General features: G+C 40.3%; 1 long non-coding RNA gene across 4 annotated transcripts; it reads left to right on the forward strand.

The window, feature by feature from the left end:
* The first annotated feature begins 13648 nt into the window (after window positions 1-13648).
* LOC132404208 (uncharacterized) lies at window positions 13649-39101 on the forward strand. 4 transcript variants are annotated; one of them, XR_009515467.1, is made up of 4 exons: window positions 13649-13777; window positions 16885-17355; window positions 17447-17522; window positions 39049-39101. It is a non-coding gene; the product is annotated as an uncharacterized LOC132404208 (long non-coding RNA). The 4 variants fall into 4 exon arrangements; XR_009515466.1 differs by lacking the exon at window positions 39049-39101 and adding an exon at window positions 19469-20583; XR_009515468.1 differs by lacking the exons at window positions 17447-17522; window positions 39049-39101 and adding an exon at window positions 23356-24319.
* Window positions 39102-72089: the final 32988 nt, after the last annotated feature.

Here is a 72089-nt window from a genome sequence, read left to right on the forward strand (position 1 = left end):
TCCTATCATGAGACCCAGTTTGACTGCCTGATAACTCTATAAAAATTGTAAGAAGAAACATCAACCAATATACACAACCTATCTTGACCTTGCAGTAGCCTTTGATTCTGTTAAGTGAAAGGTAAAGAGGAAAATATTTTAAAATTTTGGTTCCCCTCAGAAACACATCATTAATTCTACATCCACTACATGAAGACATACAAACTGTGATTTTGATCAATGGGCCATAGATTCTTGTAGAATTTTCTCTGTCCCCTTGGTAATCTTTTGTATCAAGAAGGCAGGGAAGAGTACTTGTTTCCTGCATTTTGTATTGGATATTCAATGGTGACCTGCTTATTAGAGCCAGCTATGTGTAACCATAGATCCAATCCTGATGCAGACTCAAGTCAACCAAAGCTGAGTCATTACACCAATCATTATCTTAATCTTTCTTATAACAAAAGTGTCCGCACTTCCACCAAGATTCCTGATAGAACTGAGCTAAGCTGCGGGGCAAATAGGAAGTTTCCACATCAGAACCAAAATCACTCCAAACATCACGATTCAGGAGGCAGATGACACTTGAGTATGCACATTTGTAAACCAAGCTCTAAGTCAGCAATGACTTACTGATCCATATAAGAGAAAAGGCCTAATGCTAAATGTCCCAAAGCAAAGCTCCTCCATCATCCTGACCCATTTGCTCATCGTTATCTCCTGGCAATAAAATACACTATGAGACCCCAGCAAAATTAGTCATCTTCTCAAGTCTTGGAAGACACATCTCAGTAAAGACAAACATTGATAATGATATTTGCTATCATCTCCAGGGCACCAGCACAGTCTGCACCATTCTAAAGAGAAGACCATCTGAAAATGAAGATCTCAGATCCAGCACCAGTCACCTTGTCTATCAGGTATCAATGATGAGAATCAAATAAACTTCAGATGTTGGAAGTCTGAAATAAAAACAGAAAATACTGAAAGCTCAACAGGTCAGGTGGCATCTGGAGTTATCTCTTCAAGTTAAAGATCCTTTGTCTGAGGAAAAGAATGATTTACACTGTCCTGAACTTTCTAGAGGTGTAGACTACGGACTAGGGTCACTTCAGAGCATGGATAATTATCCCCAACACTGTCTCCACAAAATCCATCAAAATCACTGGCAAGGTATGGTGAAACAATATCAATATTCTCTTACAGACCATCACCCTAATTAAACTTAGTTGGCTCTCAAAAGCAGGTCAGATATGCATATTCAATGCAAGACGATGAAACACGCACTCTTCTCATTCTTCCTGTCGTAAGACACAACAAAGGGAGCAGATGAAGATGTGCTTGAAGGCAACTTCCAAACTATGGGGATCCCTAATCCATGAATGTTCAAAGTGGAGCAGGTGCAGGAGCAGGAGCACTTGGGATGAGGGGGGGAAAAGCCCGCATCCCTTCACTGGGAGTGTGAGCAGAAAGAGTGTAGCACTCCTATGTTACTGACAGTATACTCTTCCCCATCAAATGTCTTCTGCCCCACCAAGAGTCTTCCTGCACACAAATGTATCAGAACCCACAAGTGAATGCAAGTTATCCTCAGTCTAAATGCTTAAGAAGACGATATTTCAAAAAATGAAACAACTGATTATCTTCTCTTGTTGGAGAATTAATTGCTATTCCAATGAAATTAACAAGAATGCACTCCTCCTTCTCAAGTTAACATGCCGATAACATATTCAAAATTTGACTTCTGAGAATATAATTTTGGGTTGAGAAGTACAAATATTTTACTACTTTCTCAAGGAATTCCACTTCAAGATATCCGCAGTATTTCAAAAATACCTTGTTTGCTAACTTGCAGTAAGTGCCAGTTTATGGTGGTATTACCTTATATTCCAAAGTCCAAACTCTCATGTTACTCTCTGGCAATGTTCACTGGAATTTTGCTTTGATAACTCCAGTTAAAGTACTGTACCTGATTCATACTAAACTCATTAATGCTGTTTGCTTACGTGTAATAGATTCCTTGCAAAACCACCCTGGGCTAATTCTAGTAAGGAACCTCTCCAGTGACACCACTCTGTTTATGATACAAGAACAATTCTGTTTGTGGCCAAAGTTTCCTGAGAGGCCAATGATAAATTTAGTCTCTACAACCACATTAGGTTACCATGAGAATGAGGTCAGCAAATGACTGTCAAGCTGATAATGTGTAATAAGTTTAGAATTTGTAATTTGCATAGATTTAAACTCTAAAATGTTAATGTTCAATCATGCAGATATTTTTGCTGTTGCTCGTTCCTCCTGTTCAGTCTGTAGGTTATCCTTCATTATAAGTACGCACATCTGTGAATAGGGAAAACATCTTGATTTAATTGTCCAACAGGCCAAGGAAATGAATTCATTTGTGTGGTGAAATCATTTTGGGTCTGTTTTACTCATAAAACTGTACAAATTGCAGCTCTTTGTAGTTTATTTCCAGAAAATAACAATCCTAGACTGATTCTGAGTGTCATTAATTTGAAATTACATTTTGTGGGATAATTTTCTTGGTCTGAATTTGATGAGCTTTCACCAGGAGGAATGAGAATTGGATGGAGGAAAGAAGCAAAAAATAGTTATGAAAGGACCAATATTATTTTTTAATCCTTCAGACTAAGGTAAGTACTAAATAGCCAAATTATAGGTAGGAATTCAAGGCTTAAGTGCACTGCACACCGAATACTTAAGTAGTTGAGCAGTAGTGCCACGAATTAAACATGAGTAGACTGAAGGCTGGACTGAATGAATGGGCTAGGTGCCACTGAAGTACAGGTGCTCAGAATTTCCAAACTTGTTTCCTGGTAATACCCCCTGCTGAAACTGCAGTTGTTTGGATAATGCTTAATGCTAGCTCTCTAGCATTCCTTCTCTGTAGGAACTGTATCTAAGTCAGGCTCAGTGCTTGCGTGTGCAGAACTTGTAATGTAGCTGCATTTGAACTTCCAATTCCACTTCTGAAATTAAGCTCCATTCACCACCAGAATGTATGTTCTCTACATGTATATTTTATAAGACATATACACTGCAATTTCACACTTTTAATCTATCTAACAGAAAACAAGCCTCTATACTCTTGCGTCCAGCAGAGTTAAAACTCCAGAACTTATGATTTTGTTTAAAAAAAAACAAATGTAATATTCACAGCCCAAAAGACAGATTCCCATATCATACAGCCTAAAAATGGCCTGAATACAGACCTCTGCCAATTGACAAGGAGTGCCCTTACATCCTCTGGAAGAATGTGTCTTTTGAGACATTAAATGACTGACACCCGACAGGGTATTCGAGGGCTGTTAAAGATGATATTCACCTGACATCTAACAACAAAGGATAACAAAGAGGAGGGTGGGCCAAGATGGGATGCCTGGCCTACACATGCCCACCCCACCTCAGCACCACCCAGGACCTGAGTCCTGGTTTGCATGGTATTGGTTCTTCCTGGCTATAAATATACCAAGTCAGGAGAGTTTTGCTGGTGTGGCTTTAATGGAAGCCAATATGTAGAAGCATTGCTGTGTCTGACCGCTTTCATTACCCAAGGGGCCATGATGTGATATTTGAATAAATTTTAATGGAGGCATTAAAAAAGTTCAAGGACATTTTATTTACTATTTTAATTTAGATATTCCAGCATTACAGCTCTACTAGGCTGATGGAAATGGGATTATGAATCTTTCATAGCAGCAATTGAATAGTAACTAAATAATTAAGGGAAAAATGGCTACTCCCTTGTCCTTGCAGTCCTCTTTCAATCTCTGCTCCTGCCAAGTTTGTCAGGCTGCATTATACAGCCCCACCAGTGCTGCCATTCATGCATCCAAATATCTCCGCCAGTGATGCAACCTTCAGAATTTTTGAGGTTCCTGGTGAAACTGATCTAATCCGGAAGGATTTGTTCAATTTATTCCCAGAGTATGGCATAAATCAACAGAGCATCCGACCAACAGTCGGTGGGAGGAAAGATAAATGGAAAGAATGTCTTGTTTTAGATGATAAAAGCCAAGATTTCACAATTTGTATATTCTCCGCTAACCCAGACAAATAATTCTACCACCCACCCTTTCAGAAAAAAAATTGTTTTTAATTCTGCTTTTTTTTCGTGTGCCATACTCTGCCAGAGCCTCGGCGACCACTTTTTTTTCTCAAGTGGTTGTCTTGGAGGAATTCTGTGAGTGGTCCCCCACGTCCTCCTCACAGCGCAGTGTTTTTTTTAACAAGGCCAAGTTGCAAGCTCAACAGTCAACCTGGCACAGATGGAAAGCATGTCCGGGAGTGGCCCGACTGGATTCGAACTCGGGAACCTTTGCTCCGGGGTCCGGCGCTGATGTCACTGCGCCACCAGCCAGCCTAATCCTACTTAGAGTGTTTGAAAGGCCTGTTTGGCTGTTAGCAAAAATGTCCAGAAGAAAATGAGTTTAGGACAAAAATCTCATTCATTGTGCAACTCAACAGTTTTATGACCACAACAAACATTGATTTCTTAAATTAAAAAGCAAAAAACAAAAATGGCCCTGTTCCCTTTCCGGTGTTTAAAGTATGCTTCAATAGTTAGTTTGTGTCAGATGCTAATGCTTTTTGCTTATAGTGTAAGGAACTTGCTTTGTCATGGCCAGTTGGGCCTTGGATTTTGGAATAATATCTCAAGTGATCTTTTATTATGACTTTGTGCGGTCTACCAAATACCAAATTGGCCTTCAATACAGAATGTGTCAGAAGGCAATTGGCCCTTAATTCATCATTTTGTGAGATGCCGAGTCTCGTGAAGTGAAAACTTGTTTGTGGCTTTAAGAAAAGGGTATTATGGTTGCAGTAACAATAGTGACACTGAAACGGTGTGCTGCATCACAAATACACAACAGGCTGATGGGAGGAGATCAGAGCCAAAGAAAATGGTGAAGATCATCTGGTACTCTAAGGATATTGTGGGGATGTTCTGAATTAGATAGTGTTGGAATTCAGCCAATGGGATTGCAAGATGCAAACAACCCTCATCTGATTGTAATGGTGCAGAATGGGCACTATCTTCCACTATAGATTTATGTTAAAAAAACATAGAAACACGCAGCATGGAATTAGGCCCTTCAGCCCACCAAGTCTGTGATTTCCATCAATCTCCCCTTTACAGCAAACATTTTTAAATTCCGCCCAGATCATACCACTGTTTTACACATTAGAAGCAGGTTACAGTGGCCAATTAACCTCCCAACCCTTATGCCTTTAGCATGTTAGCAGCACGGTGGCGTAGTGGTTAGCACAACATTTTACAGTACCAGTGGCCCAGGTTCGATTCCCGCTGCTGCCTGTAAGGAGCTTGGATGTTCTTCCCGTGACCTCCTGGGTTTCCTCTGGGTGCTCTGGTTTCCTCCTGCAGTTCAAAGGTTGGTAGATTAATTAGTCATTGGAAATTCTCCCATGATTAAGCTTGGACTAAATCAGGGGATTTGCTGGGCAGCATGGCTTGAAGAGTCTATTCGTCGCTGTATATCAATAAGTAAATAAAAATAGTCAACACTAATCACACCTTAGACTGCTTTAACCCATTTTCACATGCCTCAATATTCAGAGTGTTTAACATCAGCTCAGAAAGAACCATAAGTAAAGCTAGCCAGGGACACCTAAGAGGAAGGTCACAGAAACTGACATCACACTAATAAAGGGCATGGATATAATGGGAGAATGGCCACTTTGGACATATGAATTATTTGAACTTATTTAAAACTTACATCTGCCCCACAACATGAAGGAGTAGAAATCTTTGTGAGATGACTCTGAAGCAATGTACGGACATGTGAATTTTTAAGTCTAATGGCTTGTAGAAAGAAGCTGTCCTGTAGCCTGTTGGTCCTGGCTTTACCATTTCCCAGACGGAAGCAGCTGAAACAGTTCACGGTTGGGTGACTAGTGTCCCTGACGATCTTCCAGGCCTTATTTATGTACCTGCTACTGTAAATGTCCTTGGTGGAGGGAAGTTCACGTCCACAGATGTGCTGGGCCATCTGCCCCACTCTGCAGTGCCCAGCGATCAAGACTGGTACAGTTCCCGTACCAGTCAGGGTGTTCTCAATGGCGCCCCTGTAGAAAGTCTTGAGGATCTGGGGGCTCATGCCAAACTTCTTCAGTCACCTGAGGTGGAAGAGATGCTCTTGAGCTTTTTTTTTGCCACAAAGCCGGTGTGTACAGACCGGAGAGATCTTCGGTGATGTGTATACCAAGGAACTGTAAACTACTCACCCTCTCAACTGCAGACCCATTGACATTGATCGAGGTGAGCCTGTCTCCATTCCTCCTGTAATCCATGATCAGCTCTTTGGATTTTTGGACATTGAGGGAGAGGTTGTTATCCTGGCACTGCTGCGTCGGGGTGATGACCTCTCTGTAGGCTGTGTAGAGTAGGCAGCCAGTATCTTTTTCCCAGTATTGGTTTGTTTAATACCAGAAGGCTTGTGTTTAAGGTGAGAGGAGGGAATTTCAAAGAAGATGTGCTGGGATGCATGGAATGTGCTTCCTCCTGGGGTGGTGGTGGAAACAAGCACAATAGGGGCATTCAAGGGGCTCTTAGACAGGCACATGAATATGCAGAAAATGGAAGGACATGAACAGTGTGTAAGTAGAAAGGACTGGTTTAATTGGTCATTTAATTGCTGGTTTAACCAGTTCAGTACAACTTTGTGGGCTGAAGGGCCTGTACCTGTGCTGTACCATTCTATGTTCTAATCTTCATTTGTACCTGTAGCCTAGAGCCTCTGTTACATTTGAAGAAGTGCCTGCAACTCATTCTCTCCCAGGGTTGATTGTGAAATGAGGACTTGAGGCTGGGAAGAGGGTGGAGAAGAGGCTTATCAGATTGCTGCCTGGATTGGAGGAGATGAACTATCAGGAGAGATTGAGCAAACCAGGTTCTTTTCACCAGAGCGTTGGAGGCTGAAAAGAGAATCTGATAATGGATTATAAAATTAGAGGATGGACAGATAGAGTAGACAGCCAGTATCTTCTTTTCCAGGTTTGGAATGTCTCATGGCAGAAGGGTTGGAAGTGAGGGGCTGAGGGCGGAGGGGAGGATTTCAAATGAGGTGCTCAGAGTAATTGTTTTTCTGTTTTACACAGAGTGTGGTCGGTGTCTGGAACATACTTTCGGGAGATAGCAGGCAGATATGAAAGAGCCTCTTAAAATACACAGATACTGGCAGGACAGGTATCATTAGGAGTCATTAGTTTAGTTCGGTTGGCACAACTTTGTGGACCGAAGGGCCTGTATTGTACAGTTCCATGACAATCCAAAACTCCTGTATAGGTGAGAATTGAAATCGAGGATGGGGGGAGGGGGGTACTGATGGGACCAGTTGGGATGTCCCCAGTACAATCATGCAGCAGTGAGCCAGTCAACTGAGAGATTAGGAACACTCACAATCAGAATCACATTTATTATCAGTGACATACAGTATACCTGTACATTCCCTCCTCACTCCTTCACCATTTCCCTCTCTCACCATCTCTCCTTACCTGCCCATCACCCCTCTCTGGTGCTCCTCCCCCTTTTCTTTATTCCATGGCCTTCTGTCCTCCCCTAGCAGATTCAACCTTCTCCAGCTCTGTATAACTTCCCAGCTCTTTACTTCACCCCTCCCCCACCCCCTCACCTTGCGCCTCTTTCTTCCTCCCCACCCCCCACCTTCTTACTCTGACTCCTCATCTTTTTTCCTCCAGTCCCCAAGAAGGTACTCAGCCTAAAACATCGACTGTATTCCCTTTTCCCTAGGTGTTGCCTGGCCTGCTGAGTTCTTCCAGCATTTTGCATTCATTGCTTAGTATACCACAACACTTGATTTTTAGTGGCAATACACAAAAAACTCTTGGTTACAAAATGAAATATAAAAATAAATATATAGTGTAAAAGGAGAGCAAAATAGTGAGGTAGTGCTCATGGATTCATGAACTGTTCTGAAATCTGATGGCAGAGAGGAAGAAGTTATTCCTAAAATGTTGCGTATGTGTCTTTGGATTCCTGTAACTCCTCCCTGCATTCGTGCGGACTGGGTAAGCGACTTCAGGCAGTCTCATTGGCTGGGATTGGTGGGCTATCTGGAAAAGGAAAGGGAGCTGCCTCTGGAATATCAGAGGGATTTCAGGTTGAATGGGTTTTAATGAAACATAGCAAGGATATAAGTACAGATTTACCTCAGGAATCCCAATCTGTGTTGGTAAAATAAAGTTACCTTGGGAGTGTAAGACAGCTGGTTCCTCCAGCATACCATGGTCCATGTTAAATCGAAAAGCTCCAGAAAGACAAAGAGCGGGTCATTATCCTGTACAGCCCTGATGTGAAGATTCCATCACAGTTGCAGTGATGACTCATGACGAGAAGTGCCAGGTTAAAATGGCTGAGTCATGGGAAAACTACAGTGCTTGGAAATGGTAATTATCAAGTTTCACTCATGGAAAATCAATTTTCATTTGCACAACACTGTAAGTTTTCCTCCTCTATCGGACGGGAGGCCTGTGAGTCCCTATGTCACTGCTCTCCGCTTTTTTGACCCAGTACTGATTGAGGGTATGGATCTGAAATGTCAACAATGTCTTTCCTCCCGTGGATGCAGCTCAACCCACTAACTTCCTCCCTTAGATCAGTTATTGCTGCAGTAAACAGAATGATATTCAATTGCCTCTCCAGGCAGAGGTGTTCTGTGGCTGCAGCTGGATGTCATTCCACGCGATTTCATTGTCTGCTGCAAGAGATGGTAGATCACGACAAGGGTGACCATTCACTCTTCCTCTGCAGTATCAGAGACCTTGACTATTGGAGTGTAGAGAAGAATGATCCCTCTCAGACTCCACAAGATCGCAAATCAGGGATATGATAAAATACTTGCCACTCACCTGGACAAGTGAAGATTGACACCATCCAGGGAAAAGTGGCTCATTTCATCTGCTGGCAGAACATGGCTGCAATATTTCCCTTCTTGAAACAGCCTACAGAACCTTAATCGCCAGCCCAGAACGGCGACACTAGGATCGCTTTGCACTACAATAGACTTCGTATTTTTTGTTTAAATTGTATTCTTTCTTGTAAAAGTTCTGCACAATTGATGTATATAGTTTTCTTGTGAATCCTGATGTGCCTGTGACACTTCTGCAAGTCAGGTTTCCACTGCCCTTATGCACACATCTACTTGTGCATCTGACAATAAATTTGACTTTGACTTTGATATGCGATTTACAAAGTGCTTGCTTGGGCCATTCTGATACTACGTCCTGAGAACCTAGCCTCCAACACCAAGGAGAAACACTTCATGAGCCGAGCAATCAAACTTCCTGCAGGCTTCTCTCCAGGTCGCACATCATAGATATATCATCAGGAGATCATATAGACACATATAAAATTATGGAAGGTGTAGATAAGACAGAGGCAGGAAAGTTGTTTCCACTGGTAGGTGAGACTAGAACTTGGGGACTTAGCCTCAAGATTTGGGGGAGTAGATTTAGGATGGAGATGAAGAGGAACTGCTTTTCCCAGAGAGTGGTGAATGTGTGGAATTCCCTGCCCAATGAAGCAGTGGAGGCTAGCTCAGTAAAGATATTTAAGACAGGGTTGGATGGGTTTTTGTATAGTAGGGGAATTAAGGGTTATGAGGAAGAGACAGGTAAATGGAGTTGAGTCCATGGCCAGATCAGCCAAGAGGTAATTGAATGGTGGAGAAGGCTCGACGGGCCAGATGGCCTACTCCTGCTCCTATTTCTTATGTTCTTATGTCCTTATCTCCTTCACCTTCACTAAGACCAATGCCAGGAACTCCCTACCCACTTCCATCAGAAGGACTGTAGTGACTCACCACCATCTTCTCAAGGAAAATAAAGCTGCCCTTGCTAATGCTACCCGTATTTTTTAGAAGAATCCAAATCACAAGAGCAGCTCTTACCCAGAAGTGTCATGAGGGGAAGGCAGTGGTACCGGAGGCTGTAAGTGCTTCTCAACAATGGTCAGTGAGTGGAATTAATTCAAATCTTTATGCTAGCTACCCAGAGGATGGATCCACATGACTTCCATTGCAGAGAAGTCAGATGAGAGCCTACAGGGAAAGGCTGGTGGTTAAGTACAAGTGAAATGGTTAGTCTGTTGTACAGGTTGCCAGGTAGCCTATATTCTCCACTGAAGCACCCAGCACCAAACTTGCCTACTTCTATGTGCCAAATTTGGGATCATCTTTTCTAGCATGAAAGTGAAGACCATCTTTATAATTAGAAGTGAATTGTTATGGGACAGAGAAGTGGGGCTGTGTTCATTGAAAGCAGCACCTTGAGATCCGTTCTGGTATTGCCTGCCCAGAAAAAGCACTTCACTTCTGGCCAACCCCTTCCTTCTCCTGCTGCACAGCAGCTACTGGTGTAGGTGGAGAGCCTGCTTTGTTGTGGAATTAAACAGCCAGCGTACTATAATGAATCTTTCAAACTGCTCTGTATTACACCACAGGACTCCTCCTGAATGGTCTGTACAGACTAAAGATTGCTTCAGCATAAAATCACTCTGCTTTATTAGGGCGTGGGTGTGGTGCAGTTTTAGCACGTTGGCCTCAAGTGTATGGGTTACGCATTAGGCTCAAGGGCCAAGCAGGCAAAGTATGCCTTTGGTGTGGTGAATTACCTAATTTTCAGAATAAACAACTGATTCATGGACATCAGTCAAACTACCTTTGCATACTCAGAGGGCGAAAGATCTTGTGGTTGTGGTGCACCTCTGAATTCAAATGTGGTGTCCAATAAATGATGCAGGAGAAGCTGACATCACCCTGAATTACCTACAAACCCCTACTCCTGATAGGACCATGTGCTCTCACTGCTTGTTCTTCCCTACTGAAGAAGAAAAGGGCACATTTCCCGAGAGAGGAGCAGGTTTATTAGCACTGACATGCTGCTTATTGAGAAATCTGTTGTTTTGCGACAGCAGTATAGTGCAATACATAAAATATATCATAAATTGCAATAATAACTATATAAATAAGTAGTGCAAGAAGAGAGCAAAGATATTGAGGTAGTGTTCATGGATTCAAGGACCACTGAGAAATCTGATGGCACAGGGAAAGAAGCTTTCCTAAAATATTGAGTGTGTGTTTTCCAGCTCCAGTGCCTCCTCCCTGATTGCAGTAATGAGTCGAGAGCATGTCCTGGGTGACGGGAGTCCTTAATGGTGGATGCTCCCTCTCTGAGTCATCACATTTTGAAAATGTCTTTGATGGTGGGTTGGCTGGCATCCAGGTTAGATTCGGCTGAATTTACAACCCTCTGCGGCCTTTTCTGATCTCTTGTGTTTGGCTCCTCAATGCCAGACGGTGATGCAACCAGTTAGAATGCTCTCCATGGTACACAAGTAGAAACTTGTTAGAGCTTTCGGTGATGTAACACATTGACTTAAACTCTTATTAAAATATAGCTGCTGGCATGGTCTCTTCATAATTACATCAATATGATGGGCACGGGGTAGGTGTTCAGAGATACAGTTCATGGAAGGTCGGGAATAAGAAGAACTGGAATAATTGACTTGAAGTGACAAAGGTATGGACAAGGGTCAGAACAATAGATGGGTTGAGGGAGGTGGAGAACAGTCAAAGGTAGAAGGTGTTGATGCTGGTGACTGAAAGGAAATGAAGGCAGGAGCTAGATATCAAAAGCAGGATAGTCAATGGATCAATGGCTTACTCACTAAAGAGTGCCCCAAAGGGAGAATTTCTTTTTGAAAAGCAGAAAATATGGAAATACCCCATGAGGCAGTAACTGTGAAGGGAGAAACAGAGTTAACATTTTAAGTCAAAAACCTTTCATCAGTGACAAATAGGAATGACCATGATAGGTGAAGAACATGAGAATTTGGATGACCCAATGGTATTGGTACTGAAGAAGGAGAGTGATAATCAAAAGTGACCAGTCTGGTGGAGTTGTAGGTCGACAGAGATGAATGAGAACAGAAGAGATGGGGAAACATTGTAGGAACTACTAGCTTCAGTGGTTGCTGGGAATGTGAAATTAAAGGGACTGCTGGAAACACAGATTCTGTTTTAATTTCAGATTTCCAGCCTTCATCTTTCTCTTTGCTGTGAGACAATGTCTGTTGTATTTGAGATCCTTGTATTTTGGAGCGATTTAATATCTGCTGAGTTTATCGATCAGCTGAAGCTCCTTTCGGCTTGCTATTGGTTTGACTTTTATTGTAATAGTTGGAGTATATAACTTGTAAAAAAAACCTTATGACCCATTTGATTCAAGGCATCGGGAGACAATGAAGAGATCAACATTACAACCAAGACCTGTCTGTTCTAATCTTGATTTTATAAATGTAATCCAAATTCCTGAGTATATTCAGATGCATGGCTTGGCAGTCACTCTTCATTTGGGTGCATTGCTTTCATCCCCGACTTTCCCACTGAGATTTCTTCCCTTCTGTTCTCCCAAAGCTTGTGTACTCAGTCAATCCACTTCCTCAATCATCTGATGCTCTATGTCTTATGTACTCCTGACCATTTACCTTCTATCCCTTAATTTACTATTGCCTTTCCCTCCCTGTAACTCAACTTCAATATAAATTCTCTTACCCATACCCATGGCTAGTTTTTCATATGTATTGCACTGTACTGCTGCTGCAGAACAGGTTTAATATGTGCTAGTGATATTAAACGTGATTCTGATTAGGAGTCTTATCAGTCATCTTATTATCTCTTCTCTCTAATGTCATTGACAAGGCTGCTCTTTTGAATCTCATATCATTACGGTCCATATTCTGCTCTTTCTCATGAATCATTGGTGAGGGGAGAAATCCCATAGTATAATGAACCAGCACTTGCAAACTCCCTGGAGCTTGGCCAAACAGTTTTGCAACTTCTGAACTTGCAATGATCTTCACCACCTCTAATACCCTAGTGGGCAGTAAAACTGTCATCATTTTCATTCCAGGTCATTGTCCCTGATACAGTCGCACTATCTGGTGCGCATCACATGTAGCTGAGCCACATCATGTCTCATCCATCTTCAGACTCCTCTGCCAAAACTGTACCATCCTCCATTATTGTACTAAGTTAAGGTAAACCTTCCCCTCCACCACCAATTTCCTCTGATCTGTTCCACTATCATCACACACAACAACAGAAACATGAATATGTTGGATTTCTCTGTTCCTAAGATTAAAGCCATTTATTTATCTGTAGCTTCTGCTTTGAATACTTGCAATTAACGACTGGGGTCAATAATAGTGATTTTTAACTTAAATGATAAGGTTAGTTTTTAAAGAATCTACTCAGAGCATTTCAAGCAAAAGAAAATTGCTGTACAACATCCCACTTCTACATATTAATTATTCTTTGAGAAAACAGTATGCATTAATTATATTGTATCAAGTGTTTTTTTAAACACTGTCACCTCAGAGTCAAGGACATTGTGGGTTCCCACTAGATTCCAGTGGTCTGAGACCAAGTCAAGTCTGACATGGTGCTGACAGACATTTACGTTGACGAAGGTGCTGTCTTTCCAAGAGAATGTGAAACCAAGGCTTTATCTGCTCTCTCTAGAGAGGCCATGCAAGATTCAGGTCACCACTTCATAAAGAAAAAGGTAATTATTCTCTTGAGCACAAAAACAAATTACCTGAACAATATTCCACTAAAGTTTGTGGGACTTTGCTCTATGTAAACTGGTTGCTTCATTTACTACATTGTAATAGTAACTATACTTCAAAAGTCCTTTGTTGGCTCTAAGCATTTGAGGACATTGTGAGAACAAGAAAGTAAGTATGCCTTTCTTTTCTGGTAATTAAAAACAAAAGATTTAAAGTCTACAAAATGAAGTATTCAATAACATAATCCTAGATAACCAAGTAGTTCATTTTTATTAATTATTTGCAAGACAGATGTCATTGGAAAGGTCAACACTTCATATCCATACCTGCCTACCGTTGAGAAGCAGACAGTTAGCTAAAGGCCTGAAACGTATTTATATTTTACTGACGATTCAGAACGGATGGATTAATGGGTCAGATCTTTGTGGTTTCTAAGACTGACTATCGAAGCAGAGAAGTGTGGAAGATGTCGGTCCTCAGGTGCCTGTTCCTTTGAGCCCTCTCTCTGTAATGAACTCACCATGAAATCCCGGAGTGGTTTCAAATGGCCTTGAATTTAGGTGCAATGTACTTGGTCCCTCTGCTTTATTCCAGCCAATGGGGGTGGGGTGGGGGGGCACGTTTCTAGACCAGCCCATTCATTTGAATGTGGCGACCAATCTGGATGGAAAAAAAATAAATGGATGCAAGATCATTCTAATTGTTGATCTTGTTCGTGTTTCTAATTAATTTTCAACAGATGTGTCTTTTAGATAATTGAGTTCTTTAAGTTAAGAAAGTAATCTTTACTTTTTGTTAGGTTATTTACTTCTATTCCAATATTTATGAACTGTCACATGGATTTTTATGAATAAGACCATTAGGAAGGAGCTGAAAGGGAAAGCCTCTGATCTAATGCCTGGACCTAGTTCTCACTCACAAACCACTCTACCTCATCAGTTGGCTGTAACAACAGGGCCTCAAGTTTATTTGGATCCGTGTGACAGTAAACAGTTTGTGAGGTGATGGAAATATTGTGGGGTTGAAAACTTGAGACTCAGGCTCAGTCGCATTTAATTCTCTTGCACCATTCCTGTTGGTGTAGTGATGGTGCTCTGCACTGTTGTTAGGTGGGGAGTTCCAGGGCTTTGACCTGACAGCTATGAAATAGCATGAGAACAGGTCTAACAGAGTGGTGGAAATATTCCAATTAATTGCAATATGCTTGCATCCCTTCCAAACGGAAACACAAGCAATAGATGATTAACAAAATGTTATCATTACGCATTTCCTTTGAAAACAATATTAACAAGGTGTTTACTTAGAATCGGTGTAAACACATCATCTGTTCTATGTCCTGAAAGTTATTTCACAAACAGTATCTGGTTTGCGCTGATCCAGTCTGTTAAACTGCAGAGGTCTTAATCTAATTAGGTGGAATTGGATTGGACCAATTGTTAAGGCTGGTGCTATTCACTCAGTGCAGTTATAGAATTAACAAAATCACAGTGTCAATGCAAGCCAGAAAGATTTCATTAAGATAGCCAAGGGCTTTTGGTATGGATCTTTCGACTTTAATTGCTCCTAGAGTGTGGTGGTAAGTGGCAGTGGGTGTCAAAGTTGTACATGAAATAAGAATGCATTTTATGTGATAACTACCATTTATACATAAAAGTAAACCCAACAGAGTATGACCTGGTCTCCCCAGGTTGTTACTGGGTGATTGCTACTGCTCTTTGAAATAGGCATTCAACAGCACAGCTGGTCCACTCTCTCCAGTCAATGGCAGAAAGCTTTGTGGCAGATGATATTTGTTATGCGACCCTTGACACTATCTGCTGTTTCTTCTCATCTATGGCCAAAATCCATGGCGACTCTGTATCAGAATTGCAAATACGATCCTCTTTAGCTGTTATTTTGTTTCATTAATTACAGTTGTCCATTTAATTGAAAGAAAAAAAGGGGGCAAACTTGATTTTCATAAATCTAAGAAATGTTATGGACACCCTAAGCTGCTTATTTCTTTCAAGATCTAACTTGATAGCTCCTGGTAGCATCTCTTTTTTTTGCAAAGTAATTCAATGCTTTATTAAAATACTAAAATAATGGAGTAATTAATATTTTTCTCAGCCAGTTCACAGTTTAATTTTATTACAAATACATATTTCTTTTCATTCGTTAACAGTTATTAACAACCATTAAATACCCATTTTTCCATTTGACAACATTCGGCTAATTTCTGAACTGCTTCATAAATAATCACAGATTATGACAGCATTGTAGTGTGAATTGTAAAGGAAAAGTCATTAGGTTTATTTTATTTTGTTGGGGTATAATTTATGGCTCCAATTTCAAAAGTAGAAAACAAAATTGTATTTAAGTCAATATTAAAACCTTCTCTGTAGTTCAATAAAAGGATTTGGCATATAAAAAAGAGAAATTTATAATAATATGCTACGACTGCTGAGCCAGTTTTTCTTCCACTATATCTAGGGAATAAACATAACTCTCTGTTGGTATTGTGGATTGATTTATTTGTTCAAGAGTGGACAAACCCAATAGGAAACTAACCAGCAGCCTCTGCAAAGTGCCAATTTGGAAGTGAGGAGACTTGCAAGCACTTACGAAAAAAAACCCTAAGTGAAAATAAAATGATTGAAGCAGAACTCACTCCATCCTTATTGTAACACACAGTTGTTGGGAAACGAAGCGTTTAGAATATTATGGATTGGCTTGTGTTACAATGAATGTTTCACAACAGAACACACAATGCAATGTCGAAAGTGAGGAGCCAAGGTCAGACAGCCTTGTAATGGAGCAGCCCCCTTCACTGACAGCATTCTTCTGCAGCTGTGGTGTTATTAAAGATAATTAAAATTAGACACATTTATGTCTGTTGGGGTATTCACACGCCTGTTGTCAAAAATTGTATTTATATATTCATACAATCACATGCATATTCACTAGCATCTCTACATAAATAAACATTTTTAAAAATGCCTGAGTTCTAACTTAACAGTTATTTTCTCCTTTTATCCTTTTGAACAATAACCCAGTTACATGTAACATAAAACTCATTGACCAATCTGAGATTTGTTATGAAGGGAAGCAATTTTTAAGTCAAAAGTTTTTTTTATTTTCTCAACACTAATGGTCTGTAACAGTGTCTTGAAGCAGAGAGTAAAGTTTTTTAAAAAAATGTACAATTCATGAAGTAGAGTGGTTTGGGGTTAAAGCAAGAATTGTTTGGAGCAACGGCTGAGAACAAAATGATTGACCTCTTCCCTATTCATTAGCATCAACGTTGGAAACACTACGACAGAGCAACCCCATGGAAGATACCATGTGGAGCAGAAGGAAGGCATGATGCCCCAGGCATTGTCTTAATGCAGGTCAGTGTAGGAGCAGGGATTATCAAATTAAGGGCAGTTCTTCAGTGGCGAGGTCTTATGGCTACTTTATAATAGATCGATGCTGCCAATTCATCTTATCAGTGATTTTGAACAACCATCCCTCACAGTACAGCAGTGGAGTTTTTTATTGTCTGCTGACAAATGGATCTTGAATGTCAAAGAACAAAAAAGGTATCTACTTGGATCTTTTCCTCGAGGGAATCAATACATTTTCTGTTTAAAGATCAGAATAAGATGCACTTTTGCGAATGAAATAAAACACCACAGCAGTTCACATTTGAACCAGCAATATTCTCTGAAGATTTTACCTCCTATTACGGTTTTCTTAATTCAAAAAAAATCAAAATAACAAAGGTAAGATTAAATTCATTGAGATGCAATGAAAATGCAAAGTCTGCATAAAACATGTCATTTCTTCTGAAAGAGCAAATGTTTATTTCAACAGGTTGGGGGCCTGGACCAAAACTTAAGTTAAAAAGCTGTTGCTAGAAATTAACATATTTTGACACAAGGGAGCCATGGTAAGTGTTTTGTGCAAGTGTGCCCGGCAACCTGCCAAGAGACTGTGTTGCTATGCGAGAAAATTTCTAGCAATTTGCCTGATCCTTATGCAAAGCAGCAGCAATTTTCAGTATGGTGTGTAAAAAAAAGTACCAGATTCCTTGAAGGGAGAATTTATAGCTGATATTTGGGGAACAGCATGCCTAACGGGGGAGGAAGAAAAGCATTTACTGTTGGTTTAATTGTGAGAGATTTTTCACTTCATGTGCTGCGCCTTTAAAAAGCTAATCATGTGTTAAGAATTGGATTCCTCAATATTGAACTCTTGATGTACAAGTTATACATTTTCATTTAGTGGTATTGGTAGTGATGATTATTGAACAAAATTGAATCAAATGGCATTAAAATGGGCAGCTAACTCTCTCCACTCATTCTTCCAGCTGCAGTAGGTTTTTGCTCAGCACTGAAGTATTGCACTGCCCAGGGGTATTAAAGAACCATTGACAGAAAGCAGTCTCCATCTTCATTTTCTCATATATAAAACAAAATGACCTATTGTTTCCCCATAAGAAGTCAAGGGTTGCACTCAGTAATGCAGGGTGAAGGGAACTTTGACTGAATGTTTGTCTTTAAAGTTTTTTTTATCATACTTTTAATGTTTGAAAAGGTATGCATTATATGCTTTACTGAGCATAAAATATGCGAGTTAGGAGACATAAAATGTAAACAAATGATGATATCCCCAGAATTATTAAATTAATCAAACCCCACATTTTGCTGCTTTACAAAGAGGACAGTGTGCCATCACCTCTTCTTGACTGGGGTGATTCAGTAGTGCAACCCTATTGTCATTTATTATTCTAACTCTGGCTCAGAGGAAACGAAACAGGTAATAGTTAAGATGATAAATGGAAAAAGATAAATCATGACTTTGGAGTATATTCCAAACCAATGGCACGTTTCAGGGGTGAGATGACATTGATAAACTATTCAAACTTTGCTCTTGTGGTTTACTATATCCTCTCAACCCGTCATTGTTACAACCTTGCAACTAGCACACTGCAAGTGTATGTTGTCCTCCCACACCCCTTCCCACCTACCTACTGCTTTAATACACAAAAAAAACATATTATTCCAAATCCAAAATTTTCAAAAAAAAAACAACTTGTGAACATTTAACAAAGTACGTGACAATAATCACGGTCTGGAGTCAAATCCATTGCTTCTCGCTAATTGATGAACCAGCTTCCATTCCCAGGAGGAAGTAACGTTATCAAGTTCTGTTATCTGACTGATCGCTGCTCGTCAACCAACATATCCGTTATTGTGATGGCTGTGAACTGAGACACAAATAGCACAGCAAAATATTTTTTAAAAAATGTTGTACAAGATATATTTACCAAGAAATTTAACAGGCCAGTAACGTGACTGAGCTGCTGTTTCTTATTATGTACATGGAGGAAGGGCTAAAGAAATAGACTCCTTTTTGTCTTAATAGTGTGATGTCATCACTAATTAAATCGAAATCTAATTAATCACAAAATGGCTGCTTGCAGCAAGCATTAGGAAACCGCTAGTGAGAGAGAACAAAGATCAGAGATGCATTCAAAATTCCTGTGAATTCTCAATTTTCCATCAGAGTCGGAGAAATTATTTTACTGAGTTTCAATCTTCCTGTCCATGAGTTTCCAGACGCCTGATCCAAGTGTTGATATATTCTGATTTCTTTGTTAATCTCACTGTCAAATTTGCTTCTCAGGAGATAAAACAGAAGACATGATAGCGTTTGATAGCCTTTGTGTGGTATGCGGTAAATTGCACAAAATACTTCTTTCATTATGAATGCAGATCAGAGCACACTTAGAAGCAAGTGTCTGATTTATGTGTTTATTTTTACACACTATTCATAGATTGCTGAATCATTTCAAAATACTTGATATTAATAAGAATTATATTTTATTCTCAGAATGTATTCCTCAGTGGGCACTTTCACCAACTTTTACAGAGTTTCTGAATTCTCTCTGAAGGCCTCACAAATCCGATCCATTGACTCTGTATGTTACTGCTGCTGCCACTGTGAAAACAGTCCCTAATTGGATGACGTGGAGACACCTTTGTTAATCTGTTTCTTAAAACAGAGTTTAGTTGGTTAGGCAAGGCTAGTTACAGTACTTTGACACAGGGAACAGGTCTCATAAACTCCCAATAATTACCGGGTAATAATTAGCTGAGCAAAGGAGGGGGGAAGGGTATCAGATTAAGTTTAAAATGAAAAGTTACTAATGCTGCAATAACTAAATGTTGCTGGTTTTAGTTTAATTCCCAAGAGGATAGCGACAAATACTCTGATTACATTACAGTTAGCTTAAATTGTACTTTCTAAGCCCATTTAGTGAGACATTTCTCTTGGCTTTTAGTGAGTGATGTGTTACAACAATTTGATTTGAATGAATTTCCACATATTAATCTCACAATGACAAGTCGCCTCACTGAAATTGTGGTTTTGTAATCTCCGTGTTTCGCATATCCTCAACTTCAGACTAAGTGCTTCTTTCATCAAAGGAAATAAACTACATCTCTCTTTCTATAATTGGCTCAGTGTAACTTTGTATTGAATAAAAGCACACGGGAATGCTTCAATTAATTGGGTTAAATTGTACAGTGAAAAACATTGTAATTCAATTTAGTGGAAAAAAATACATCTCTCACTGGCCTTTCACCCTCTTGCTGACATAAAGCCACGTTTAGCATTAAATGAACTGCTCATGGAAAATAGTTGCGTAAATTTCCGCTTAATTACCATACTATTATAGTACAATATATTTCACAGGTCAGTCACATAAAACAACATGGAATGATTGCTATTCACTAAAATTTCACAGGAGGATCCAAAATATTCATGCCGTGTAATCAAAATTAATTTCAAAAATATGTATTTATATTTGTAACTTTATTGGAAACCACTCATTATTAATAGTTAGCACATGAGATTCCACTATGTTGCTATATGAAATGAACTCAAGGAAAATAAATGGCCTAATACTGAATTTACTACAATGTTAAGCTTTCACTTGTACCGGGAACAGTTATTTCAAAATGAGGCTTCTGAAAAGGAAAAGTGGCTTTAATATAATAAAAAAGAAACTACATAATCCTGGTCTTGAAATAGAGTGCAGTTGTTTAAAAGAAACTGTGAAGTTAATTTTGCCATAATTTGTTCTCGTGCTATTTTGGGTCATGTTTAATATTCTGACAACAATCCCCCCGTGTTTCACTGCTTCCTCAGCACATTTTGCAGGACTTTTATTATATATTATATATATTCATATTAATCATGATTAGCTGTAGGAAGGAAGATGTCTTTTCATGGCAAACAGGTTCTGGCTGACAATACTTCTCATTAGCATTTATCCTCGTTGAGAAGTTTATCGGTTCAGAGTTGCAGGAAGGTACATTAATGCAATCTTTCACAGCCCATGTTGCAGCCAATCAGGGAGTTCCTGCAGGCTGCCCTATTCAAGTCTGTTATGTCTGGATCCTGTCCAGTCAAATGAAAAACGATGTGATAGGTCATGTGAGTTTGCTATGCTAGTTGCAGGTCAGACGCATTCAGCATCTAATTTTGCCCACTGCAAAAACAATCATCAGCTGCTTAGAGGTGGTAGTAACTGGTGACAGCTACCAGCGATGCACATGTTACCATCTCTCAGTGTTAATCAACACATCCATCAGAACAAGCAGACTTAAAACGTGCTGCTCTTAATTTCATGCCAAGCACAGACACTGTTAGATTATCCTCTAAAGAGTGAGGTAACTCATTTTCACCAATTATTTATTTGTTTTGCTATCCAAGTACTTTGATTAGCACTGCCTGCTGATTTCTTTTCCATTTTCATTTTCAGGATGCATTCCTTCAATTTGGCTTTCCCGTGCCTTTTTTTTTAAAAAAAAAGAGATGTTATTCTAAAATATTCCAAAAAAACTGTCAAATTATCCAATGCTGTCAGCCCTGCAATTCTAGAGCTTGTTCCTTCCAGTTCACTGCCTGCTCTTCAGTGTGACATATCCCTTTTATGATTCAGTAGCCACATAAGGATGGACTAAATTCTATTCAGAGAAGATTAATAGTAATAACAATTAAGACCAAGTACCGCTTGCTTTTATCATTTTCGTAATGATTTCCGCCCTTTGTTAAAGCATGTGTTTTAATTTAGGGCTGCTTGCTCTAGTCAATGAAATATCTGAATTGCCATGGTTGCCATAGAAGAATTTGTATAACCATATTTACTCTCGACCAAATGTTATGATTCATATTAAGCATTTGTTCTGAGCTGCTGGCCATTTGTTAAGCCCATGCTGCTGAGTGCTGGTATCCAGGCAGCGATTCAGAAACATGGGCACTTGTAAAACAATTTTCGGAATATTGCTTTCACCCGATCAAAGTGACAATATATTATTTACAGAACAGCCAGTCAATGAACTCACCTACTGTGGTCTTTAAGAATGGTCTCAATATTCATTGCCCAAAGTTAACCTCAGTCTGTCAAGGCAAAATAAGTGATAGTCACTGAATGAATAGAATATTTGTGAAGAAATGTTGTCATTTTACATCTTTCGTTTGTAACTTAAATTCTAAACAGCAGCCACAGAATATCAAGTTGTTGTTCCTTTCCTTGCCCTGTGCTGCATCCAACGGCAACCTTGCCGTTTCTTTAGCATTTTTGTCTGTTTTTTTTTAACAAGGCCGAGTTGTTGCTCGACGCACAACCCAGCACAGATGGAAAGTGTGCAAAGAGCTGTCTGGTTTTGAACCCAGGAGCACTTGCCTTGAAGTCTGGAGCAAATGCGTCTGCACCACCGGCCAGCCTAGAATATCAGAGTAATACACACAAAATGCTGGAGGAACTCAGCAGGTCAGGCAACATCTATGGAAGGAAATAAAGAGTTGATGTTTCAGGCTGAGACCCTTCATCAGGAACTAGAATATCACAGAATTTTTGAACAGAAAATGCCATTACTAAACTGGGATACAATGCATTTGTTTTAAAATAAGGTTTCTCGAATTGACTTTTCTTAAAAAAGACTGCCAATGAATAAAAAAACTAAATCTTCATTTGATTCTCGATTCTTTGAAAACTGCTAAACAGTAACAAAATACTCCTATAAATCTAGAAGAATTATAGTTAAAGTTAACCATGTTTCTGCCGGCTGGCGGCGTAGTGGCATCAGTGCTGGACTTCGGAGCGAAGGCTCCCGAATTCGAATCCAGCCGGCTCCCTTGCACACTTTCTATCCGTGCTGGCTTGAACGTCGAGCTAGCAACTCGGCCTCATAAAAACAAGAAAGCCTGCTAAAAAAACGCCATCTTGATGGCGTCCCGATGACTCCACTCAGAGTTAAGGGTTTTCTTCTTCTTCTCCTTCTTCTTCTTCTTCCTCTTAACAACCATGTTTGAGGAAGAATGCCAATTATAATCTGAGGGCTTTTTTTTGTTTCAAAATGGGCAATTTTTCACTTGTTAAACTTATGAGTTTAAACAGAGGATCTAAGTGTTAATTATTTGATCTAAAGTGAATCATGGACAATTAGATTCCTGAGTCTTTGCTGATGATCTAAAAGCAGCTAACGTAGAGAGTGGCACAGCAAGAAGGGCCACAGCCTCAGAGAACCAGAGACCTGCGTTCAATCCTGACCTTGGCTGCTGTCTATAAAGAGGGTGCCCATTTTCCCTTTGAATACGTTGATTTTCTCTAGGTACTCTATTTCCTTCCAAAGGATTGCAGGTAACTAAGTTATCTAACCTCCCTAAATTGTTGCTAATGTGCATTTTAATTTAATTTAATTTTTATTTAGAGATCCTTTGTGGAGCAAGCCTTTCTGGCCCAAAGAGCCACACCGCCCAGCCATGCAACAGTAGCCTAATCACAGGACAATTTACAATGACCGATTAATCTACTGAACAGTATGTCTTTGGACTGTGGGAGGAAACCAGAGCACCTGGAGGCAACCCACATGGTCACAGGCAGAACGTACCAACTCCTTACAGAGGGCACAGGAATTGAACTCCAAATTCCAGCGCCCAGAGCTGCAATAGAACTGCGCTAACCGCTATGCTACTATGGGACCCCAAGATGATTGGTACTATCTCAGTAAAGCTGTTGAGAATATGGGAAAAATCTTAGAAATGTGATTATTATGAAGTTAGAGTAAATCATCACATACACCGTATCTCTCTCTGACTCCAAATTCAGTTGATAAAATCCTGGGATTGTTCTGTAATGTCAGAAAAAATAAACTGAAGAATGAACATTGGAAGCACAGAGAAATGATCTGCTTGGACCTGATATTTGTCTGACATGTGGCAAAGGAGATTTTAAAAAGGCAGTACTAAGGACTACCAAATATTTCTTAGGTAATATTGGTGCTTTCGCATTGATAAGCAAAGGTAACATTCAGAGGATACCCCAAGATTTTGGTCTTCTGTCCTTTCAAACTCACTGATTTATGTATGTGTGAAGTCCTTGAGACTTCTTAGCTCCTTGAAAGAATACCATACAAAAGCAAGTTGAAGATTTTTTTCTTTTGCTGGAGAGGTGAAGGGCAGTATCGTCAGAGACAAAAATGAAAAATCGGAAATTACATTTTGAAGAAATACATGTCCCAGTTTTAATGAGGGAATGTTGCTACACCTGACAGAAGCCATTGTTTGATAAAGGACCATTTAGCCACACATTAGATAAAGGCAAAAGACCAGAGCTCAGATTATCTACAAAGAGAACATCTATGATGGTAAATGAGTAGAGGTAAGCATTGTCTTTGACTAACTATTTAAATTTCTTTTTCGCCAGCATTATAGTAGGCAAAAGTTGCAGAGGATTCCAAGCACCCTGGCCAATGTACATCTCAACAGAACACACTCACTATGAAGCAGAAGGTTCAGATTCACAGACTACTTTGGAGAGGCGAGGACAAAAATCTGGACTGGATTCCAACCAATTCCGAGGAGTGATGTACTGCTGGAGGTGACGTCCTTCAAAAATGATTCTATTTGAGGCCCCATCAATAACACATTAAAATCCATTCAGTAAATTGAAGATAGTTCCAGGACTGCAGACTGAGTTTAAGACAAAATCACCATGAAAGGAACCAGTGAAGCACCTAAATCAGGCTTCCCAACCTGGGGTTCACAGAGCCTTCAGTTAATGGCGGGGGTCCAGGTTTTAAAAAGGTTGGGAATCCCTGATCTAAAAGATTAACCAGACAGATAGAAAAATCATCTAGGCAAGCCATATCTCTATACTCTGTAGGGAAAAGTGCTGGAAAGCACAAACAGGAACTTTCCTCTGTCTCTCTCCCCACTGATCCCGCAAATTTTCCAAAATTTTCCTTAACATTTTCAGCAATATTTTTGCACTTTCATAGAGTCATACTGCATGGAATCAGGCCCTTCATTCCATCAGTTCAAACGCCAATTTATGCAAATCCTCCATTGAGCCCATGTTCACCGTCCCATCAATTCTACCACCAACCTGTATAGCAGTGACAACTCGGTGTGACCTGTTTACCTGTCAGCTTGGCCATCCTTGGGCTGGAGGAGAGGGAAACTGGAGCACGTGGGGGAACATTCAAACTATACTCTCAGCACTTCAGGTCATGATCAAACTGGGGCCACCGGTACTGTGAGGTTTTGGCTCTTTGCCATCCAATTTCTTGAATTTGTTCTGATTTCTGCCAACAGTTCAACCTTCAAACATCTATTGGGTTGGAGTGTGTCTTCCTTGTTCCATGCCTCTTGTTATACCAGCTGAGGCATATTCTAATTATTCTCACAGCAATTGCCTCTAAATTTGTGCCTCTTTAGTAATGTTATGCATCCCATGGTCAATATTTCATCCTTGCAGTTGGAATTTTTAATATTTATTAATTTTGTAATACATCTCAGAATAACTTAAATGCCTGAATTTATGCACCGTCACTCAGAGGCACAAATGTTCATCATCTTTGTCTCTAACAACATTACTCTTCACCTACCTAGCAATAGTCTGTCATTACTTTTAAATCCCGGTGGAAAAGCAGCAAAATTTCAACTTGCTTCTGTACAGTGTCCTTTATGGAGTCAAAAAAAAAGATCTTCACATGTGCATTAACCAGTAGGTTTTAAAAGGCAGATGACCAGAAGTTTGCTTGACATGTTGGGTCCCCAACCTTGAGTTTCATCCCTTTGACCATCAATATGGAAACACCAATATTACCCCAGAAGTAGTTGTTATTCTTCAGCACTAGAAATACAAGAGATCCTGCAGATGCTGGAAACCCAGAGTGACACTCACACAAAGATTCTGAAGGGGCTCGGTAGGTCAGGTATCATCAATGGAGAGGAATAAAGTGTCAATATTTTTGGCCCCAACCTGAAATGTTGACTCTTTATTCCTTACCATAGATGCTGCCTGACCTGCTGAGTTTCTCCAGCCTTTTGTGTGTGTTACTCTAGTCTTCAGTACTGCCTTTTTAAAAAAAATTCCTTTCACACGTAACAGACAAGCATCAAGTCCAAATAGCGGAAAGGCCATCGATAGCCTGAAGATGCACAAAAGTTGGACTGATGATTATTCATCAAAACTACAATCAATAAACCAACAGAATCTGCTATTGACAGAAAATTAAACAATCATATTCTCAAGCTTTCAATGGAGACAGCACATGTTTGGCATAGTGCCACAGGAGGGATAAATCGTTCACCTCCTGCACAACAGAACACTATTGATATAGCTGAGATAACAAAAGTAACATTGAAGTGTATTTGTGTTCCGTTTATTAGCAGGGCACTAGGGATGTGTACCATCCAAAACAAATTGTAAATTGAATAAGCTTTACAACACGTTTGGGTGTACAACACTGAATACATATGAACCATTTGTTTAGTTATTTCAACAATGGTCAAAATTTTTAACTATCAAGCTTACCAGCCAGCACATACCTGGCAGCAAAGCACTGAAAAAGGAGTCCGTTTCTTTTATGGGACACTGCCCTAATTGACATTTAGTTACAAACTATAATTTATTAAAAATAACTCAGTCAATAAAACAAAAGAAAGTACAATTTTCTGAGATTGTGGTACAATGCAAGCTTATCAGGACGCTTGCTTATTCCTGCTTAGGTCAGGGGTCAGGGGTAATCTGAGACAGATGATGGAGAGTTCATTTCCTGCAAGAGCTTTGGATCTCAGAGCACAAATTCTAGTACAGAAATGAGAGTGCTGCACTGTCAGTTGTGCTAATTTCAGTTGGATATAAACGATTCCCATGGTTCAATATTAAAGAATAGAGTCATTCTCTGAGTACTGTCCAATATTTTAGCACAGCCAGCATTGTCAAATGAAAATTATATTATTTCCTTTTCATTGATATTTGAGAAATCTTATTATGCACAAAATTAGCCACTGTATTTCATATATTATTAAAACGATCCCACCTCAGAATTGGAGCTTGTAGAGAAAGCTGAGACTTTCCAAAGTTAAAAAGACTTTAAATAAATTCAGTAATTACTTTGAAAACACTCAGTCCTGAAGGAGGGTCTTGGCCCAAAACGTTGACTGTTTATTCATTTCAGTCGATGCCACCTGGCCTGCTGTGTTCCTCCAGCATTTTGTGGGTATTGGTTTGGATTTCCAGCATCTGCTGGTTTTTTCTCTAGTTTGTTGTTTGGTTTAGTTACTTTGCTGACTGTATGACTGTATTTACCATTTTTTCTCAATATTCAGCTGTTTCTCATCTGTTCCACTTAACACACAAACATAGTCTTTTCTCTCATATTCAAGCATTCACAAGGTCTCACTCAAACCACCTGTGCTCTGTTCTTTGGTTTAAGTGCACATCCTTTCAGTTCTGATTTTCTGTGTTCTGAATATCACACCTCAATTATTTTAACGTTTTTGCCAGAACTGCTTGCAATCAGTCTTTGTCTTTTGATAAAACATTTTACCATAAAAAGCGTGTTATCATTTCATAACAATTTTGACTGTTTAACCGCATGTGGGCTTTTGGGTGTTTTGATATGACACTGCAAAGGAAGACAACAAACAACTTGTCACGAGCATATGATTGGAATTTGAAATAAAAACAGTGAAGAGTTTATGAAGAATTGTTGCTTAGCACAAGCTTCAGGTTGTTTTAAGGAAGTGAAATTTCAGGGACTGTTCTTGCAATGCTGCACCAATGTTGTTTTCAAAGAAACTGAGGATGTGTGAGAAATGTTTCAGTTGCACACTTTCACAAACACCAGTTTTGATTCAGTTTGGTTTCACTTTCTAGATCAGACTGCCAGAGATGGTGGTGGAGGCAGATACATATTCAGTGCTTAATAGACGTTTGGACAGATATTTGGATTGAAACAGTGCACAGGGAGGCACAAGAGAATGCACATGAAGGAGTTCAACATGAAATGCCGACTGTTCATTTCCCTCCACTGACCTGATGAGATCCACCAGTGTCTAATTTATTTATTCAAGGTCAGAGAGATATGAGCCTAATGCATGCAAATAGGTTAGTGCAGATTTGCATTACAGTCAGCCTGTGCAAAGAGGCCCAAAAGGTCTGTTTCTGTGCTATGATTCCCATACAAGCAGGTCATGAAGTCATAGGGATGAAGTGGCATAGAATACAACAGCATAGAAACAGGCCCTTCAACCCACTTAGTCCACACTGAACTATTAATCTGCCTAGTCCCATTGACCTGCATCCGGACCACAGCCCTCCATTCCCCTCCCATCCATCTGCCTATCAAAATTTCTCCTTAATGTTGAAATTGAACCTGAATCCACGACTTCTGCCAGCAGCTCGTTCCACACTCTCACCACTCTCTGAGTGAAGAAGTTCTCCTTAATTTTTCACCCTTAGTCTGTGCTGGGTGGCGTACTGGCATCCGCTCTCGAACTTCAGAGCAAGAAGTCCGAATCCAGGTTCGAATCCAGCCAGCTCCTTGCACAAGTTCCACCTGTGCTGGGGTTGAGCCCCAAGCTGGCAACCTGGCCTCATGAAACAGACAAACGCTAAAGAAACGGCAGCGTTGTCACCCTATGTACCAGGTAGGCATGGGGACGAACTTTCACCCTTAACCAATGACTTCAAGTTGAGTCCCACCCAACCTCGGTGGAAAAAGCCTGTTTTCACTTGCCCTATACCCCTCACAACTTTGTATACTTCCATCAAATCTCCCCTCTTTCTCCTACACTCTAGGGAATTAAATCCTAACCTATTCAATTTTTCCATATAACTCCGGTCCTCAAGCACTGTCAACATCCTTATAATTTTCTCTGCACTCTTACAATCTTATTGATATTTTTCTTGTAGGTAGGTGACCAGAACTGCACACAATACTCCAAATTAGGTCTCACCAATGTCTTATACGACCTCAACATTACATCCCAACCACTTTACCCAGTACTTTGATTTATGAAAGCCAATGTGCCAAAAGCTCTCCTTATGAGCTTATGTACTTGTGACATAACTTTCAAGGAACTATGAATCTGTCTTCCTAGGCTCCACTGTTCTAACACACTCCTCAGTTCCCTATCACTCACCTTGTAAGTCCTACCATGGTTTGTCATCCCAAAATGCAACGCCTCACATTTGCCTGTATTAAGTTCCATCTGCCATTTTTCAGCCCATTTTCCCAGCTGGTCCAGATCCCACTGCAAGCTTTAAAAGTCTCTCTCTTTCTCTCTACTGCACCCCAATCTAGGTGTTATTAACAAGTTTACTGATCTAGTTCACTACATAATCTTCCAAATCATTGATATAGATGACTAACAAAAACAGACGCCGCACAAATCCCTGTAGCACACCACTAGTCACAGGCTTCTAGTCAGAGGGGCAACCATCTACTACCCCTCTCTGGCTTCTCCGATATCCAATCCAATTTATTGCCTCACTTGGATACCAAGTGATTGAACCTTCTTGAGCAACGTCCCATGTGGAACCTTGTCAAATGCCTTGTAGAAAAGTCCATGTAGAAAAGATCCACTGTCCTGCCTTCATCAACTTTCCTGAAAACTTATTTGAAAATCTCTATAAGATTGGTTAAACATGACATGCAAGGCACGAAGCCATGTTGATTATCCATAATCAGTCCCTGTCAATACAAATACTTTTATATTCAGTTCCTTGGAATACCTTCCAATAACTAATTCACTGCTGATGTCAGGATCACCAGCCTATAATTTCCTGGCTTATTTTAAGAGCCTTTCTTAAAGAATGGAGCAGCTTATCTATCCTCCAATCCTCTGGCACCTCACCCATTGCTAAGGAATTTTAAGTATCTTTGCTAGGGCCTCTGCAATTTCTGCAATAGCCTCCTACAAGGTCTGAGAGAACACCTTGTCAGGCCCTGAGGAATTATTCCCCCTAATTCGCCTCGTGACAGCAAACACCTCCTCCTCTGTGACTTGTGTCGGGCTGATGACCTCACTTCTATAGACCCTACGCCTCCCAAGTTAATACAGATGCAAAGGTCTCCCCCATTTCTTTCGGCTCCACACATAGATTACCACACTGATGTTCCAGAGGTCCAATTCTGTCCCTCGCTTTCCTTTTGTTCTTAATATATCTGTAGAAGCCCTTTGTATATTCCTTCACCTTGACTGCCAAAGCAACTTCATGCCTTCTTTTAGCCCTCCTGATTTCCTTCTGAAGTGCTACCTTGCACATCTTATATTTCTCAAGTACCCTACTTGTTCCTCCTGCCTATACCTGCTATGTACCTCATTCTTCTTATTAACCAAGGTCAAAATATCTCTCACAAACTGTTTCCTAAACCTGTTATCCTTGCCTTTTATTGCTGCAGGAACTTACCAAACACTCCTCTCAGGTTTTCACTTTTGAAGGCCTCCCGCTTTCCAAACACACTTTTGCCTGAAAACAACCTGTTCCCATCCACAGTAGCCAGGTCTTTTCTGACACCATCGAAACTGGTTTTTCTCCAATTTAGAATCTCAACCCAAGGACCAGACCTTTCCTTCTCCATAATTAAACTGAAACTAATGGCATTGTGATCATGAGATGCAAAGTGTTTCCCTACACAAACTTCAGTCACCGGCCATGTTTCCTTCCCTAAAAGGAGATCTAGTATCACATTCCCTCAAATATGGACTTCTATGTATTGATTAAAGATATTTTCCTGAAAATTTTTAACAAACTGTATCCCATCCAGCCTTTTTACAGTATAAGTCGCAATTAATATGTGGAAAGTTAATGTCACCCTCTATAGCAACCTTATGTTTCTAGCAAAAATCTGCAATATCGCTATAAATTTATTTGTCTAAACCGCACTGACTATTGGGTGGTCAATAACATAATCCCAAATCAGGAGGAGGAGTTAAAAAGGCACAGCCCAGGGACAGGAGATCTGTAAGTACAGTCTTCTAAAGGTGTTTATGCAGCATCTAGTGTTTACTTACAGAGTCAGGTCCAGGGGCAAGAAAACCATTGCCCACCCCTCTCTTTCTTTGTTGGGAAATGTGCGCCGTATGCAGAAATTGAAGAGAAGAGAAACAAATTACATGGGAAAAATTAAATACCATGCTAAAGCCTTCGATAATATTTCTGACAAAACAACCCTGTGGCAGGCTGCTCAAAGTTAAAGAGCAAATGCAATCAAAATAATAAACCCTTATGGCATTGGTTCCAATTTTAACAGTCTCATTTTTAAATTGCAGTTTCAAACTGTTTCCCCCAAGGAATGCTTGTCTGAAATCTAACTTCTAATAAATATTCAATCTTCTACTCTTCCCAATAGGGAACTTTGATCACCATTCCTTCAAGTCAGGGTGATGTGTATTCAACATTACTATAACCATCAATGATAACTTCTAAAGAAATCTATTTATAAGGAAGTTACCATAATTATATTACACCATGGGATTTCATTTAAAACCTGCATGTAAGGAATATGCAAAATTACACAAATTATCTTATTCCCTTAAAAACTCTAAACAGTGAATAAAGTTCCCTGTACCTGAAACATCCAATGGAATGTCAATTGTTAGACGGATTTGACAATGCATTCCGGTTGCTTCCATATCTCAATAGCAATTGCTTCACAGCTTTTGTTTCAATTGGTCTCAGGTCACAATAGAACACAAATGAAGCGGGACAGCTTTAAGTTTCTCGGCATAAACATCATTGAGGATCTCAAGTGGTCTGTATGGTGTATGGTGTATGGTGAAAAAGCCACAACAGCACCTCTTTCACCTCAGACGGTTGAAGATGTTTGGTGTGGGCCCCCAAATCCTAAGAACTTTCTACAGGGGCACAAATGAGAGCATCCTGACTGGCTGCATCACTGCCTGGTATTGGACTGTACTACCCTCAATCGCAGGGCTCCACAGAGAGTGGTGCGGACAGCCCAGTACATCTGTAGTTGTGACCTTCACACTATTCAGGACATTTACAAATTCAGATGTGTAAAAAGGGCCCAAACGATCATTGGGGACCTGAGTCACCCCAACCACAAACTGTTCCAGCTGCTCCCATCTGGGAAATGGTACCGCAGCATAAAAGCCAGGACCAATAGGCTCTGGGACAGCTTCTTCCACCAGGCCATCAAACTGCGTAACTCATGCTGACACAACTGTAATTGTTATATTGACTATCCTGTTGTACATACTATTTATTATAAATTACCATAAATTGCACATTGCACATGTAGACAGAGACATAATTTAAAGGTTTTACTCCATGTATATGAAGGACGTAAGTAACAAAGTCAATTCAATTCAATGATCTTCTCCCCCATCAGCCTTGCAATCTTTCGACCTATGAGTTAGTGTTTTGATATGTTTCTTGACCTGTACAAATACAAACATGCTTCACATTTTGCTTTCAAAGTTCAAAATACAGTTATTATCAAAGAATGTATACATTATACAACATTGAGATGAGTCTCTTTACAAGCAGCCACCAAGCAAAGAAACCCAAAATAACCCAATTAAAAAAAGACTATCAAACCCCCAATGTGCAGAGAGAAAGAAAAGCAGATCGTGCAAGCAAATGGCATTCAGGACTGAAGTCCATAAAAGAAAATGCACCCAGAGACACTAAACCACGGACACTCAGATCAGCACAGAGTCGAGTAAACTTTGTGGAGCAACAAATTGAACGTGCCCTAGCCATTCCCGGCACTGAAGTTGTTATCCAAGTACCGGTTTCTATCACTTCGATACACTCTGCACTTACAGCTCTGCTCTCCCTTGTTGGTCAACACTTTTCTTCTTAGTCTTTTGAAAACTTCTTGTCTCTCATGACTTATGACTTACGTGGCTATTATAAATAAATGTTATTTGTGCCACGAATTCAGCTGGAGACCTGCTTATAATGAAAGGTTCTCCTACATTGGGTAACCTATAATATATGCCTTTACTGGCTCCTGATGTGCTTACCTGGTGTTCTCTTGAGGTGTGTGGAGTTGGGTGGGTTACCTTGTGTGCACAAGTGCTCAGGGCTGCGGATGAGAAGTGAACCAATCACACATGTGGACTTCAAAATCCAGTCCACTTTCTTCCCTATGTGTGAGTGAACAGCCAGATAACACACTTCTCTCAGGCTCGGTGATGAAGAGTTCCTGTGCAGATGAGCTACCATGAAGCTTTGTGCTTGGACTAGCAAACAGCAATTTGCACATGGGACTGGTGTACAGGGAATATTTCAAAGTCTCAGTAGCCTTGGGAAAGAGGAACAAAAAAAAGAATAAAGAGCAAAATTCCAAACAGGGAGTTTAACATTTTCAAATCTTACTAAGGCTAAACCCTTCCCCAAATCCTCAACCTCCTCCAACACACCAAAATATCTGCACTCCTCATCTACCGCCTTGCACATCCTCATTTTTACACACCTCTTCCACGGCCATATGCCTTCAGTTGCCTTTTGCTTAAAACCCTGAAATTTTCTCCTGAAGCTTGTCTTTGTCTCAATTGTTTTTTCCTCTTAAAACGCTTTCAGTCACCTGATCCAATTCCAGTTTAAAAAGGATGGGACTACCTTTCTTTCATAATACGACTAAGAATCTCCTAGGGTACTTTTTAATTCATTAAAAGCAGTATATAAATATGATAGTAATTGTTGTTGCTTCTCAGTTTATCTTAGCTATGGAAAAGAAATGCATTCCAAATCCATTGAGAGAATGGTATGATTTATAATTAGGGGTGAAACAAAGGGTCAATTAACTTTCCAGTTAACTGTTAAGGAGCCTTAAATGGTAACTGAGAGTAAATTGGGAGCCAAGTTATTGAATGTAAGTCTCCCAGACACTGGCAACATAGGCAGCTTTGGAGACTCAGGAGCTGAGGTCTACACTTTTCAGTGAGCTGGACCGTGGGTTATTTACTGGAACAAAAAGGCAACAGCTTCAGCCAAATTGCTAAGTAGGTCTCCCCTCTGTATGAAGTATTTAAAAGATCAGAGATTCCAAACTGAACTTGCTCTTTAGCCCTCTCAATGCTGACTCACTGATAAAATTATATTTCCCAAAAATTTTAAAAGGGGTCTCATCCGTTGATGAAAACATTGGGACTGAGAAAACAATCAGATCTTTGACCCTGATGGGCCCTAATATTAGAGTTATACAGGAAAAGGTAGACCCTTTACCCACAATGTCCACGTTGACCATTGCGCCCAGCTACACAAACCCTGTTTTTCAATAATTGCTCCACAGCCTTCGAAGCCTTGGTGATTCAAGGGCACATCCAGGTAAATGTTATGAAAGTCATCACTTCTGCTAACCCAGCAAGCTGTGTGCTTCAGTGAAAAAGATTGCCCTTGGATATTCTCTAAACTATTCATCCCTTGCCCTAAAACCATGCCTTCTAGTTTTAGATATGTCTGCAATTTGGAAAAATTTCCCCACTTTCTACACTATCCAAAACCCTCAATTTTGTCTACCTCTCTCAGGTACTTCTTCATCTTCTTCCACTCAAAGGAAAATAAACCCAGTCTACACACTTTCTACACGTAAATGAAATACTCCCATCCTAGGCAACATACTTAAAGTCTCTAATATCCTTCATGTGAATAAGTGTTTCCTGTTTAAAAACTTGAGTGCCCAGTTTTATCTTTAATGTAACATTCTACTGTCCTTGACTGTGCTACAAAGGAAATATTCCATCTGTACAACCCTTTGTAATTTCTTTCACACTTTAAACACCTTCATTAGATAAGTTCTCAGTCATATCAATATAAAGAATCACAAGTCAGGTTTATGTTAGTTGACATAACCACTTAACCCTTGGTATAACTCTGGTGAATTAAATGCATCTTTCCAGAGGTTCAATGGCCACAGAACTTAGATGGAGTCTGACTATAGCCTGTAAAATGGAAGCATAATTTGCTCTCTTTGCATTCACGTTACCTTGAGATCACGGCCAAGATTTCACAAGCTTTTGTCATCATCTTCTTGTACTTGCCAGCCCTTCTATCCCAAAGCTCATTCTGAACCATTAAATTCATTTCCCTTCAATTCAAAGTGGATGATCTCACGCTGACCTTTAATGAACTCCATCAACTGTAGTTTTCTTCAGTTACAATGTCCGCATAGTTCTCATTCATGCTCTTTAACGAATTTAACTTAGAACCAACTGCAAACTTAGAAACTGAACCCTAACTCTTTAGGCAAACTACTGATTTGTACAGCACAGAAATAGGCATTTTGGCCCCTTGTGTCATGCTGATTAAATGTTAAACCCTACATTGGAGAAAGGAAATGATGAAAATCTTTCATTGAAGAGTGCTGTACCTGAAACGAGAATTCCATAATTAATTTTGAAAGGATTTTAGACAATTATTAAATTATGAAGAACTTAAAGTACAAATTCAACGGGACAAACGCTTCTTGTCCTTTTAATACTTAAGCCATTGTATACAAAGAACAACCTTTTCAATACTCTGTATACATTTGTTAGTTAAGGAGAACTAACTTTTCTCATTTGCTTCATCTCCACATTTGATTGGCAAATGGAATATGGAGGTAAGAAATGTGAGGCCTAAGTGACATCCAGATGTAAGTAAGTGCAGACACTCTGTGTCATGTTTGAGCACATTTCAATGCATGTTTGCCCAGATTGCAAGAAGAACTTCAAGCAAACAAAGCACACCTTTCAGAGCTTTCCATGTTTCTCACATATTATCCTGTACGTCACTGCATTGGGAACCTACAAGAACGTAGTCTATATGCACGATGGTGTCAAAAAGGAACAGGATGGAAAAGAATTGATGGTTCCTGAGGGAACATAGTCATAATGTAATGTATACATGTAGTGGTAGGAGGAGTTACAGTAACTTCAAACAAAAATTGAACCAGTGATTTGAACTCGGCTTCAAACACATGGTAAATAAAGGACAGAGCATACACATTGTTGAGATCAGCTTTATAACTGCTGAGGTGGGTTTAATTTGCAGGGCAGCACACAGTTATTTTGGCAGTCTTTTTGAGTGCCTTTAGTGATCATAATAAAGAACACTAGTCCTTCGGCTCTTGTGCAGAACAATTGGACAAAGGGAAATAATATCATTGAAACTTAGGTCAAGGGAAAAGTGCATGCATTCAAAGCAAATCTGTGCAAGAGCACAATAACATGATCTTACTAATAGAAGGAGACTCGGGTATATCTGCTGCTTTGGCAGCCTTCCCAGACAAGAGATATTTCTTTCAATGAGGTGATGGAGAAATTGCAAAATCGCTTTAAACCAGTACCTTTGGAGAATGAAGTACTAGAAACCAAAGATTATATTGAGATGCTGAAGAATATGTCATGACATTCTAGGTTTGGCATCTTTTGGAATCAAGTGCTGGATGACATGCAAATTCAACCCATATTATTAAGTGCACAGCATTTAATGTTTTGCCAGGCATGCAAAAAAATGCCAGTGCCAGAAGAATAACTGTGGCCCTGTGCAGAAATAAGTTGATTCTGAGAGTGGAGACAAACAGCCTACAAGGAGTCAAAGCTAAAAAGCACAAGACTATCGCCAAACTTTCCTAGACACTCACTTGCCTGGCTGTTTCCGAGCATCACGATGGTACTGATACTTCTACAACTGTTGATGAAGGATAAACCATGGGGAGGGGAAAAGTCTCTGTAAGAAAAGTTCTAGGAGTGAGTCTTTCATGGGGCCATTCACAACCTAGAGCTTGCATGCAGTGCCTCCAGTTGTACAACTGGGTTAGTTATGGAGAAGAGGCAGGGAAGTGCAGTTGGCTTTGTGGTGTACATACAAACAGAAATCAAGAGAAACTGCACTCAGCTGGATAAAAACCACTTGCAATTGCAGCTAAGATAACATAGTTTCATCATTTTTTGTTTAGCAGACCATCCACTTTGGTCACTGACCTCTAACCTCTAGGACAACGTTTACCATTCAGGTGGTCTCAGTAATGTAGTGATGGGCCACCCATCTCTTCACTGATAGACCAACATTGAATATCAGGCACCCAGATAGAAACCACAACGGTGATGTTATCAAGCATGCCTTACAAAGGCTTCAATTCAAATATAGAAAATATGATATGCATCTTACCAGCTGGAGATGATATTCTTGTAACGGCCCAATAATAATGTATAGGCCCACAAGAAATGATAGATTATATCTCGATTAGACCCTGACCAGAGAGTGAACTAACAGAAATAGGAAAGCACTGACTTACTGTAAAATCAAGTTCTTCAAGAAATACAAGAATGGAATTTACTGCAACAGCCAAAGTATAGCATCAAATGGTGTTAATTTGACATTTTAAATGTTCATCAGCATTGCCCCCTTTAGAATGTCAATATTCTATCACACTTTCAATGAGAGGGGTGACTATCGGCTCTTAATGGCGGAATGCAAACCCATGGTTGGCTCTATTACTCCGCGCCGATTAAATTGACGAGGGTGAGAGTAGAAAACGAATGGGTGTTCAGCACTGTCCGCCCGGATTTCACAGGTCTCCCTCTCACTGATGCCAGCGAAAGGTGCAGGAGTCCTGGGTCCCACACTGCAAGGTTTGATTCCTAATCCTCGAGGTTCAATTCGCAACTGTGGCTCACTTCGGGGACTCTACAGTTCACGTTCCATGGGCTTTTGTTTACTCTTTTCTTACTACCTGTGCGATTTATTCGAGGCGCTTTGGCACAGAACTGGCTCTGTGGCGGTGACCTGCAGCCATCAACATGGCATTGAACTGATTGACTCAGTGGCTGGGGCTTCTGACCGTCGTCTCTTACGCTGGCCTCACTCATCTCAGCGGCTTGTGGAGGACTCTGCAGTGAGATGTCAAATGTTCTGTGTATTATTTGCTTTCTTTTTGTTGCTTCCACGATTTGTTCTTTTTTTCATGCATTGGGTGTCTGACTGTCTTTGTTGTGTGGGGTTTTTCTTTCAACTGTGGTGTTTGTGGCTGCCTGTGAGAAGATGAATCTTAGGGACTGTATACTGTATATAACACATACTTTGATAATAAATGTACTTTGAAACTTCAGTGTTGCACTGGGATCTTGTGAACATCACGCCCAATGACAAAACTCCTTTTCCAACTACATGGCATTAGAAAAAACGGAGAGTATTTTAAAAGTGACATGCCATATCTTTTTGACTTTGTAAACTGTTGGATTAATAGCAGATTGATGATGGCAGATGACATTGGTGGGTTATTTGAATGGCACAGCCTCCCAGCATATGACAAAACGTCCTTGAGGGTGGGGGAGGGCAGGGTGCGATGGTGGGGAGAGAGAAAATCCATGAAATACAAATCACTGTAAAGCTTGAGATAGTCACCTCAAACAAAACACCATTTCTTTCTATTTACAGAAATAAATATGAGTGTTTTAAACATTTATGTAAAAACCATCTTTAGTTGCAAACCTCCGTAAAAGCCATTAAAACAAACACATAATGCTAGTTGCTCAAGCAGTCCATGCCTCCATCTGACAAAGATGAGCCAGTTGACTGTGTTAAACAAAACTGTCGAATAAGCTTTAAAAAGAGGCTCATTTCCTTAGTTCTCCTTGGTGTTAAATAAATTATAAAGGCATTCTCTGTTTGTAATACCAGACCATTGTAAACTATTACAAAGCCAGTGAAAGTGTAAAGGCTGGTGTAATAGGTGTCAAACTTCCACACAGCAAATTTGCAAGTTGTTCAAAGGGCCAGACTCTGCCTGTGCTCTGGATACAGAAGGCTGGAGCTTGCAGCTTCAGTGATATAACTTACGTGGCAGTAGGGCTTCCAGTGCCGCACTAAAAGTCTCTGGCGCTGAACATGATTGACAGCTGTCAAAGACAACTCAATTTAGCAGTCTATCCAACCTGTAACATTTTCCTTAAACTCACTGAATGTCTCTAACCTTCTGCGGCAATTAGAAATTATTGAAAATGAAAAAAAATCTAGAAATTAGCAGCATTCTTCTGGAAGCAAAGCAAGCTGTAGGTATATAAAACATACTTAAATAAAGTACAGCATTGAATTGATCCAAAGCACTTTTAAAGGGATGTTTTACCTTCATGGTTTCTCTCTTACCTTTCAGCTCACCAGTAAGTGAAGGAGAATAGCAGGAAGATGAGTCCTAGCATTGCACTCGTGATGCTACTTACACCTGTTCGACTTTATGGGCTGAAAGAGAAATGCTACCATCTCACTATTGGGATTATATAGTGTGTTATATGATTTAATATGAATATTCTTATAACATAACATTTTCTGTAGTTTACTTCCTCCAGGTAATGACAGGAGGAATCAGATAGTTTAATAAATATCTTTGAAATACATGGTTCAATTATCTGATCTCCATGGATTTGAATTAGTTACTCAACTGTTTATGCTTACAAATATCCTGCTCCAGTGCTTGTTATTTAACACCACTTTATCTCTCCTAACAAGCAGATTTTTTTTTATGCAGGAAGATCTCATGATCAAGTGGCAGATGATGTTTGATGTTCATCAAAATGTCAGCTCCATAATTTTTAAAAGCATGGCTTCTCAAGTATTTTTATTACTTCTCATCATTCAGTCCCTAAACCCTAGACTGATCTCGTAACTTCTGCCTAATCGAATTCTCCGTGACTTGGCCAAATGCATCCGGTGTCTTGCTGGCCATACAAGGGGTCCTAGAATTGATGGGCTTGTCTCTATAGGCTTGCTGATCAGCCAGTTTGGAAGAGGCTGCAATTAGCTCTGGTATTTCATGCGCTGTAACATCAAGGTTGCAAGTTTCATTCCCACAAGGACAATTGAGCACTTATAAAACACACTCAGCCTTTCTCTCTTCTCCTCTGTGAAAGATGCCAAGAAAAAGTGTCGATTCCCAGTCCTGATCAGTATTCAATTGTCCTAATGTATATCAAAGAGGAAATAAGAACAATCTTGTCTAATGGTTTTAACAATTTCAACCAATGAAGAGTCGCTTTTCGTAACCAACTAGCTGGAACAATGTCGTATTTCTGCCAGGTCAAAAATCGGGCTTTTCTAGGATCTCAGTACTCTTGCACTGAAATCAGCTCAAAAGGTCTACAAATAAAAATCCACATACTCCAGTCTTACCTTCTACTAGATGATGTCTAATTAACCTTCCATTTTAAAATATGATTACAATTTTAATAAAGACTGCATGCTGCACTGAGTTATTTCACATTAAGAAAAACACAGGATTTAAACATTTCATTTTCTCTTCTGGTTTCAGCATGAGAGAAATGGTAGATGTGCAAGAAGGTTTGGCATCCCTGGTTTCCATCAGTCATACTCTCAATCAAATGCTACAAGTACTAGTTACTGCGACATTGTGATTAGTCATTTTCCTATCCATATGAGTAATCTAGAGATCTTCTCTATGGGACCTGACTAAAACAGTTTGGGCATATTTATTAGTCCCTTTTAGAATTACTCCACATCAGTGTATCCTCAGTTCTTGATTTTTGTAAACAATTATTGACTAACATTAATCTTTAACAGCAGCAAAAGCTCTTGCAATATCTGCTTCAATAAAGTTGATTATTTTAATTGATATTCAATCTTATTCTGCTTTGATTAAAGATCATCGGTTGGCTGGTAAAACAACTAGCTTACATGACATCTGTATTTCGATAAATGCAAATTTCTTACCAATTGACAGAGATTAGAATTAATTATCTTATTAGCATATTAGAACATAAGCAGAATGAGGGGTGACCTCATCGAAACCTATCGAATGTTGAAAGGCCTCGATATAATAGATTTGTTGAGGATGTTTCCTATGGTGTGGGAGCCTAAGGCCAGAGGACGCAGCCTCGGAATAGAAGGGTGTCCATTAATAATTAAGATGAGGAGAAATTTCTTTTGCTAAAGAGTGGTGAGTCTGTTGCCACAGACGGCTATGGCGGCTATGGAGGCCAGGTAATTGGGTAAATTTAAGGCAGGGGTTGATAGATTCTTGATTAGTCAGGGCATGAGGAGATACCGGGAGAAGACAGGAGACTAGGGCTGAGAGGGAAATGGATCAGCCATGATGAAATGGCAGAGCAGGCTCAATGGGCCAAATGGCCTAATTATGCTACTATAGCTTCTGGTCTTATGGTCTAAGATAGAAGCAGGAGGAGCCTAGTTTGACCCTCACGCCTGCCTTACAATTCACTATGATCATAACTGTTCTACCCAGGTTCTTTTCCCTTCTCTGCCAGTACTAATCAAATCAGGACCTCTGTACCTTCCTCTGCAACTGGATCCTTAACTTCCTCATCAGGGGACCACAGTTGGGAATAACGTCTCCTCCTTGCTGACCATCAACACATGCACATCTTGAGGATGTATGCTTAGCCACTGCCCTACTGCATCTACACTCATGGCTTATGTGGCTAGGAACAGCTCAAACACCTTCTATAAATTTGCCGATGACCCAGTTGTTGTCGATAGAATCTCGGATGGTAGTGAGGAGGTGCACAGGAGTGAAGTAGATCTCCCGGTTGAGTAGTGTCATAATAACAACTTTGCACTCAACATCAGCAGAGTAAGGAATTCAGCCAGGAAGGGGAAGCCAGGAGAACACACTCCGGTCCTCACTGAGGGGTCAGCAGTGGAAAGGGTGAGCAGCTTCAAATATCTGGGTGTCAGCATCCCAGAGGATCAAACCTGGGCTCAACAAAGTAATGTCCTTATGAAGAAGGTGAACTAGTGCTATACGTTAGAGTGATTTTTAGGTTTAGGACATATGCATTTAGGAATTGACTTTGGATACCAGTCTTCACATCTGAAAAAGTACTGTGGATTTAATTTGGAGTGCAGCTCTAAACGATGGGTTCCTAAAAGCTGTGAATCCCAGTCTAGACAATGCTGATTAAAATTCATTTCAATGTCTGTGGTGTAGATGTGAATCAGCAGGTGTGGAAGTGGTTTGTCCGTACAATGCAAATATAGAGTTGTCCTTTGATGTTTGGCACATAAAATATCGAGCTCCAGGTTGGACCAGCAGACCTTTCGACCAAAAGTCTTTCTGTATGATGCCGGCTGTACCTTGTTTTGTCGAATGCAGAAGCTGCTTTCTATCTACCAGCAATCTCAGGTGACTTAATTCACACAACACTCTACCTCATTAGGAATTTGAGGAGATTAGGTACATCAACAAAGACTGTCAAATTTGTACATGGAGAACATTCAGGCTGCTTGTATCACAGCCCAATAGGGAGGCTCCAATACACAAATCAAAAGAGGCAGCAGAAGGTTATAGACTTAGTCAGCTGCATCACTGGCACAAGGCTCCCACCGTCAAAGGTATCTTCAAGAGGTGGTGTTTCATGGACCCTCACCATCTCATTGCTATTATCAGGGAGGAAGTAGTACCCTGAAGGAACACACTCAATGTTTTAGGAGCAGCTGCTTCCCCTTCACCATCAGATTTCTCAACAGTAGCTGATCCTAATTTTGATTCACTATCTTCTCTCTCAACTTAACTGCTAACATCAGGTAAACATTTTTAAAAAGTCTATTCAAATCAACATCTTTATCCAAATGGAAAGACAGTTGTGCTGCAAAATTACACTATTGAGTCATTTTAAGAGATTCAGGATTCTTCTCCTTTCTTGAACTCATCCAGTTGTGCATTCTAGACATTGAAATTGTGTTTTGGTGTGCAGAACATCTTCTTACTAACTTTAGAAATACTTCTAACATTTCTAACATCACCCTACTGTCACAGTTCCACTTCTGATAATGTTCTCCATTTCCTATCCCAAAAATATCATCCCCCAATTGCCTCCTTCTAACATTCACTACTGCCTTGCAACTCATTCATTGAACGATAATGATCAGTGCTACATTTTTATGCAACATCTTCAAGGATTAGACATCTCCCTTGAGCGATAATTATTTTATAACCATATAACAATTACAGCACGGGAACAAGTAACCTCGGCCCTTCTAGTCCGTGCTGAACGCTTACTCTCACCTAGTCCCACCCACCTGCACTCAGCCTATAACCCTCCATTCCTTTCCTGTCCATATACCTTTCTAATTATTTTTTAAATGACAAAATCGAACTTGGCTCTACCACTTCTACTGGAAGCTTGTTCCACACAGCTACCACTCTCTGAGTAAAGAAGTTCCCCTTCGTGTTACCAGTAACCAGAACAAGACACAACAACTAAGGTATCGTCTAACCTGAGACCTACACTGTTTAGTTGGTTTTTGTCAAATTTGTACTGGGTATATAATTCAGAATTCTATTTGCTTTATTGATCACATGTCAGGGACGCGGGTGACGGGAGGAACAACTGCAGGACCCGGAGATGATAGAATGGATAGCCAGGGACTTCTTCTTAAGAAATGCTAATAAAAGAGGCATTATTTTATGGTGATTGGAGGAAAGTATGGGGGATATCAGAGGTAAATTCTTTACACAGGGAGTGGTATGTGTGTTGTACGTCCTACCAGTGGGGCATGGTGATAGATGCAGATACATTAAGGTCACTTAAGAAATTGGAGGGCTATGTAGGAGGGAAGGATTAGATTGATTTTAGAATAGAGTAAAAGTCAGCACACATTGTGGGCTAAAGGGCCTGTACCATGTTGCAATGTTCTATATTATAAATATAAAATGAAATTATTATTTTTTAAATATATTTTTTATTTTTTTCTACAAACAACAAAAAACCAGCACATCCACGAAAACCACGACCATAACAAAATCAAATTAAATATTGAGCAGCAAAAGGGAGAATAATATAAAGGCAAAAGTAAACATACACAGCAGAGGTGCACCGCGCCAAAAAACCCTCAGTCCTCACCCCGTAAGAAAGTCCAATACAGGACCCCATATCCTTTCAAAGATGTCCCCTCTGTCCTCATTACATAGTCTCAGTCTCTCCAAATGTAAAGTGTTTGCCCGTTCTCTCAGCCACAGATTGTACGTAGGCACAGATTCCATTTTCCAGATTTGCAGGATTAACTTCTTAGCAATCACCCCATGTCAAACGATACAGCCATTTTTTCATACTTATTGGCTGAAGATAGGGGGCTTGTTGCTCCAAGGATGGCCATGAGCTGGTCTGGTTCCCACCGCTTCCCATAAGCCTCAGAGAAACAGTGAAAAATTCTTTTCCAGTATGCATAAAGCTTACAACATGACCAGAATGAATGTGACAAGTTATTGTTCTCGGATTTACATCGATTACAAACTGGTGAAACATCAGGATAAAAGCTGTGCAACTTTTCTTTGGAATAATGGAGTCTATGTATTGTTTTAAACTGTATAAGTCTGTGTCTGACATTGACCGAACAATCATGTATGCTTTTTAACACTCATCCCAGACCTCCTCTGTCAGTTCTATACTCAGTTCATCCACCCATGCCTGTTTAAGACCTGCAGTATTCACCCGTGCTCCATTATGTAGGATCTGATAAAAATAGGATTCGGCACTACGCGTAACCGGATCAAATTTTTTATTGCCTCCAGGGACTCATGTTTGTCTAAGACTTCGAAATTCGGTATGTATTTCCTAACATAATCTCAAATTTGTAAATTTCTAAATAAACTAGATGCAGGGATATTGTAAACTGCTTGTAACTGTGCAAATGAGGCAAAGTTTCGATTAATATATAGGTCACCTACATTACAGATGCCACTCTGTTTCCAGGAAGAAAAAACAGAATAATTCAGGCCAGGCAAGAAGAAACGATTATCACAAATCGGAGTGTCAATATAAGTTTTTGGGGCCTTAATGTGTAGTTGAATATGCTTCCAAATTCTTATAGTACTACCAACCACAAAGCTGTTTCTAAAATGTGATTTGATAACTGCAGTGCGGCTATTAAGGAGAGCTGGTAAAGAAGTCTTCTTACAAGTGGAATGGCCATATATGATGTTTGCACTTAAGAAATTTGGATTTGGACCATCTTTCATCAAGTGGACTGAGATAATTTATTGACACCCATCTGCCTCTATTGTCACTAATCAGAATATTTCCTCCCCTTTTGCAATTCATCGTGGGACTCGTCAAGGCTGCCCCCTTTCTCCAATTTTGTTTGCAGTTATCATTGAGCCACTGGCTGTTAGCATCAGACAGGACCCTTTGATATCTCTCATTGATATGCATGGACATAAACATCACCTTTCATTATACATTGACGATGTCCTTTTATATATCTCCAGCCTACAAACAGCAATACCTGCCCTTCTGACTCTAGTTAATAATTTTGTTAGTTTCTCAGGTTTCCCTATTAATTGGGATACGAGTGAACTAATGCCAGTCAATACAGTGGTTAATACAAAGTATTTACTGTCTATTCCCTTTAAAATAACTTATGATAATTTTTCCTATCTTGGTGTGACTACTACAAAAAACCCAGATGACCCATTTCTCTTTCCATAGATGTTATCTGACCTACTGAGTGCTTCCAGTATTTTCTGTTCAAATTCCATTGCCAATCTGTTTTAAGTATGTTTAACTCCATGTTTGCATTCTGAGGGTAGTTTGTTTAAGAGATTGTCTCTTTACTGCACCGTTTTGGCTTTTATTATGTCACCCTACATTAAATCCTAGTTTTCCCATTTAAGGGTAATCGGCAGATCACCATTCTCAATACACCACTGGTGCTAACTGCTGAATCAGTTCCCAGCGTAATTCTGACAGTTCAGCTGCAGGCCATACCTTTCCCCATTACAGTGCTACTGGCACGATCAAAGCTCGCGACTTAAGTGCCAAGACAGGCAAGCATAAAGAAAGCCACTTGATCCAAGTTCCTCATTCCAACCCGATTCTGTAGTTTCAACATTGCACTATTGAACTGTTTTAGAAGATCCAACCTTCCTCCCCACCATATCTAAGGAATATTTCAGTGATTCACAAACAAAACAATCCCACTTATTAATATAATGAAGCAAACCTGTAATGGTGACATATTTATTAACAGAGTAGAGCAAGAATAATAGAGCAGAGAAGTACAGTGTAATGATTACTTATCAGTTCATACTCAAATATAGATATTCTTAGAACAAAATATTTCCTGGAAACTGCCAGCGGGCATTTCACCAGAACACACAGCACTCCCACACAGGCATGCAAGAACAAGTAAATCCTAAAGCTCCTGTGAAGTATTCACCTATGTTTTCCCAGCAGTATTCCAACATTGAACTCGAACAATGCAGTTCTGTCCTCTGGCAAACCATCGGCGGTTATGCTGGGAAATCCACTTGCTGAACATGTGTCAGACAAGAAGTGGTCTATGATCAATAATTTCTTTCATTTAGATGGAGAGGAATGGGTGCTGGGGGATGAGGGGGGGGGAATAGACAAGCTTTGGGCAATAGTTTAAACTGATGTACATGAGTGATATGTATGTGTTGATTATCCTGGTGTAGGTCCAGCGCTGTCATTGAGATGAAATAATTGTCTGCAAAATGGCAAGCAGTCATTTTCATTTGAACTTACTTAATCAGTTTTAATACTGCAGCCGTTTTAAGTGTATGTGCATACGTTGTTTATGTTTTTCTTTCTTGAATTTTTTTTGACTAATTACACTTCTATATATTTTTGTAATAGTTCCAAGTCTACTTGAATGTAAATATCAGAGATAATCTTGAATATTCAATTTTTGTGGTTGTTCATTCAGCTGCTGAACCAAAGAATGGTCCTGAGCACCTTTCAAAGCCACTTAAATGAAAGAAATCCTTCAACTGCTTTACATAGTCCTGTCTCTCTGAGCAGCTGGGAACTGGTCCCCCAATGAAAAATTGAACCCAGGGTCATGCATCATCTGTTGCCAGGCAAGCAAGGAACTTGGGGCCAGTAGAAAAACATAAGAAAACTCAAAGTTCACAGTAAACTTATTATCAAAGTACCCATATATCACCACATGCTACCATGAGGTTTATTTTCTTGCAAGCATTCTCAGTTGAACAAAGAAATACAATAGAATCAATGAAACACTATAAACAAGCAAAGGTCACAAACAACCAACTTGCAAATGATGACAAACTGTGCAAATACAAGATAAATAAACAAATAAATAATACTGAGAACATACGTTATGGACTCCTTGAAAGTGAGTCCATTGTTAGTGAAATCAGTTCAGTATTGAGATGGATGAAGTTATTCAGGAGCCTGGTAGATAAAGGGTTATAGCTGTTCCTGAACTTGGTGGTATGGGCCCTAAGATAGCTGAATCTCATTCACAATGGCAGTCATGAGAAGAGAGCATGGCCTGGACGGTGGGATCATTGATGATGGTTGCTGCTTTTCTGTGGAATTGCTCCTAGTGGAAGTGCATAAGGGTGGGAGGGCTTTCCTGTGATGGGCTAGGCTGCGTCGATCACTTTCTGTAAGCTTTTCCATTCTTGGGCATTGGTGTTGCAACCAGTCACTGTGCACCTATAGAAGTTTGTCAAAGTTTTAGATGACATACTGAGTTTGCACAAACTTCTAAGACAGTAGATGCCCTGTCATGCCTTTTCTTGTAATAGCAATTGCATGCTGCCCCCAGGACGGATCCTCCGATAGGACAACACCAAGGAATTTAAAGTTACTGATCCTCTCCACCTCCGATCCTCTAATGGGGACTGGCAGATGGATCTTTGGTTTCTTCTTCCTGTGGTCAATAATCAGCTCCTTGGTTTTACCGACGTTGAGTGAGAGGTTGTTGTTGTGGCAACATTCAAACAGAAGTTCAAATCTCCCTCCTATATGCTAATTTGTCACCTTCCTTGATTACGTCAACAACAGTGGCATTGTCAGCAAACTGGAGCTGTACTTGGCCCCACAGTCATAGATATAAAACACGTAGAGCAGGAGGCTAAGCACACGGCCTTGTGGCGCACCAGTGCAGATGGTGATTGTGGAGGAGATGTTGTTGCCAATCCATACTGACTGGTGGCTGCTGCTGAGGAAGTTGAGGATCCAGTAGAATTAGAAGATATTGAAGTTTATTGATGACATTCAGAACAATGTTTGATCAGCATATAAGTTGATCTTTCACATTACATTACCCCTCAAAGCACTTCATCAAGGTGATTATCAATGCTACTGGATGGTAGACATTGAGCTAGGTTGCCACGTTCTTCTTGGGCACTGGTTTGATTGAAGCCTGCTTGAAGCAGGTGGGTATCTCAGACTGCTGAAGAACAAGGAGAAGGAAAGGGACACTGAGCCTCTCAAGCTTGCCTCACCATTCAACTCCAGATCCCCATAGCCCTCAATTTCTTGATTTTTCAAAAAATTATCTGCTTCCTCTTTAAATACTCCCAACAAACGAGCCTCAACAACAACCCTCCTGATAGAGTATTTCAGAGATATGCAGCCAAGAGGCCAATGCATCTTAGCCTTAAATGACTAACGTCTTAATCTTGCAGCTCTGTCTCCTTGTTTGAGCTTCTCCCATGTGCGGAAAACTTGACATCTATTCTGAACTGCCCCCAAAGATCCTATATGTTTCAGTAAGATCACCCTCATTCTTCTAAGTTCTAAAGAATATAGTTCTAATTTCCTCAGTGGTTTGTGATTGAATAACCCACTCATCTCAGGAATTAGCCAAGTGTATCTCTTTTGGACAGCTTCCTGCACCAGTACTGTATATCCTTTCTAAATAAGGGCAAAATGTGCTCATTGCCTTCTTAGTTAATTTCTCCTGAGCTTCAGATCTTGTATCTTTGCCATTATATCATACGTGAAGATAGACCAATTATTTAAACATATGCAGTATATGCATAACCACTTTGCATATGCTAGTCAGTATATTAACTAAATGCTGTTCACCAGCATTCATTAAAAATCTCCACAGGCCTTTAGGCAGGACAAGAAGACATAATCATATGAGCCAAGATACACAAATGCTTTCCATCTTGTAGGTTCCCACTCATGTCACTAAATACAGCATGCTTGATCAAATTCAGAGAGAGTGGTACATTCTTTGCCAGAGTAAACTGGATTTCTCCTTTCAGTTATATATAGCACAATGATGTAACTGTCTAACAGCAGTGTTCTTCCACATCTACGCTCTGAGGAACTTACTCAAGATGTCACTGACACAGGTTCAACAGGCAATATTTTCATGAGAGAAGCCATGATGCTCAACTACGAAGTGCATTGCTTGTCCTCTGAGACATTGCAGAATGGGTGGGGGTGTCTTAGGAAGTGGAAGCTGCAAGCCTAAGTTTCCCATAAATCTCTGGCCAAAATAGCTATCTAAAGTTGGAAGAGAATTTATTATTGAAGTTCATATAAATCACCATATATAACCATGAGATACATCTTCTTGAGGGCAATCACACTGAATACAAAAAGCACAACAGAGTCAATTAAAAACTGCACCCAACAGGACAGACAGCAACCAGTGTGCAAAAAAAAACCCAATGAACTGTCCAAATACAAAACAAGAAGAAAAAAGAAAGCAATAGGTATCAAGAGGATGAGATTGAAGCATCCTTGAAAGTGAGCCCATAGGTTATGGGAACAGTTCAGTGATGGGGTGACTGAAGTTGAGTGAAGGTATCCCCTCTTGTTCAAGACCCTGATGGTTGAGAGGTAATAACTGTTCCTGAACGCAGGTTCATACAGGTCCTGATGCACCTGTACTTTCTTCCTGATAGCAGCAAGCAGAGATCATATGGCCTGCTGCTAGCATTCTTTTGCAAGCACTTTAACTTTCACATGAAGAACACTGTTGAAAGACACAAAAAGTACATTCAGGACAGTTGGTTGCTGGAAGCTATGCTGATCTTAAAAAATGGGTGTGGTAATGAAAAAGTTACCTTGAAAATAGCAATTCACTAATTTGCTGCAATGTATGGAGGATATGCTTGATTAACTCCACTCTATGTTGCCAGACCACTTGTTAGAATTCTGCTTCCTGAATAAGTGTGCCTTTGGCTGGGTAAGTTATTTGCCTATGCAATGGCTGCTTCCAGGTTTATAGATGTGTTCCTCACATACTGAGGTGATTAACTTACCTGCCCGCAGTTAGTGGATAGACTGAAGGTGGATTGAAGTTGAGTTAGTTTCAAAATGTTGATGGTCTACTTATCTGACTTCCATTAACACAAATGGATCAATGAATCTTCTCCATCCAATTCACCCAGAAACTAGGTCCTGCAGTCATTGTCCTTGGTTCAATCATTCTCCATAATTTCTTCACTGGTTTCTAGTGGAAGAGGTGGAGACAGGGGTTTATGGCAATGGAGAGCAGCGAGTAAATTAAACAATTTCAGATTCAAAGAATATAACCTTAAAAAAGTAAAAGCAGATACAAAACTTCTGTCAACACACACAAAATGCTGGTGGAACGCAACAGAACAGGCAGCATCTATAGGGAGAAGTACAGTTGACGTTTCGGGCCAAAAACCTTCATCAGGACTAACTGAAAGAAAAGATAGTAAGAGATATGAAAGATCATCCACTAGATTTCCAGGTATTTCCCTCTGAGGAAAGACACCATTTAGTATTTACTCTTTACAACAATTAAAACGAGTCCACAGAATCTTAGGAAATGTGCATAGGAAACCACAATCCACTGGAACTTCAAGGACAGTGAGGTCTGACGAAGGGTCTCGGCCCGAAACGTCAACTGTGCTTCTCCCTATAGATGCTGCCTGGCCTATTGCATTCCACCAGCATTTTGTGTGTGTTGCTTGAATTTCCAGCATCTGCAGATTTCCTCATGTTCACTGGAACTTCTCTGGTTTTCCACTTAACCATTCTGGGTAGTAGACTGAATTGGTCAGTAAAGCAAAAGCCAAACCCTAAAATGAAAAGTGATGTTGGGCATCATGCAGTGAACCTGGATACCGTCTACTACCTTACTTACATTAGTAGACCATGATGTTTATCTTACGAAATGCACTGTCACTGAGAATTTAACAATAGACAGGATACAAACCAGTCTGTAACATGCAAATACATCAAATGCAAATGGATTCAAAGAAACTGATGTGGAAGTTCTGGGAGATGAGAGTACAGTGTTGCTTTGATGGAGGTGTTAAGGGACACAGAGCTCCGGAGGGAGATTTGTGGTCTAATATATTCAATGTATCGCATTCTGGGAGAATAAGAATAAGCTAATGAGTGAGAAAGCTATGTGAAATCCAGTATTACAAACTTGGAAAGGAATGTCTTGGGGAGTATTAGTTGTTTCTGTACCAGAATCTGGAATTTGGAAGCAAATGGGAAGTTTTAAATAAATGACCAGGAATTGAATGCTGTTTTCTGACCATTAGCTTCCAAGGAATGCTGCCCCAAGAAAACAGCATCCATCATCAAGGACCACCACAATCCAGGCCATGCTCTCTTCTCGCAGCTGAAAGAAGAAAGGAAGTACAGGAACCTTGGGTTCCACACCAACTGGTTCTGGAATACTTATTAACCCTCAATCATCAGGCTCCTGAACCAGTGTGCATAACTTCACTCACCTCAACTTGACTTACTTTCAAGGACTCTAAAACTCATATTCTCAATATATCTATCTATTTATTTATTAACTTATTTTTTAATATTTGCATAGATTGTCTTCTTTTGCACATAGGTTGTTTATCAGTCTTTGTGTGCGTGCAGTTTTTCATTGATTCTATTGTATTTCTTTGTTGAACTGTGAATGCCTGCAAAGAAAGTGAACCCCAGAGTAATATATGGTGACAAATACGTACTTTGATAATAGATTTACCTTGAACTGCTTATTCTGACTTCCTTGTGTTCACTTTGGGAAGGGCGAAGACTTGACAGACCACATAGAGAGAAACAGTGGTTTCTTCCCTAAAGTGTTTTATTAGCATGTTAATCAACTGATACAAATATTTACAAATATATATTGCTAAACATATCAAAATATTACAGATTTCAAGTTGTTTTTAGAAATGATCTGGCCACAAATGTGGTTTATTGGCTTTCTCCTAAAATGATTTATCTTAACCGGATTTGGAGCAAAATGAAGTGGGAGGAGCCTAAAATGATTAACATGTTCCACAGTCAATTAAATAAATGACAACTTTCTATCAAGTTTATGAAAATTATAAAAACCAATTGCTCAAACGTAATCACTTATTTTTGCTTTGAATTCTAAATACAGGTGCAAAGTTAATTATATCTTTCAGATAAGCTCAGATTTCGTAATAAAAAAACAATAAAAATGCACAGAAAATCTCTGGGAAATACTCTCTTCAGTTTGATTTGGCTGAAGTAAAAAAAAACACACACACACGCGCATACAGGAGTCCTTTCAGACTGGAAGGACAGAATATTTCTCAAGTTCAGAGAAAGCCACCAATGCAGATAAGGAAATTAAACAAGTGTATTTTCAAAAGGTACATTTCTAAGTAATTTCACTTCCTCGCAGTAAAGAGCTGTCCAACTGTATACTTCCCTCTTGTGATACAATGGAAAATTTACATGAAAAAATGACTTTTCTACTCATGATGATTGGATGTTAAATATATCGATACTAAGTGTGAAATATGAGAGCTCAATAAATTCTTAACCCTTTAACAAGTCATTTGCAGTGTATATTCATCTGGGGCACAAGGCTTTCAGACAAGGACTGTATCATTCATTCTTAACAACGTTGCCTTTTGCTATTTGCTATCCTGTCCTCTTTACCACTGCAGAGCAAACTGAGATCAGAGGTTTTCTCTCTAATATAATAAGGTCCATTGAAGAGACAATTGCTTGAGTCTGGTGGACACAAGGACATGAAAAATGACATATGACATTTACTGCATATATGCATGTATGTACAGCCATTGGAGCTTGCTATACATATTGCTGTTGCCTTTTCTTAAAGGGGTGATCACCATAAAACAATGACTATTGCTTACACTTGATATTATATATTTTATTCTTTCTCCCTGCTTAATTTAACAAGGTTTGTGGACTGGGCTCTGTAGTTCATGTTATGATGTGTTTTTGGTTTCTGGCCGCTCCTTTTATCGCTGATATTTTGGGCGATTTTGATCAGGACGGCCCACAGATAATGAACGACACAGCGCTAGATTAAACTAGAACTGATCTGAACTGAATATGCCTGGACTCTTTCGATTTTGTGTTTTACACTTTATTTTTCATTCGTTTGTGCGATTTGTGTTTTTTTTTTGTGCCGGGGGTGGGTTTGGGGCTTTTCTTTGAACTGTTTCCATAGTTTTCTTTGTTTCGTGGCTGTCTGTGGGAAGACAGATCTCAGGGTTGTTTACTGCATACACATTTTGATAATGATCAATGCACATTGAATCTTTGAACTCATTTGCAAACTTTACAAATTCAGTCTGCGGGACCACATTACACTCCATACCTGATATACTCAAGTGGAAATGCTGAAGTTCAGCTGACTCGGCCTTCAGTTGTCAAAAACCAGTTTGCTGGAGAAACTCAGGGGATCGAGCAGCATCTGTAGAGGCAAGGGGATGGGCTGAGACCTGGCATCAGATGCTGCTTGGCCTTATGAATTTTATTTTTTTGCACCTTATCCGAGCATCTTTAATCTCTTGAGTCTCTGGGATTCAGTTGTGTCTTGTGCAAGCATATCTGAAAGTAAATATGGATAGGCAGTCCGAGGGCTGTAACTTGAATATTTCCATACTTGACCCAATCCCGATCCATTGTCAATCTATCTACTTCCTCTGATTAACCTGTCACTGCAGGAGACTGGTGTTGCACTGGAGTTTAGAGGAAACACAACAGGCTGAACTTTCATTCTGATGTTTAATTGATCCTCTCTGACACGTCCTTCAGTGTTCCCTGTGCAGAGTGTAAACTCACTTTCCTGCTTCCCCATTTGAAGTTGTGCTATTGAAAAGTGAAACAATGATTTACTTACTTGTTCTTCTTGAATTTTTCAATGAGTCAGTATGATTTGTACTCTCTGTGATCTTAGGTGACGTTGCTGACTGTACTTTTGTTGAACCCACCTGATGATGCTGGAATAGCATACGCCTCTGGTCCCCAGTGATAGCTTATCTCAATTCCCATCAGCATATTGGTGTTTCTTGAGCAATTGTTTTCTGATGCCTTCAAGGTATAAATGTCATCTTCTATATTATTTGTAGCTTCCTCATAGCAAGGTGTCCATGATAGCGGTTTGTCCGGAAGATCTAAGCTCAATGTCGCACTGTATTGAAATGAGCGAATGGGCTCATTTATGCCACGTGTGGGAAAAGCATGTCGTCCCAGAAAATTCAACAAGAATATTTGGTCTCCAAATTTGAGGAAGGACATTCTTGCTGTTGAGGGAGTGCAGCGTAGGTTCATGAGGTTAATTCCCGGAATGGCGGGACTGACATATGTTGAAAGATTGGAGTGACTGGGCTTGTATACACTGGAATTTAGAAGGATGAGAGGGGATCTGATTGAAACATATAAGATTATTAAGGACTTGGACACACTGGAGGCAGGAAGCATGTTCCCGCTGATGGGTAAGTCCAGAACTAGAGGCCACAGTTTAAGAATAAGGGGTAGGCCATTTAGAACAGAGATGCGGAAAAACTTTTTCACCCAGAGAGTGGTGAATATGTGCAATGCTCTGCTCCAGAAGGCAGTGGAGGCCAAGTCTCTGGATGCATTCAAGAGAGAGCTAGATAGAGCTCTTATAGATAGCGGGGTCAAGGGATATGGGGAGAGGGCAGGAACAGGGTACTGATTGTGTATGATCCGCCATGATCACAGTGAATGGCGGTGCTGGCTAGAAGGGCCGAATGGCCTACTCCTGCACCTACTGTCTATTGTCTATTGTCTAAGAGGCGTGTAGGCAGTAGCTAATGTGAGTGGACTTCCCAGCAAAAACTGGTGAAAGCTTGTTAATTCCGATCCCCATTCCCATTCCTTCATGTCGGTCTATGGCCTCTTCTACTGCCACAATGAGGCCATATGGAATATTCCGCTTGGGTAGCCTCGAACCTGGCAGCATAAAGACCGACTTGCCTAGCTTCCGGTAACTTCTGTCCCCCTCCCCCTTCGCTCTTATGCCTTTCCTCATTTGGCTCCCCTCTTCTCACCTGCCAGTCACCTCACTCTGGAGCCCCTTCTCCTTCCCTTTCTCCCATGATCCTCTGCTGTCGGCTCCTTCTTCTTCAGCCCTTTATCTTATTCCACCGATCACCTCTCAGCTTCTCAACTACCTATCTTTCCCCCCTTACCTGGCTTCACCTGACACCTTCTGGCTTGTACTCCTTCCCCTCCCCCCAACTTTCTTATTATGGCTTCCTCTACCTCCTTTTCCTGTCCCAATGAAGGGACTCAGCCCAAAACGTTGACTCTTTATTCCTTTCCATAGATGCTGCCTGACCTGCTGAGTTCCTCCAGCACTTTGTGTGTGTAATGTGTGGAAAGCTATTTTGCTTCCTCAATCATATGAAGATCCTGCTGCTGTGGTCAGTCTCCTCCACCTCAAATTAACTGCTCCTTACCCCCGATATTAAAACAGGACCATGCAGTTAAATGCAGGAACAAATAACACTGCTTATTGTTTATACCTTTAATCAATAAAACAGAACATTCACTAATATAGAACTCTTAAGTTAAATTGGTCAAGTGGCTGTTTAGGGACACTCTGTGTTACATCGAGTTCTCTCACCAACCAGTTATTGAACTGAGGCTCTTTGGCAACGACTCCAGAACAGATTTGTGTCTGACCCCACAATGAAACAAGGCTCAAAGTAATGGCAAACCCTAATCGGTTGTTACTGATCTTTTTATGGATATCTGTTGACAGATCATACAAAATAATTGGTTTGACTGAAGAATTTTTTGTCATCCCCAGATCTGAAGGGAAATTAAAATAGAGAAATTCCACAAAAACAAATTTAAATTAATTTTATAAAATGTTGAAAAGACCAAATTAATTAATTATTAAGATTTTGACAAAAGAGCGCCGTCTGGAAACTAATCTATGTTTTTCCTTTAGATGCCAAGACACCTGCTGTGTTTTTTTGTTTTAGAATTAATAACAATTTTTATTAATGAAGTGCAGAATTTTTTGTGTACTAATTATTTTGGAACCGATGCAATAATCCCTCTAGTAACCACTGTAACCAGTTAAAGGGGAAATATTATCATGTTGATGAGCTTTGCAAAAACACTTTAATCTTCTAAACACAGATAAAAATGCAGTGACATGAATAGCAATAAAATGTCAACAAAGTATTCCATTTGTGAGAGCTGGTTCTATATTGATCTTGGCTCTAGTATGAAATGAGAAAATATAGCTAAACATGAAGTGTAAAATTTTACATTAATCCTAACTTGTGCCAACCCTGATCCACTCTGCTAGCCAGCTACGTTGGTTCTCAGTCCAGTAATGTTTTGACTTTATAATACTTAAGCCTTGCATTCAAGTTCCGCTTTTCCCTTATTGCTCTCATCTCCTCAGAGATTTCTGAACCTTGTCTGCTTCTAGCTCTAGCCTTGATCCAAGCCCATCATCATTTGCCCACCATTGATCATCATGTTATCTATGGACTAAACAATTCAACTAACCCTCACCTTCTCCATCTTCCTACTTCTCTCCACTTCCTAAGAAGCCACATTAAATCCTGCTGTTCTCAGAAAGCTTTGGGCACTGTTCCTAATGACCACTTCTTTGGCTCAGTGCAAATTTTTGCCAGGTGCTTTTCTGAAGCATCTTGGGACATCTTATATGGTTAAACATGCTACGTAAATGAAGGTTGAAGTGATAGGTTTATAGTGATCACCTCAGAGAAAATTTATGAGCGATTCAGATTATTTTCTGCAATAGTTCTTTTGTCCATTTTAAATCAATAAAGCATTTCTGATCAGTTTTTGATACAATGGCCTTTTGAAATTACAATCCAAGATCATAACAATGGTTCCAGTTATGCAGAACCCCACTAGGAAATGATTAATGCTAATTAGCTCCAGATGTGAATCTGTTTCATTTAAGCAGATCGGAACTGGTGCGTTTATTGGCACCTGCAAAGTCCTCAAGAAGATAATAGGAAAGAGCTTTAATGTGGTAGAACATTAAGTTTGCTCAATGAGGTAGAAACCAATTTCAACTGTAATCTATTCAAAATATGCAAGTAAACATATTGGGTTAGATGTTTCCCTTGGCCAGCAATGACATTATTGATACTGCATCAAATGAGCCTCTCACTCTTTAGCCAATAGCTGGAGCTTGCTCTACAATCAGGTTCTGATTGGTTATCAATGAATAAATAATGTAAGAATTAAATAGAGCCAGGAAACCAGGAAGTATAATTGGTGTCTTCTCATGTTGCAGCAGCCCAGTGTAATGAAGTTATTTTTTCCCTCTTGCTGTGCCAATAAAATGCCTTTCTCTCAAATTTCTGCCCCTGGGAATGGACACTGTCTATGACCCAGAGAGCTGATGACTGCATCTGCTCTCCAAAAATAAAGCTTGTATGTTCTGATTCTCCTGCAGCTTCATGCTGGGGTAGGTTCCATTACTGGCACTAGTCTTTCGCTGCTGGAGCAGTGGAGGGTGTGGTGAGAAGGAAAGAGTGAAAATTAATTCTGAGCCCGCTATTGTCTGCAGTGAATAAATGTATACACATTCCAACAGGAATCAGTATCCTGTGGCCAGGAGTATATAACTACATCTGACCAACTCAAAAGTGTTCAGTTAATTGCTGCTTCCTGAATTGCTCTCTATATAACCACTCCAGTTTCACAGCTTCAATGTTCCACTGTTTGCGTTCTCTCTCTTTCTACATTACCATGCTCACTAGGTAACTTCATCAAGTTTATTCCCATAAAAATCTTGGCCTCACCCTGCCATTGATATTTCCTTTGTCCTATCCATCCCTACTCCATACTCACTATAACTTGTATTCAGTTCTGGTTGCCTCACTACAGGAAGGATGTGGAAGCCATAGAAAGGGTGCAGAGGAGATTTACAAGGATGTTGCCTGGATTGGGGAGCATGCCTTATGAGATCAGGTTGAATGAACTCGGTCTTTTCTCCTTGGAGCAAATGAGGATGAGAGGTGACCTGATAGAGGTGTACAAGATGATGAGAGGCATTGATCGTATGGATAGTCAGAGGCTTTTTCCCAGGGCTGAATGGTTGCCACAAGAGGACACAGGTTTAAGGTGCTGGGGAGTAGGTACAGAGGAGACGTCAGGGGTAAGTTTTTTTACTCAGAGAGTGGTGAGTGCGTGGAATGGGCTGCTGGCAATGGTGGTGGAGGTGGATATGATAGGATCTTTTAAGAGGCTTTTAGATAGGTACATGGAGCTTAGAAAAATAGAGGGCTATAGGTAAGCCTAGTAATTTCTAAGGTAGGAACATGTTCGGTCCAACTTTGTGGGCCGAAGGGCCTGTATTGTGCTGTAGGTTTTCTATGTTTCTATAACTTAAAAAAATGCTTGTTTTCTCTGTTTCCCAGTGTTGATGAAGGGTCAGAGACTTGAAATTTTAATTCTCCCTTTCCATAGATGCTGCCTGACTTGCTAAGTATTTCCTGAAGTTTCTGATTTTGCATTATCCTGACTCAGCTCATTTAAGGAAGCGCAGTGGATGGAGTCCTGGATCACATCACATGGTTGTCATACTTCATATTGATTATGACCAGTATTATTGCTTTAAAGCTGTCACCCCCTCCAAGTATTCTCACACGATTACTTGCTTTGTAGTTTGCAATAATGTGTGTAAGAAATTATAGAGTCATAGAACGCTACAGCACAAAAACAAACCCTTCAGCCCACCTAATCCATGCAAACTGTTATTCCGCCTAGTCTCACCGACCCACATCTGGACCATCCCCTCCCATTCATGTATTGATTCAGATTTCTCTTAAATGCTGAAATCAAACCTGCATCCACCACCTCTGCTGGCAGCTTGCTCCACATGCTCACCACCCTCTGAGCTCCCCTTTCACGTTTCCTTTAAGTATTTCACGTTTCACCCTTCACCTGTGACCTCTAGCTCAAGTCCCAGCCAACCACAGTGAGAAAAGCTGCTTGCATTTATTTATTGAGGCACAGCACAGAGTAGGCCCTTCCTAACCTTCGAGCTGTGCTGCCCAGCAATTCCTGAATTAAAGCTAGACTAATCACAAGACAACTTACAATGACGAATGAACCTACCGACCAGTATGGCTTTGGACTGTGGGAGAAAGCTGGAGCGCCCAAAGGAAACCCACACAGTCACGGAGAGAACGTACAAACTCCTTACAATTAGCGACGGGAATTGAGCCTGGGTTGCTGATACTGTAAAACATAATGCTAACCATTACACTACCATGCCATCCTTATCTATACCCCTGTGGTTATGTGAAGGGCCCTTGAATAATCTGCACTGTTTTTTACAGCCTAGAAACATAGAAAACTTACAGCACAATACAGGCCCTTTGGCCCACAAAGTTTTGCCAAACATGTCCCTACCTTAGAAATTATTAGGCTTACCTATAGCCCTCTATTTTTCTAAGCTCCATGTACTTATCCAAAAGTCTCTTAAAAGACCCTATTGTATCCACCTCCACCACCATTGCCAGCAGCCCATTCCACACATTCACCACTCAGTAAGTTCCTTGTAAGTAACATTTTTGATAAAGGTTAAGAATCCATTGCATACACCTACATTACACTGGTTAATTTATTGACTGAGATATCAAGTTAAATGCCTCCACTAGATGGATGGCCTTTTGATACTTAATATGAAATCTCTCCCATGCCTAATTCTATTAGGTTGCAAGAACTCCTGAAAAATCTCTTCAAAATTCTTGCAGATCTGTCAAAATAGGTAACAGCATAGGTGACCTCTTCCTGTTGTCACCATAGTTCTGCATTCCAAATATCGTGTGCTTATTCTCCTCACTCTAATGAGCTGCTTGAAGTAGATGTACCAAGATACATATATTTGAAAGCAAAATGTAGCAGCTGTGCAGTATAAAAATTGCCACTGAACATGCAAGAGCCCTTTATTAGAAATATGATTTTCTATTGGCGAAAAATGTTTTAAAATCAAATCAGAAATCTATCGCGCAAGTGTAAACATTATCTAATAAGCCAAAACTAGTATGAAACAAATAAATCCGTTTTTCTTCTCGGTGGCTGATTCTGACTCTAATGCTGGATCGTTGGTGAATGTTTTAGAACGTGAAAAGCTAAGATCAGGGATCAGGAGTGTGGAATCCAGCCCCTCATGCCAGTCATGACACACGACAAATATGTGGCTGATATGCCACTTAATCCAGCAATATTTTGCAGCAGTTAGTTCATATCTCTGCCTTCCTGCTCCCTGTGCTTAAGTATATGATGTTTACTAGGTAGTCTGCCTATTGCCTTGGAGAATGTGTTACAGATGTTTATGCTCCAGCAGAATTATGAGATTTGGACAGTAGATCTAAGCTGGTGCTTTTAAAGGGCTAGTAAAACACTTCTGATACCAGAGATGTTCTGGTTCTTTCTTTTCCTGCTGGTTGTCTCTAATGATATTTGATTGATTTCCTGCTGGGATATACAGTCCTGATGTGAGGAAATGTTGAATTTGATGGGTATGTCTCCTAGTCAAAGTGGTGAAGGTCATTTCGGAAGTTCCGGGCCATCTTGCTGGGATGCGTTAGGTCAGGGGTGTCAAACTCATTTTAGGTCACGGGCCGGATTGGGCAAAATGCAGCTTCATGCGGGCCAGATCAGTCGGGCGCGTGCGAACGCAGCTTTCATTGCTTCTGTTTTTTCAGCCTGTTCTCATGTGTCTCAGTCTCTGCTATAACTACAAAGTGTTTCACTTCACAAATTCCGTTTCTAATGAAGAAGACTGCTGAGCAAGCATTATTCTTATGATTGGTATTAACTTACAATCGTAGGCTTCATATCGCCGGCCGATTAATAATTAAAATAATAGATCTATCTAAAATGATCTCACGGGCCAGATATGGCCCGTGGGCCTTGAGTTTGACACCTATGCGTTAGGTCTACTTGCTGGGACAAATCAGGTCTTCCTGCTAAGTTGTGCTGATTTCCCTTGTTGGGCTTCCTTGATGGGATACACTGACTACATGAGATCATTATAGCATAAGGGGCAGGATCAGAATAGTTCAATCAACTATTTAAGCCTGTTCCGTCATTTCACCATAATCATGATTAATTCAGTACACGTTTTCCCAACACCACTTGACTCCTTTGGATTTTAAATGCCAGTAAATTTCCATCTTGAATGTATTGAATGACACACCTCCACTGTTTACTGGTGCAAAAGCTTCACAACCCAGTAGAAAAGCTTCCTCCACTTTTCCAGCTGTAATGGGAAAATCCCTTATTCTGAAACTATAACATTTAGTTCTAGATAATCCCACTAGGGGAAATATCCACTTATCAATCTCTCTCTGCATTTTATGTTTCTATAAGGTCTCTTCAAATTCTTCTGTATTCCAGTCAGGATTGCCTCTCTGTTCAATCTTTCACCCATCAACCTCTTCATCCCAGGAACCATTTAGTGAACTTGCTCAGCTCTTCCTGCAATGCAAAACTTCTTCCTGAAGTACTGAGACCAAAAGTCTATGCTGCATTTCACATGTGGTGCACTGCACCCTGCAGTTAGTATTTTTTTTAATTAACGGGCCTTGAAAGAGTGGACATGGAGAGGATGTTTCTAATAGTGGGAGAGTCAAGGACCAGAGGGCATTGCATCATAATATAAGGATATCCCTTTAGAACGGAGATGAGGTGGAATTCTTTTAGCCAGAGGGAGGTGAATTTGTGTAAATTACGGCTGTGCAGGCCGAGTCATTGGGTATATTCAAAGTGGAAGTTTAGATGGAGTCTTGATTAGTGAAGGTAACAGAGAAGTGGGTTCAGAGGAAAAATAAATCAGCAATGATCAAATGGTGGAGCAGGTTTGATGGGCCAAATGGCCTAATTCTGCTCCTATGACTCACAGTAGCTGCATATTAACCTATTATGTTTCATGTATTATGGCTACCAGATCCCTTTGATTCACCAAATTTTGAATCTCATTCTGATTTCAGAACAAGAACTTGCATTATTTTTAGTCTGCATTTTAAAGAGAAGAACATCTTTTCCCAGTTATATTCCAACCCATTCACATAACCTACCTACATCTCTTCATATTCTCTGAGTCATCTTCATAATTTGCTCACCCAGCTATCTCTGTATCATTAGCAAACTTGACTGCCGTACACTAGTCTATTCATCTGATGCATCAGTAAAGATTATAAATAGTTGACACTCCACATTGATGTATGAAGCATTTTATTAGTCACTGAATGAAATTCCAGAAATGACCTATTTAACCCAATTTTCTGCTTTCTGTTAGCTAGTTATGTACTTATCCATACCAATATATTATCCCCAGTCACATCTACTCTTATGCAATTAGCTTTTACCCATGTTCTTATCCAGCGCTTTCTGGGAATCCAAAATCTACATCTTCTAGTTCTCTCCCTTTATATATCCTCAGAGAATTCAAGCAAGTTTGATGAACATGATTCCCTTTCATAAAGGCACATTAGCTCTTCTAGATTGTCTTTTGATCTTTTAGGTGTCTGCTTTATGAAGGAGTCCAGCGTGTTCCCAAACAAGGTTGTTAGTCTAACTGGCCGTGATGCCTTGTTATCTATCTCCCCCACTTCATGAATTCTGGCTCTTTTTCTTCTAAAGCACATCACCCCTGCTGGGCTTTAGGCTGCCAACAGCAGCTTGCTGTCCTCTGTCCCTGGCCAGTCATTCAAGTTGTCTCCAGGAGTAGCCTACCTTCAAAGATTCTTCCTCTCCTAGGGAGGAGGTCTTTGTAGCTTCTGTTGGCATTTTGGTGGCACTGGGCTTTTATACCATAGGGTTGCTAGCACCAAGCCCAATGCTCCTCATTTTGTAACCGGGCCTGGGACTGTCCATGGCAGTGTTTTACTTCTTGAATAGTGGTCCTATATTTGTGGCTTTATAAATCCTATGGAACCTGCTCAGAAAATATCCATGTATTGCAACCAATTGCAACACATCCTCTTCAACCGCCTCCTCCGAGACCGCAGCGTGAAGCCATCAGATACAGAAGGTATGTCATCCTTTTGTCCAGTTCGTTAGACATAATGAATCCCTAAAGAAGATTTGAGCAATTTGTCAGTGGTACATTCCGTAAATCTCCAATACAACATTCTGATTTTTAAATCAAGTACTAGATATGTTTGCTAAATGCTTGATCACAGCACTTTTTCTATTGTTTATGGGATCTTTCCTTTTCTTGGCTGTGTTCTATTTCTGAGTGATGTGTCAGGGCATGCAAACATCCACCGCAGTCACCAATATCACCAGAATGACCAGACTACAACTTACTTCAGGAAAAAGGACATTATTTATTCATGGGCAAAACACATAAAATGCTGGAGGAGTTCAGCAGGTCAGGCAGCATCTGTGAAGGGCATAAAACGATTTGGGACAAGGCATTTCATTGGGACTGGAAAAGAAGGGAGCAGAAGCTGGTATAAGAAGGTGGGGGAGGGGAATGAATGAGCAGGTTATAAGTGGGACCAAGTGTGGGGGAAGGTGGGTGAGTAGGGAAAGGGAATGAAGATGGAGTTGATTGGTGGAAGAAGTAAAGTTTGAAGTAAAAGGAACCAAGTTGAGGACAGTGGATAATGAAAGAAAGGGATGGTGAGGAGAAGATGAGGGGAGAGAACATTAACAGAATGTGGAAAATCAGAAAAGAGAGAAGAGAAGGAGGGGAGTGATTACCAGAAGTTGGAGAGATTGATGTTCGTGCCACAAGGTTGGAGGCTACTCAGATGGAATATGAATTGTTGCTTCTCCAACAAGGGATTGGCCTCATCGTCGCAGTAGAGGAAGTCATGGACAAACATGTCAGAATGAGAATGGGAAGTTAAATTGAAATGCGTTCCACCAGGAGATCTTGCATTTTGCGGCGGACAAAGCGAAGATGCTCGCCGAAGAGGTCCACCAATCTGTGCTGGGTCTCGCCGATGTAGAGGAGGTGGCACTGGGGGCACCAGATACAATAGGTGACCCCGACCAGCTTATTATTCTTATTGTGGCCTCTGGCCTCTTCCTTTCCAGTCCTGATGAACAAAATCATCCTGAAATATTGACTAGTTCTTCCTCACCATAGATGCTGCCTAACTTGCTGAGTTCCTCCAGCGTTCTGTATGAGTTGCTTAGGATCTCCAGCACCTGTGGAGTCTCTTGTGTTCATTCTTTTATGCTTTTGTCCAATGGAATAGTTCAGATCAGTATATCAGGATGTTAAATTATGCCATTTTATCATTATATGTTGTAAGAAACCAAAATGAAAATGAGTCGGAGCTATCATTTTTTTCAACATATAATCCAGATGAAAAATGTGGGTCTGCATATTTCAAGACTACTAATACTTTCTTCCTGTGGTTTTCGATAAAAAAACATCAAACCCTCCACTAGTTGTAGAGAGCTGTACTTTATCTGACAATTTCCCTGATTCATTAGATTACAGTACTGAACATTATGTCTGTTGGTAAATAGGTATTCCTTTCTACAGTAAATGAAATAAATACAATATATTTTGTTCTGTTGAAACTTGAAGGGAATGAATCTTCTATGATATTGAACATTATTGCACCTACTTTCAATAACAAAAGCAGATTTAAATGTAACGCAGTTGATACAGCTAGTCACAGATAGCTAAAAAAAAATCCAGTTCCACACGTGTTTGATTATTAGGGAGCTGTGAATGGAGGTAGGCCCCTCATCCCTGTCAACGATTAGATCTCCATCTCCTTCAGGGTTCTCTTAAGGCAGTGGGCTTCCCTTTGTGGATCTGGGACTTGATCAGCTCTGCTGGGATTTTCTCAGCATTCCTTATATCTGAGGTGCAGGATCTCACCAAAATGGTAAGTTTTGATGTGTTATAAAACACGCTTACATTTCCTCAGCAGACAAACTAGGTTTTTAAGCTGCTGCTTGTTCCTTTCTCCCACAGCAGCGAGACATACTGTGGACAGGGAACAGAATTTTAACTGAAATTCCAAGGCCTGGCTTCAGACTGGCATTCCTGCTTCAGTACACTTTCCAGTCCCTCTCTACCTCTTAATGAGAGCTAACTTGCCTAAGTAATGAACCAATGAGTGGGTCATGTGAACATGCATTGCTTGTGGTCAACAGGACAAAATCATGCATTGCCCATAAATCAGTCTCTGTTTGCATATCCAAATTAAAATTGGAAATTGAACAGATTTTCACACGTAACAGCATTATTTCTATAAATTCCTCCCATGAAAGAAACTCTGTGTTGCTTGAATCACTAACACCAAATGGAAGTACATCCAAGGTTTCCGTTCCCAGATGCATCCAGATTATTCTAAAAGGACGTTCCAAGCCTGGTTTTAACCAATCTCTCCCTTTATAGTCAAGTGGTGCTCTGAGATTGTTGTACATAGCTCTCTCGGGAAGGATGAGAGAGCAGTCGGAATCTACACCTGTGGAAATACACATAATCAAAAGGTGAGCAGATTCCAGAGAATAAATTAGTGAAGGTAAAGCAACGCCACAAACTGCTGTTAGTTGAAAAAGCTGCAAGATAATCCTGCACATTAGCTCGTATGATGCCTATACCAATAATTCTTTCTTATTCTACAATGGCAGGTACACAGCAGTTAAATGTAAATATTGCTGTGGTACACTCAGAATCTCCCTCACAATGTTGCCCTCGTTGAAGGGTCTGGTTTATTTAATTGGGATTATGTTAGAAAATCACGCTGATTCTTCCTCTGAGGGAATGTGACATCACACAGGAGTGAAACCCTGTTATTGTAACTTTACACTTGGCTGATAAAATGGAAGTGACAATATCAGAAAACCACTCTACAAGCCAACTGTTTAAAAACATCTTTCACAAGTCTGTTAACAGCACCACATCTGCCCTGTGATATTTTTCACTGAAAGAGATTCCTACGCTTAAAAATTGCTAAAGGAGGTTGGCATTAAAATATTATTTTATAAAAGAGTGTTTTTATGGAAACTTATGTGGACAGCAGAATGGATATTGTGTGCAAAAATCACATCAGAAATCAGTTTGTAAATGGCAATATCGCCTCCCATGACCTCCCCCTATCAGCACAAGCTTCAGTCAAAGCTTTGCTGCTGTCAACTTGATTTGAATCGCTTCTCTCTGCCAGGGTCCCTAGTGGTTTGCTAAAACCTGCTTTCTCTCAGCGGCTGTGGGCTTTTCCTCTCTCAACAGTCTGCTCTATTGTAATTGTTATTAGCTGCAAACCATTTAAAAGCAGAAAGAGGCACTCAAGCAGCGAGAGGCAGTGTAGGGAGTGCAGGGTGTCTTCTGCGAATGCTCGGGGCTCTGCGTCCACTGGTGCGCTCCTCGACAGCAACAAGGCAACTTCATTTTGCACTGAATGCCCTTCTGCAAATTTGATTTAGTTGTTTGTGTGAAATGCACAGGAGATTGCTGACAACATCGTGAGTACCACTGTTCACTGTGCAATTACATCATTTAATATGATAGCCCAGTGCTACATTATTTGAGGAAGGTGTTACGTCTGGTTGCCTATAAACCTTAATGATCAACTGCTAGATTTGACTGAACTTTCATAGCCAAATTGAAGCTTTTCTCCTTTGCAGCACCTATTTCTCATGATTTTGTTTGTGTGAGATCCATGTTCTAAATTGGATCCCCTGTGCAGCACAGACATGATTCATAAGTGTGGGTATATTAATTACCTGCTCTGAGTAAGCACAGTACATGCAGTGCTTGCTCATTTTTAGGCAGTCTTAATGTATGTGAGCCATCTGACATCTAACAGATCACAAATAAAAACACACACCCCCAACCATCACCCTGATTTATATATATAAAAAGGCATTGCTGATAAAAGGAAGAATTGCATTTCTAAAATGCCTTCCAGAACCTCAAAGTGCTTTATAACTAATGATTTTTTTATATGGTGGAGATGCTATTGTAACTAAGATAAAGCTACAGTCAATTTATATTCGGCAAGCTCTGGCAAAGAGCATTGAGTTAATGCCCAGATAACTTGTAATCTTTTTAAAAGTCTGGTTGGTTCAGGGATGAAGATTAACCAAAACTCCCCAGTGACTAAGTGTGATAGCTGCTGAAAAAGTGCCCAGGCAACATGATATACGATGAACTCATGTCCATTGATTGCAATGCAGATAGAATGTCAAATTTCTGCTGCTTGTTCATTAAATGACTTCAGCACACAGGCTGTGTTAGCAGAGCTGCTCATTGGTTGAATACATCAGCAGGAAGCAATGTCCTGAGTGGCTGGCTACAGAGTGGGGAGGTGCATTGTAGTCGTCTGTAGGCAGGCATCCCTCAAATCTAGAAGGATTCACAAATGGGGAAACAAGGGACACAGCAGCGTCCTGTGCAAAGAGCAAGACGGATGTCTAATCGCGGAAGGGCTCAGGAAGCCCCCTGGACATATGCACAGAAGGCAAAAGGAACAGAAGGATCTGGAGGTCAAGCTCCAAGTGCCACGTAAAGTTCAGCCACCTTCTCAGAGTGTCAAGGTCAGTAAACGTGAAAGCCAAAAGCGAAGGCATTACTCACACCATTGCAGCCAAAATTGTGTTCTTATCGAATCGGACTCAACCATCTCATCCTCGTACGTCTCCAACCATCTCACAGTCAGCAATGTGTGCACGCGGCGTGTACCCCTCCCTCTCGTACTACCTGAGGTACGCACTGATGGGTTTTCCAGTCATGCTCCTTCACGGACCATTGCTGAGACAGAAGTTAGTAGATGGGCAGGGAGCAAAATTATCAAAGATAGGCACGTGGATGATAGAAAAATGGAGAACGATGTAGGAGGGAAGAGTTAGATTGATCATAGAATAGGTTAAAATGTTGGAAAAACATCGTGTGCCAAAGGGTCTGTGGCCTTCTACGTTCTTTCACATACTTTTATAAGGTACACTCATATCCCACCATCTCCCGGTCCAATAATTATTGCTGACTTACAACTGAAGATCATGTAATGTTTCAGTTTTTACTTTCCATCTCCTTTTCCATCTGCCTGTCAGACTTGCTATCAGAACCTCTGTCAGCACCCCAGGCCCCTGACCTCTCCCTCTTCCTCGGCCACTTCCTTCTTTCAGACACTCAGGTGTCACAACCCATCCAAACAGTGATGGAATAGCAGGCAGGCAGGGATATTGAAGATGGCCAATTGATTTCACACTTTTCTTCAGATATCGGCACTGCTTATAACTTAGAGGTGGGATCTGCCTGCGTCGTGACATGTTACAGTGACAGATAGAAGAGATGCCTGTTATCTGGAGGGTGGGGTCGCACAAGCGACTGTTCTGAGAACTCATATGAGCCTTTAAGTGAGGCTAAGCAGAGAATACCGATGATTTTTCAGAATGAAGTGCTTGATGCACAGGGATAGGTAAAAGCAAGCCAGTGTCAAGGAGTTTTGTCTAGCTCAATCCTGAGTCCTTGCAGTGTGGTCCAGCATTCAAGTAAACATTATAGATATAGTCATCGGAAGCTACAGCTGGAACTGGCCCTTCAGTCCATAAAGTTGTGCTGAAGTAACTAAACTAGTAATTTAAAAAGTTAGTTAAGTGATCTCATCTGCCTTCACAATATCCTTATCGTTCCATACTCTATATATTCATTTGCCTATCTAAGACTGTCTTAACCAGACTGTTTTCCAGTTACCTACCACTTTCTGTGTAAGACTTGTTCTCCACAACTTCTTTGAACTTATTTCCTTTCACCTTGAATGTATGCCCCCCCCCCATTATTGAATTTTAAAACCATAAGATTTAGGAATAGAATTAGGCGATTTAACCCATGAATCTGCACTGCCATTCAATAATGGCCGATAACCTTTTTTCCCATCCCGTTCTCCCTTCAACCCATAACCCCATTGGCAAACAGGAGCATATCAATCGTTCCTTAATCACACCCAAATGACTTGGCCTCCACAGCCCTCTGTGGCAACAAATTCTACAGATTCACCATGCTTTGGCTGAAGAAATTGCTCCTCATCTCAGTTCTAAAGGGATGACCTTTATTCAGAGTCCATGCCCTCGGATCCTGGACTTTCCCATGAATGGAAACATTCTCCCCACATCTACTCTGTCTAGGCCTTTCACTGTTCTGTAGGTTTCAATCTCCCTTCATCCTTTTGAATTCTATCAAGCACAGGCCCAGAGCCATCAGCCATTCCTCGTATGTTAAGCCAAGCAATATGTCTGCTGGTAAATAGGTCTTCCTGTAAACAGTAAATGAAGTAAATACGATACGTTTAGTTCTGCTGAAACTTGCAGGAAATTACTCTTCTACAACGTAGGTCAAAATTGCACCTATTTTCCAGAATTAAATATGACTCTGATGGTACAGCTAGACACAGATAGATGAAAAATAACCAATTCTACATTTAGTTCCAAGTTCAAAGTAAGTTTATTATCAAAGTACATAGATGTCACTATATCCAAACCTGAGATTCATTTTCTTGCAGGCATACTCAATAAATCTTTAGTTGAATAATAACCATAATAGAATCAATGAAAGATCACACCAACTTGGGGGTTCCACCGGTGTGCAAAAGACAACAAACTGCAAATACATAGAGAAAGAAATAATAATAATAATAAATAAATATTGAGAACATGAGATGAAGAATCCTTGGAAGTGAGTCCGTAGGTTCTGGGAGCATTTCAGCGACGGGGCAAGAGAAGTTATCCCCTTTGGTTCGAGAGTCTGATGGTTGAGGAGAAATAGCAGTTCCTGAACCTGATACTGTGAGTTTTAAGGCCCTGTACCTTCTTCCTGATGGCAGCAGCGAGAAGAGAGCATGTCCTGGGTGGTGTGGGTCTCTGATGGTGGATGCTGCTTTCTTGCGACAATGCTTCACGTAGATGCGCTCAATGGTGGGAAGGACTGTACCCATTAATTTTAGGATTTTCCGTTCAACACCATCCATTGTTAACATCTTGAATTGGAGGTAGGCCCCTTGTCCAGTCTGTGATCTGATGTCCACCTCTTTCAGGATGTCTCTCGAAGAAATAGGCTTCTTTCTGTGGATCAGTTGATCAGTTTTGCTGAGATATCCTCACAGCTGAGGTGCACAATCCAACCAAAATGGCACGTTTTGATGCATTTTAAAGCATGTTTGTGTCCGACACTTCCGAGTCCCTCAGAAGCCCAACTGTTTGCTTTCCTATATATTTAAGATGCTGTTGTTCTCCTTCTCCCGTCGCAGTGAGTCACTAGTGAAGACATAGACAGGGATGAGAGTTTTAAACAACAGCTCCAAGGCCTCGAGTCAACCACTGCTCCTCATATGTTAAGCTTTTCTTTCCCAGGAATGACTTAGGTATGCAGCCAACCACGTTAGCATTCTTACAGGCCCAACCATGATGCCGCCACTAATGGCCCATCACTTAGTATCCAAGCAACAAGCTCTGAATTCAACTGCAGTATCTCAGACTGGTGTCGGGCAAGGTGTCCCTGCTGCCATGTGAGAAAACAACTTACTGCGGTGATTGTGGTCAGCAAAGTGCAAAGCAGTTACAGACTTGCAGCAGTTCAGCAATCTGTCCATGAGACAATTATTTGGATTGTTCAGGCACTGACAAAGAGGTGAGTCTGTGGCTCCGTGGAGGACTGCCTCTTAACGTAACACCAATCAGGATCCCAGTTACAGACACTCTTCTACTGCTCTTGCTATTTTTTGGTGCCCAATGAGCTCAGTCAGCTGCTGAAACTGTGCAGTGGACGACAGACCCATGGATGCTTAGAACAACTTATGGTCAACATCTGGGACCATCTGGAGCCTCCCAGAAATTACTGAGGTAGCCCTGCCTAGAAGCATTACAGCAGACAAGATCACACAGAAATGCCAGGAATGCACAGGAGTGATTAATCAACTTTTGTTTGTAAAATTGCATGAATTTTGATCTTGGACTATTCATTTTGAGATGGGTTTTGTGTTTGCTCTGTAGTCGAGCACTGTTCTGCATTGGTCAATGGTAGTTAAAGTGTGGGAACAGGCATTGCTATTACTGCTATTGCTTTAGGCTGAGTTACTTCCTGACAGACTTAGAATTAGAATCTAGGTTGCCTCCTTCCTTCTCTTGTGCTTCTGAGCTACTCACAATACAACTAGTCTCTTCATAATTATTCATGAACAAGACCACTGCAGATCCTAATTCTCACTCTGCCAAGTACTGCAAAGCTTCTTTAGAACGGTCTACATAGTTCATGTAAAGGCTAAAATCGACATGGTGCTCACAGCTGGTCTGAAAATACTCTCAAATACTTACTTAAATGGGCTAAATATGAATTTTGTCTAAAATTGACTCACCAATTAAGAGTAGGTATTTTGTGAACTGTTATGCCACACTATATATTCATTTGGTGTGCAATGTGTCTTTGCAAGCTCATGTCACGCCTGCATGTTTTACAAGTAGCCAAGGTTATGGATACTTCGCATGATGGTCTTTATGCTCCACTATGTCAGCATTACTGGCCAACCACAGGGTATTCTGCCAGAACCTCAGTTCTATTCTAGACTAGAAAAGGCTGGAATGCACCTGCTGGAGCAAGAGAAGGTTCTGGAGCAGAGATTTGATTAAAATGTTCACATTTATGAAGACAACATAAGAATCACAAGTACTTGCAGCTACATGTTTGAAGTAATTAAACTAAAAGAGACCAAAGGAAATTCAAATGCACAGTGATTATTTGTGATTTGGAATTCACTCTCTGATAGGACAATGGAAGAAGATTCAATTGTGGTTTCGATGAAGACACTGGATAAGCTTAAGGGAAAAGTGTTGAAATGCTGCAATGTTTCTAGGAAGAACTTAACAATGAGATTAACTGACAAAATGACAAACTTTTTGTGCTCTAACAACCCCATGACTTTTAATTCCTTTGGAAACATCAAATGCTTGTCAAGTCCCACCAATAGACCAATGAAATTAATCAGCAGCTAACCTGTAGATAATGGATAATTTCTTTAAGTAGCTGAAGAGCTGTTCCTGCATGCTCAGAAGGCTCCGAAGCATTTGGGCTCTCACGACCAAACTATGTAATAGTTTCTTCCCTCAAGCTATCAGACTCCTCAATACCCAAAGCCCGGACTGACACCTTGCCCTATTGTCCTGTTTATTATTTATTGTAATGGTTGCACTGTTTTTGTGCACTTTATGCAGT

The sequence above is a fragment of the Hypanus sabinus genome, chromosome 13 (assembly GCF_030144855.1).
Source record: "Hypanus sabinus isolate sHypSab1 chromosome 13, sHypSab1.hap1, whole genome shotgun sequence".
Classification (NCBI taxonomy): domain Eukaryota; kingdom Metazoa; phylum Chordata; class Chondrichthyes; order Myliobatiformes; family Dasyatidae; genus Hypanus; species Hypanus sabinus.